Genomic DNA, 72,089 nt, shown 5'->3' with positions numbered 1-72,089 from the left:
GACTTAAGTTTATTTGTACCTGGGGCTGGCAGACTCTGCCACATGCCTTCCAAGCCAGTGTGAAGATTCAACTGGTATTGTTAATGCATTGCTAAAGGCCAAGTGTAGCCAGCATGAAAGTGTGAAGCTCTCTGGGGGCCTCCAGCATAAGAAAGTTTGCCTGCTCCTAAAGTCTTTCCCCCTCTGAAAACCACTACAGGTTCATAGTGAAGGTTGGGAAGGAACCTCAGAAAGCTCCTATCTTGCTGGTTAAGGGAAGGATCAGCCCCTGCTGCTAAGATTTTACCTATTCCTGTCTTTCCTCTCTATCATACAGAAGAAAAGCCTTATTCCTCAGAGGAAGGGACAACAGAACTATCCCCTTACCAGACTAGTAAAAACTGATTGTGGGTAAAAAGGAATGGAAAAAATAATCTTTACCCCTGGGGAAGGGTCTGGAGATCTTGTAAAGACACATGTAAGAGCTTTTAAGAGGATCAAAACAATATCAAAAGGTCTAAAATGTGCCATATTGGAATCCAAGAGGAAGAGAGAATGACAGAACTAGGGTGCAAAATAAAAATTTGAAGATGTAATGGACAAGAACTGTCCCAAATTAATGACAGACACAAACAACAGAAAAAATAACCCAGAAACACCAAGCAGGGCAATCATCAAAAGCAAACACATCAAGCATAGCATATTTATTCAAACTACTAAAAACCAAAGACAAAAACAAGAAAACAAAACAAAACAAAAATTGAAGGTAGATAGAGGGTGAAAATATTATCATGCTGAGGAACAATGATGAGAAATTTAGCACATTTCTCACCAGAAAACACCTAAGTAAGAAGACAGTGATAATTTTTAATTTTTTTTTTATTTCAGGAAATTATGGGAATACAAACATTTTGGTTACATGTTACGACTTTGCCACATCCCTACCATGATTTGAGACTGCTGGTGGGACTGCAAACTAGCGCAACCTCTGTGGAAAAGAATTTGGAGATACCTCAAAGAGCTACAGGTAGAACTACCATTTGATCCAGCAATACCACTATTAGGCATATACCCAATGGAATGACTTTAAAAAAAAAAAAAAAGCTGAAGGGATAAACTAAAACAAAAGAACTGCCAACCATAATTCTATACCAGCAAAGCATACTCTTCAAAAGTAAAAGAAATAAAAAAAATTCTCAGACCAATACAAACTGACACCTTTATTTTCTTCTTACCCCAAATCTTTAAGTTCAGTTTAAGCATGAGAAAACGTCAAACACAAATTGAGAGGCATAAAAAATAACTGATCAGTATTCTTTATGTTTTAAGATCATGAAACAAAAGAAATCCAAGAGAAAAAGTCAAAGATGGAAAGAGGGTAAGTGGAACATACTACTAAATGCAACTTTGTATTCTGGATTGAATTCTGGAATGAAAATGATATTGGAAAAATTGGGAAAATCTGAATAGAATCAGCAGTTCAGTTATTAGGGTTATACCAATCAATGATAATCTCGTAGTTTTATTCTAAATGGTTATATAAATGTTAACTTTAGGGGAAGGTAGGTGAAGAAAATGAGGGTATTATTTTGTAATTTTTTTTTTTTTTTTTGAGACAGGGTCTGGCTCTGTTGCCTAGGCTGGGGTGCAATGGCACAATCATAGTTCACTCTAACCTAAAACTTCTGGGCTCAAGCGATCCTTCTGTCTCAGACTCTTGAGAAACTATAGGCATGCAACACGAGCCTGGATAATTTTTTGTTTAATTTTTTATAGAGACAAAATCTTTCATGTTGCCCAGGTTGGTCTCAAATGATCCTGGCTTCTAAAGATCCTCCTGCCTTGGCCTCCCAGAGATCTGGAATTACAAGTGTGAGCCACTGAAATTCTTTTATGAATCTAAAATCATTTAAAAATAAAACTATTAAATAAAAAATGTTATGTTCCAAACTAACATATTTCTTTAAGTGTTGTAAAGATGCGGCCTTTTCTTGATTCTTCTTGCTGGTGTTTAAGATACAAACAAGATCATATTTTTGATAGAACTCCTTCCATACTTATCATAAAATGTGTTCCCTTGACTACCACTTCAAGCTATTATCTTTCATCCCTTTAGCATTTAGGATTATTCACCCATATGAGACCCCAACTTTTTGCTCTATTGTCTCCATCCTATAAGGACCCTGCAATTACATTAGATCCACTTGAACAATCTAGGGTAATTGTGCATCTCAGATCCTTAACTTAATCCTATCTCCAGAATTCTCTGTGTTATACAAAGTAACATATGCATAAATCCGGGGATTAGGATGCATATATCTTTAGGGGGCTATTATTCAGCCTACAATAGCATCTACTAAAACATATAAAGATAAATTTATGGCACTTACTTAATATCTTCTGATCACATGCATCAATACCACAATTTTGAAGTGGAAAATACCTATGAGATAGCATATTATCAATTTTTAAGTCTTTCAAGCCTCCCAATTTCTATATGTTATTTATTAGCCAGAATGAGCCATTTATTATTGTATCTATGTGCTTGTTTTATACTTCATGTATTTACATGATTATTCCTTCTTTTCAATGATTACTGATACTTCAAAGATGGCAATGGTCATACAAAAATACTTATTGAGTCCCTATTATATTCTGGCCATAGTTTGAAATGCCAAGGATATGGTGCAAATAAAATATAAAGCAATATCTACAATAAAATTATAAACAAATAACGTTATTTAAAATAATTATATGTGTTATAAAAATAGGAAAATGCAGAGTGACTAGAGGCAGGGAAAGAGATGTTGTAAATTGAGTAGGCAGGTGACAAACAGACAATGTCTTAAATGTTGAGAAAGAGGCAGTCATATAAACATTTGGAAGAAAATTAGCCCAGGTAAAAAGGCAAAAAAAAAATGGTAAAAACATGAGTCACTGTGATCAGGCACCTCAGAAATATTCCAAATGGCTAAGGCATAGTGGAACACTGCGGCTAGCAGCATTAATAGGATTGGAGAATGGGGTAGGTGGGCCTTGGAAGGTCTTGTAAGCAATAAAAATTGTTTGTATTTTTGCCTAAATTCAATCAGAAGCCATTAATATTTAGCTAGACGAATGACATAATCTCATTTAGGTTTGGAAAAGATAATACATTTGTTCTGTAGAGACCATGATAAAGAGGAGTAGGATTAAAAACGCTATTGCAATAAATCAAGGAAGATATGATTAGGAATAAGCAGGTTTGCCTATTCCACAGATGAAACATGTAATATATAATGACATTATTCTGTCTTTGGGGATAAATGCAAACAAGAATGAAGTCATTCATACCTTCTCTCTAAATATTACATGAATCCCCCCAAGTAGAATTTGCACTTTCATTCTAGTTTCCAGTACTTTTCATATATATGTCATACATAATTTATCAGACTTATTTAGGTATTTTTGTGCCAAATTAAACTTTTAAACTTTGGGCTTCTTATGGATTGGATTGCTTTTTTTAAGCTACAGTATTATTTTCTACTCTTTATAGTCCCCAAACAAGCCTAGTTTTTTGTTTGTTTGTTTGTTGTTGTTGTTTTTTAGTGTTATTTTAAGTGAGAAATGTGAGTGAACATCATTAGATTGACTGTAATCATCAGTGACAAGACAGAGTCAAATAGTGCTTAGGGCAAATAAAAGTATAAAGAATTCCATTCTTGCTACTCCAAAATGGTTAATTCTATAGACTAGTAAAAGCTGGTATTTTAAAATCTGCCATCCTTATCTCTTGAAGTAGGAAGATCAAAATTGTTACTTTTTTTGGTGTGTGGTTATAAAGCTTTTATAAAATCATAATGGTTCAGGTTGCAGAAAAGTCAAGCATGTCTTGATAAGCACCAAATTGATTCAAATAATTTGTACCTTTGCCCAGAGTGTGTAGTGGATCCAGTATTCAAACTCAGTTGACTAAATTTTAAATATAATGTATAAAAATATCTTCATATTGGTTCTACTACACTCAACGATATTTTGGCATGTGATGAATATATAAATGAGTTTTTAAAATTTACAAGTGTACTAATAAAAGAAAGTGACTGATTTAAATGAAAGTGAATCTGTATAGAGAAACCAAAGAATCAAACACATTGTATTTGCCAAATTCTCACATTAAATGAATGGAATAAAGAATGAATCAGCAACTGTGAAAATACTGGAGGTTGGTCTGAAATGATATGTCTTGTGAAAGTGAGAGAATTGACAATATTTTCAATTACTTTTCACAGCAAGAGTCCTTGGGCAAATCTATATTATTAGATTTGTATGCTAAGTTTAATGTTCTTGCTGTTTTATAATGCATTGCTTCAGAAAACATTAAGATCTGTCTTTTAAGAATAGTTATATAAAGATATATGCTGATTTCCTGAGACTATTTACTAGTATCATGATATAATATTCACTGGTTATATATCAGCTTATTCAGAAATTACTATGACCATCACATTTCTGTACAGAATTATAACAAGATCATCAACTAGTTAAAACTTTTCATAAATATCTCATCACAATGAATGGGTTTTTAAATTTTAGAACACAAAGGAATTTATGCATTTCTGTTATAATAAAATACTACTTCTGTGTTCAAGCAATTCTGATAATTTCTTTGAAGATAAGAGCTAATTCTACTTGATTAGATTGGTATAACTACTCTGGTTTGAGCATTATTTTTCAATACCAGTTGAATAGACCTCTTTACAGCTTGTTAAGAAGAATTAAATTAGTCATCAATCCTATAAAACAAAACTAAGCAGAGATATACAGGTCATTGTTGCTGCACATGCCAATTTAGAGTTATAAATAGGTATTGTGTATCAAGAGATACCTAAGGCATTACTAGAGTACCAAACATATCTCTTCCTGCCCCAGATATATAAAAGCAACTCTGCCTCTTCAGGATAATCAGTGTTATTATGTTTTTAAATAGTAAGTTATCTTGTAAATATCTTACATGTTCATCCATGTTACCCTTTCTGATATTCTTTTTTTTTTTTTGAGACAGAGTCTCACTGTGTTGCTGGGCTAGAGTGCCATGGCATAAGCTTAGCTCACAGCAACTTCAAACTCCTGGGCTCAAGAAGCAATCTTTCTGCCTCAGCCTCCCGAGTAGCTGGGACTACAGGCATGTGCCATCAGGCCCGGCTAATTTTTTCTATATATTTTTACTTGGCCAATTAATTTCTTTCTATTTTTAGTAGAGACAGGGTCTCGCTCTTGCTCAGGCTGGTTTCGAACTCCTGACCTTGAGCGATCCACCTGCCTCTGCCTCCCAGAGTGCTAGGATTACAGGCATGAGCCATCTCGCCTGGCCCTGATAGTCTTAATACATATTCCATGTGATATAATTTTCCTCTTCTTGAAAGACTTCCTTTTACATTATATCATGGGTCTACTGGTGATGAGGTATTCCTTTAAACATATTTATTTTGCTTTTATTGTTGAAAGATTTTCACTGGGCATACGTAACCTTATCAAGAGTCACAAAATCCACATAACTTGGCTACAGTTTGATAAACTTGTGGCAGTCACCAATTATCTGGGATGAACTCTCCAGTATTGCAAGGGCCAAACTTATGAGTTAAATTAATCCTTTAAATCTTTGAATATGGCACCAACATGCATCGTTCCCTTGGGATATAATACTGCTTCATATTTATTATCTTGCCAGTGTGGAAGGGGCAGTTTAGAAACTTCTACATGAATTTTCTCTTATAGCTCTTACCCTGTTCAGGGTTTGTTATAAACAACCAAGAATGTCCATTTAAATTATACATGTGGAATTTAAATAAAGGACTGCTGGGTGGGTCCATGAACACAATGGATACATTTGGGACAGACCTGGAGTAATTATTATCTGACCCTCATATATGCACTGTATCCAATAGCTCTCAAAAGAATTTAGTAGTCTGCTTTCCCCGGTCTTTGGTGAACTCCCACAACAGCCACAGGATGCTTGAAAAGCTTGGAAGGATCACTACGAATTAGTCTTACTCTGGTATTACACGGTTCTTCCTCATGGGGATAAGACCTCTCCGTAAACTGGAACTGGCTTAAGTCTGGAAAGTGAGCAATGTTGCTTTCGGCACCTTCTTTTTAATCTCTTTTGGTTATATATCAAGAGATACTATTTTGGCTGTCCATCAGTCTCACTCCCAGAGACACCGTGTTCAATAGTGGCTATTTCTTCCATATCTCTCAAGCTTCTGAGACCGGCACCAGTATCCCATTCCAATTCGAACAAGGAAGTTTTAGGAATTACATAGCTGTGGTCCCAGGGGCTTCTATTACCTCACTTAGCATCAGGGATGGGATACTCCTTGAATTCATCTACTAACAAGTGATCCAAAAATCCAGGACCTGATCCTTTGAGTCTGTTCTCTGGGGTCACTCACGGAACCACCTGCCCTACCTTAGATCAGGTTCCATAGAAGCAGATTGTAAGATGGGAATTTCCGTTCAAGTGTTTTATTAGGGGAGTCTCTCAGGAGGAAAGGACCATGGAACACAGGTTATAATAGCATAGAAAAATGCAAGCAAGTGGGGTTTCAGTTGGTGTCAGTGGGAACCCAAAGGAAATCTCCAGACACAAACTCATCTACAGAGTTAGTCCTACCTTGTATCCTGTCTGCCATAGGTGGGCTGGGAGTGGGAATGGGAGTGGCCCCCTCGATGTGGTGGCTCCCTTTGGCTGGAGAAGGAGGCAGCTGTGAATGTTTAACTGGTGAGATTACCAGGATTAAGGACGGATGACCTTGCTGGGAAGGGGGAGCTGCTGGAGCATTGCCAGAATCCATTCTAAGAAATGTAACACACACTGCAAATTCTGTGGGGTTCTAGAGACTGATGAATTCTTTTAAGACATTGATTTTGCCCAAGTGTTTACTGAGCACTTACGATATGATAAGTTTTGTGGTAAGCCCTATTTTGCATATATGGCATACATAGTTCTCCACTCTCAAATCGTTTGACAGATAAAACAAAATATTGGACATGCACTACAGTCATTTAAAATGTAGGGCAGAATGTAAAAGTTGCCTTGGGTTTGAAATGGGAGGTTAGATCAAAGAAGAACTTATTTTAGAGAAATAATTTAGTAAGCTTTTAGTATAATAGCAAAGTGGTATTCTTTTTATTGTGACATTTAAGAAAACCTGCCATCTTTCCTTGTGAAATCAATAAAGTCTATAATACATCTATTTAATTTAATTCTACAATCAGTTATCAAACGTCAAGCTCTGTGGATATAGAAGTGCACAGATTAGTCTCTAATCATCTCATGAAGTTTTGGCTAATATCAACATTATATGTTGAAGAGGTTTTTTTTTTTTTCCTGTTTTAGGTTTAACTGAATAGCAAAAAAAAAAATAGTGGTTTAATGGCAACATTTTCCTAATTAAAAACTTTTTGTAAAAAGGATCTATTAGTTTCTAAAAATGAAGTGAAGCATTACTTTCAGTTTAAGCTATTGAGAATGACTGAGGGGGCTCCAAAAACCAGAATTCCTTGTACATTTCTTACCTTTATTGGTATATATTTTAACAACTACTTTTTAAACAGTATTGAATACTTTACCAATATTCTAATATTCCACCACACAAAGGTAGGCATGCGTCTGTGGTATTGGGAAAGTACAGTATAAGGAAGATGTTTGGTTTAGGGGGAAAAATAGTATAGAATGGTACTTTCAGCAAGCTAAGGTGATTCTGAGGAAGAAAAAGTTTGGAACAATTTTGTGTAATTATACTGATTTTTATTTTCTTCTAAATAAGTGTGTAACTTTCTCTCCCCCCAAGTACTCTATAAAGAGCATATGTGGGTATATGGTACTTGTTTTATAAAGCAGGGTAGTACATTAAGAGTAAATTATCTTCTTCAAGTTCATATAGATATTTGATTGATATTAGTTGATGTGACAGTTGAGAAAATATAATTTCTACCTCAAAGCTTTTTATAAGAACAATTTCCTCATAAAATTAAAATACCCTTGATTTCACAGGACAGTCTCAGAACGGGTATTTTTAATTATTCTACATGCAACAGGTTATTTTCTCTTCCATGTGTATCCTCAACTTGTGTTGATAGATGCCAATTCAAAAGTATATCAGAATTTGGATTGAAGTCAGTCTCCATTTCATGTTTGCATTTGAATCTAGGTCTGTCTGAAGTGATAAAGAGTGATGAATGTGACATTGTCATGTTGAAAGATCATTAAATGTCATTCTGTGTCCTGGCAGCAAAGTGGCTGGCAGAAAGTCAATGATGCAAACTCAGTGTGGAGTGTGCAGAGCAGAGAAGGATCTTGGGCAGCACAGAGTCATACAAGCTGTGAGCAATCAATCATTTCATTCAAAGGAAGAGTGAAATGAGACTTGATGGCAATGCTGTATGAGTACCTACAGTGTTGGACGTCTAGCTTGTAAGTATTTTGATTTACATTGATAATCCTCTAGTTGCCAGCAGCTACAATAATAAGCTGGAGAACTGCATATTTGATGGATTTCTTTGACTGTCTCCTTGACTTGAACTTAAGGTGTTCTTTATGCATCTTAAGTCTTAAACAGTTTTAAACAAATTTCCTAGCTTCGGAGCATAGATGGCCTAAAGTGACTCTGGTGCAAAGTCAAGCTATTAGAGGTGCGATTTATACACCCTGATAAAGAAACCACTGAATCTGAATGGCAATGCTATTCACATCTTCAGTGGCTTCTCTACTATTTGTGTATAATTTATTTAGCTCTCCACTTTACTTGCTGTTCTTCCACTTCTATGAATCAATTCCCTAAAGTTCCTAAATATAAATTGTACTCCAGTGTGTGGAAAGGCTTACACAATATTAATATTTATTTTCAAAAAGCTTTTAAAGCCATCACACAAAATGTAGAACACTTTTTATATGTTTATCCAGTAATTTACTCCATTTGTGTTTTAAATGTTAAGCTAGAAAATGAAAACATTACTACTGACTACTACTAGGTATCCTTTAGATTGATAAATCTGTTTAATCTAGTTCATTTCCATTTGATGAAAATGGAGAGTATAAAATATACCAAGTGAGAAGTGGAATAGCAGGGATGATGACAGCAGAGGGCTGCATTAGTGAGCTCTTCCTGTATTCATATGCTTGACTCAGGGTATTTTAGAATGAGTTATGAATTTGTCAATATAAGTGCACTGAGAACAATATTATCGACTTCAAGTCCCAACCATATTTAAAAATTTTTACTAGGCTATACAAGGAACAGATATTCTAAATCAAATTCTGATAGCTATTTTTGGCGGTAGAATTAGAAACCTTTTTTTGCCCTAAAATTTATGTCCCTGAGATTCAAAGAATTTGACAATATTCATTAAGGAATGTCCAAAGTAACAAAACCATCCAATCTTTTTGGCATAATTATCACTAAAGATGCAAATAACTGGATGGATATGTTAGCTTATTGTCATTAGCAATTAAATTGTCAGATAAAATCCACGTATTCTATTATTTTAAGCAACAGCGTTGTTTAAATTCACCAAATTATTTTCCTCTCAGGGAGGCCTCCTCTAACTACAATATCTAAAATATTCTGTCAATCTTTATTCTTTAATTATATATTATATTCAATTTTAATTCCCTACTTAATCTTCATAGAAGTTATAAATAGGTAAAATTATATTATCTACTTATGTATATATGTTTATTGTCTGTCTCTGCCTCATAGAATATAATCTTACCAAGGGCAGGCATTCTCTTGTTCTTGCATCTTATTCTAAAGACAAGAAGTGTACTTTGCATTTTTGTAAGTGCTTTATAAAAAATACTGAATAAATGAACTTCCACTGCCATCACTTACTACTTCACCTACAGATAACTTCAGTAATGTTTTAACTGGTGTCCTTGCTTTCACATTGTCTTGCTTCAAATTAGCATTGTATCTTGTCTGTACATCTCCCAGGGCTTTCTGACCGTTTTTTCCCCTATCACCCATGGTTTCTCCTTAAACTTTATTTTTCCCTAAGACATATTTATAGACCAAAAATAAAATCATGCTGATTTCTATACTTGCTATATTCAATGTAGGCAACTACCCAAATTCCTAACCATTATGTAAAAGATTAGGCCTGATTTCTCCTTTTCATCCTTAAGGGTTCAACATAAAAGATTTCTTAAGGAGGTCCTTATAACCATCCATCCAACTGCAAGTAAACAGTGTCTGTCTTGCATTCTTAGTGTCCCACACAGTGTGTATCACATAGTAGATACTCAATAAATAATGGATAAATAAATGCATTGATCAAGGAACTAATCAAATCAAATCAACATGTACATAAAAGAATGAATCCACACTGGAAATATGCAGAAATAGCACTTTCATCCTTAAAAACTGCAATGGAATTTTAGCACTAATATGTCATATGGTTATATTAAATTTATAAAATGCTAGATAATTCAATTCATGTACTTCTCAAATACATAAGATGTGAGAACAAGAAAATATGTAATATAAGACAATTAATACAGAGTTTAATATATTAATCTTAAAGTAACATTTTATTATTGGTAACATAAATACTATACAAATAGATACCAAGGGGCTTCATGCTTAAAAACAGTGTGTGTGTTTTTAAGGAAGCTCTGCACCTAAGTTTAAATAACTCCTTGCAATTACTGGCCTGCTCCAGTTTGATTGGAGTCTCATATTGTTTTCTCACATTGAATCAAGTTAATTTTCATGATTAGTTTTACTGTCTTGGTAATTAAAGATCTAACTACTAATTAAAGTAGCATGAAAAGCCATAATATTTTTTTTAATTTCTAGATATCAATTTTTCATTTCATTCTTTTCTCACTTTAACTTCATTCCATTTTAAGACATCTTATGTTCACAATTTTATTTGATTTTGTTTTATTTTATTTTTGAGACAGGATCTCACTTTGTGGTGTGGGTTAGAGTGTAGTGGTATCATCATGGCTCACTGTAGCTTCCAACTCCTAGGCTCAAGCATTCCTCCTGTCCTAGCCTCCCAAGTAGCTAGGACTACAGGTGAGAGCCATCACGCCTGGCTAATTTTTCTATTTCTTGTAGAAACAGGATCTCACTTGTGCTCAGGCTGGTCTTTAACCGCTGGCTTCAAGCAATCCTCCCACCTCAGCCTCCCAGGGTGCTAGTCATCATACTCCCAGGAATACAGGCATGAGCCACTGCACCAGGCCTCATAATTTTATTTTATATTTATAAAATTTTAAAATGTACAGTCATATACTTATTCATACTTTCAATGATTACTTGGTAAATATTTAACGTGTCTTGCATGATACACATGAGGGTCAGATACAGAAACTGTCTCTGGCATCATAGTTATTATAAGTCAATGAGGAGACCACCACTAATAAACAATAGGTATAAATCTATAAATTATGATTCATTGGTAGGAAAAAAATCTACAGGTTGCAAGTGGTGTATAGAAGATGGCCATTTAACCAACTCTGGGGGCTCAGATAAATCCTTCATTAAATAGCATTTAACCCACGGCCCAGAAAATAACCCTACATTAGACAGGCGAGGGAGGAAAATGGGAGTGAATTTGCAGGCTGTGTTCCATGCAGAAAGAAAGTCCAGAAGATAATAGGCCGCCTATTATGTGAGGCATTTTTATGAATGCTCAGATTTCCTCAAGTCTTAGTACCTCAAAAAGCCTCTGAAATATAATTTATTTGTTATTTATTATTGTCTGTTTTAATGGTAAAGGCATTGCTTCCATGTGTCTTTGCATAATACAGTTTTTGAGACCACAGCTTTTATATTAAATCATGCTGTCTTCTTTAACACATCATTTTCATAAGGTTCTCAGTTTTAATTCTAAAGAAGAGTTTTAGAAAATTATGATTTTATTTCCAACAGTTTCTAAGTGAAGATTGTAACTTTGCCCCCCAATGACCGACTACATTGATTACCTGTGTCCTTTCTTTCTTGACAGGTGGGTAATTCATCACTTGGGTAGTTAGCATATTGTTCCCTAAGAACAAAAATGGCTTCCATCAATAGAACAGTATGTTGGTAGTGGAATCCATACATAAGTAATGGAAAAGAAAATTCACTCAAAAGAGACTGCTTGCTCAGCCTTACCCTGTTAGCCTAATGAAAAATGTCAAATACCTATCATGTGTACTTCAAATTTATTTTTCACCATTCCTTCCCCATCAAAGAGTGTGCCAAGAAGTTTCACTTTCCCAGTCTTCACATTGATCTCTTCGGTAGTATTATCTCTCCCTTATACTGTGCTGTTTGTTGACCTACATAGTAATTTTACGTTCCAGCTTCTTTGGTGTAGCTTAATTTTCAAAATGGTTTTCATTAATTCTTCATTATTACAAAGACATTAATATCTGAATATGCCATAGATTGAGAGTACCAGTAAATCTATATAATGTTTTGTTCATCTTTAACTGGTGTACTACATGTTCGTCGATTTTAATTTTAATATGTATTTTCTTAGGGGGACTTCTGCACCTAGTATATCTACCTTAGGGACCTATGCAGTTATTGGACAGTTTTGCCCGGTCATTTTAATTTCTTTCCTGACTTATTTGTTGAAAGACAAATTGTTAAAATAATTTATGTATACTAATTTCACATACAAAAGTTTTGACAGGCAAATGGAATTTGAAAAATTTTGGACTTCGGGGTGGGTATGGCTAAATTGAGTTCTCAGCCCTGCCGAGTACTTACTATCCTTACAGGTGCCTCCATTTATCTTCTTTTCTGTAATCTGCTATTCTTTGCTGTCTTATAATGACATTTGGTAGTAACTTTACAGCTTCCCTTCTATCAGACTTTAAATTATCGGCAAGATTGCCACTAAAATTTTTAAAAATAGTTTTCAGCATGTGTCAAGTTTCTCTAATTTCTGAGATTTTCCTTGACTTCTTTTAATATAATTATTTAAAAGCTATTATGTTGCCAATAATTTTTATTTTTCCTCTATGTGTAGACAAATAGTTCTTAAAAAGTTACTAATTAGGCAATAGATTTGGCCATACATTTATACTACATCTTTCTTCTTTTTTTTTTCTTTCCATTTTTCTCTCCCTTTCTTCTTTCTTCCAGTTCACTCATGACATGCCAACAAAAGTTTGTTGAATAAATATTTTTTGCCAGGTACTTATGCTAATTTCTGAGTACAGTGTGTAGAGATGAATAAAACCTTCATGAAAGCTGTCAACCAAGGGACTGGGAAAGAAGACCTTGATACCAACAAGGTTATCATTGAGCAAGAAGAGAGGAGGAGACGTTCCTTCCAAGATTACACTGGGTAAAAGATCACCCTCGAGGCTGTCCTGAACACTATTTGCAAGAAGTGTGGCTGTAAAGGCCACTTTGCAAATGATTGCTTCATGCAACTGGGTGGGACTAAATACTCTCTGATACCTGATGAGGAATACGAGAAGGAAGAAGCAAAGTCAGCAGAGTTTGAGAAGCCTGACCCCATGAAGAATTCTTCTAGAAAAAGAAAGAAGGAAAAGAAGAAAAAGAAACATAGAGACAAGAAGTCATCTGACTCTGACAGCTCAGACTCTGAGAGTGATACAGGCAAGAGGGAAAGGCACACATCAAAAGACAGCAGGCAGCAAAGAAAAAGAAAAAGCAGCACAAGAAGAAACACAAGGAATGAGAGTAGCAAGAGTGCAAAGGGTGGTTGAGAGTGGGAACCAGGGGCGTTATGCCTTGAAGCCCTGGCGCCTAGAAAGACTCATCAGTGAGAATATGGCTTCCCACCCCATTGAGTTCACACCCATGGGAGATGCCTCCCCTTATGCAACAGGCAGGTTTGGGAGTTAGAGGTCACAAGTAGCTGCCTGAATGATTGCTGTTTCCTTATCACTCCTGGTCCTTTTGCAAGTGACCCCAGCAGCTCACACCTTCATTCATCCAGCTTCCTTCATTAGGCAGGAGGTCCTATTACCTTCTCCAGCAGCCACTGCCAGAGCCGGATTCCTGCACAGGAGTCCAGGCTAGCGCCACAGGGACTACTGTGTTGGTAAGTCTGACTGTGGTTAGAGAACAGAGTCATTAGCTTCTTCTGTTGGTCTGTTTGGGCTGACTGGTGGGTGATCTCTGCTGCATCCAACATGGGGGCAGAGAGACTGGCAGCCAGAGGGAGAATGTGTTAAGAAGTAGTGCTCACTCTTTCCATCCCCCAACATGGTTCTGGCTGTGGCCACAGCCAGAAAATGATCATTTGCCGTGTGACTTAGCTGGTGTATGACATTCCAGGGGACCACTGAACTGGACAGCTGAAACCAAGATCATCATTGTTCCACTTTGTATTTACTACTGTGTGAGTCAGTTGATTCTACTTCAGGTTCCTGCTTAAAATCCTGGCACAAAAAAAAAAAAAAAAAAAAAAAGACTAAATAAACAAAAATAAAACTAGAAAAAAAAACTAATTCTATCTGTCCAGTGGTTTATTGTCCAGTCAAAAGAAAAGATGCCTAAGTGAATAAAGGAAGCAGAAATCTGATAGATACATACATGTGACTGAGTGGTGAAAGATGATTAAGTATATATCTATTAAATAAAATATGGGAAGAATATTCTAGGTAGAAGGACAAAAATAATCAAAAGCAACATTGTATTTTGTTATCAGCAAATATTTTAACATATTTCATAAGGAAAATAGGCATGAATATAAGGTAGAGTGTGGGTCAGATCCACTTTATGTCTAGAAGTTGATGTTTTTTTTTTATAAGTTTTTAAAGAGTATTAATTTGAGACACAAGCAAATCAGATAGATAGGAATTTTAAAAAATTAAATGTATTTCTCCATTTTTATAAGTCCCACGTATATACTATACTCCTTGTCTAGTTTTTCTTGCCCACTTTGACCATTTTCTTGACCTAGGTATTTTTTTAATATATAGTTGCAATTGCATAGCTACTCAGTTTGGTGTGATTTTATTCTGATATTTTTGTTTTAAATTTTTCATAACTCTCTTATAATTTGTTTTCAACTTGTTTCTATGCCTAAAATGAAAATTTTTTAACATTTTTTACCATCCCTTTGAGTGAAATTTAAACACACCTTTTGTCATTTTTTTCTTTGACAAAGTTTTGCTTATCGTGTTTCCATTTTCATTCTGCCTCTCTCTTTTTCTGTCTCTTCTTCCTTGTCTCCCTTCCTTCTTTGATCTTATACCTCACTAATGAATGTTAAACTTTGAAAGATAGACACCTTCCCTCCTCCGGTCTTTATTTCTCTTACAATAAGATCTTGAAATTTCAAACATTTGTGGTAAATTGAGCTTTCACTCATCTTGCTCTTTTTTTAATCTATTGTGCTAGATCAGTTTCATTCAATAAAAAATATTGATTTCACTGTGGCCTCTCCTTATGCAATTTGTGTTGTATTCTGATTATAAACAATATTTCTTCTTGATAGCTTACAAAGTGTAAGAAAATAATGCAACTGGCCCACTAGGGGCGGGGGGACAACATTTTCTTCATATTAAAATATAATATTTCTGGTTTCTGGAGATCTTTCCAATGAAATATGATAGTTTAGGGAAGATGTGCAAATTGCGGTTGGCACAATTCCTTTGCTCTAATGAGGTTCTTTGTAAATACCACTATATCTGAGCAGGATTTATCAATTGGAAGACATTATAGCTAAAAGTGTAATAATTTCAGAGAACGTGAAGAGTACACAGATGTGATTATTAAAGTACCAGGCATTCATCTCTGTGAGGACTGTGCTGTCACATATTCTTATAATTCATACTCAGTTAAGCCTCCTTGTTGTGAGAAATTTGTAACTGACCTTAAGCCTCCTCAAATAAGTGTTGAGTAGCTGTTGATTGCTATTCTAGTGATCTTCTACTTGTCACCTTTCTAATATTAACATGTTCTGACTATCATAGTTTTATAATTTGTTTTAATGCTGTCAGGGTAAATTTTATAAGACATACAGACTCATATGCTATTTTAGGTCAGAGTAAAGATATAAATATAATAATACCCAATTCATTTCAGAGCTTTGTTTCTCTTGATGACAAGAGATTATATACTAATATAATATATTGTACCAAGGAAGTTTAATTAAAAGATCATTAGCCACAGTTTATATTCACATGCATAATTTAACATAATTCAATTGTGCATACCATTTGTTATTAAACTTCGTTTTTGGTTTTCCATAAAAATGTACGCAAAAATATTCATGTATCTGGAAGGAAATGCTTGGTAGAGAATGTTAGTTTGAATTACCTAACAAATGACTGTTATCAGTATCTATTGATGCTGAGCTAAATGATTGCACAAACAAGATTCAAATAAATTTAATTTTGGTATCTGTGACAAGCCCTCCGTGTTTCACTTGAGTCTGTTTTGAAGTAAATAAGTCAATCTGTCTTTGCAAATAATCCTTATTTAAATGATAGTTTACAGTAAAATTAAAAATAGAGTCTGAGGATATTAACTGATTGCTTCTTATGAGTTTTTTTAATATTAAGAATGGAAATCAATGTGCTGTACTTTTTAAAAATTATCCAAAGAAATAGATCAAATTATATTGGCCATTTTTTAACATATTTATGTATCTTCATGTATCATTGATTGTGTGAGTTTTATTTTTAATTCATTTTTATTGAAAGGCCATGGGTTCTTTAAAAATATTGTTTCTAATGGAATCATTCTTAACTGTTTGATAAACATGGTTGCAATCTATAGCTTCACATAGTCATAATGCTTAAAAAATTAACCATGTTCACATACACTATTTTATATGCATCTCTCATGAGGATAACAGCTACTATGATTTTAATTTGAGGTTATTCAGTTGATCACACATATATGAATATTCTGCTATGCAGGAGGAGTCCAGCTCTAGGCCAAAATTCTAAGTGTGAACTTTCAGGCTCAATCATAAACAATAACAAAGCTTTACCCAGCAGGCCTCCTGGGGAAAGCCCCTCCCCGCCATGCCAGGCTCGGTGCACAGAAAGCAAATTACAGTCTCTCAGAGGGGCGAGGTGCGGGGGTGGTGATGGTCGAAGCCTCAGGTACCCTTAGGCCAGCGATGCTCACAGGCATATTCACATTTTCATCTCAGACACCTCCCTTGAAGACCTCTGCATCAAGGAACTCAGTACATTTTTACTCTTAGCTCTTCCCAGCTCTCCCTCTTCACAATCCCCTGGGTGCATAAAATGACAGGAGACTTTTGCTGAGGACTCTCCAAGGAGTTAGACAATTCCCCCCACCTGCCTAATGTCACCTGACCCCCTCCAAGGGCTTCTCCACAGGGAAAAATAAAAGACTGGGAAGCCAGTGCCTATTTTTGCCTCTTGGTTACAGAATAAAGTCTAGATTGTTATTTTCAGTTCTTTTCATTTTCTTAGTTGACCACCTTGACACTGGGTAGCTCAACAACATAATCCGGGCACGAAGATAAAAAAGAAAACATAGTTATTATTTTCAAGAAATTCACCATTTAGTGGTAACATTTGTAAATACTGAATTTTAACTGGAATTGAATAAATAAATAAAAGTGTTCCTTTATTTTAAATGTTTAAAATTGTTCCTTTGTGAACCAAGAAAAAACTGTTTAAATATAAAAACTTTCCTTCAGCATCATGCAAATAATATTGAGAATGCAGAGTTATTATTTATTGGAAATATTAGGAATCCAGTGTTTTCAATCTGTTCCACAATCTATGTTGTGCTACTAATAATAATTTCAAAAAAGTTATACATGTTTCATTTTAATTTTATATTTATTAATAAAACAAGCACAAATGGACCATGTGAATGGCATCATTTATTGGCTATAAAAGTGTGTGGAAATAATGAAATATCCTTTAGAATGTTAAGAGGATTGTCTATCTTTGGCATTCTTTATTAATAACAACCTGTGGGAAAAAATGCAGACATCTATGTCTATGTCTTCATCTATATCTATTATTGATATCTGTATAACAAATATATGTCCAGAAGATTCTCCTTGAATTCAAACACATACATATTTTCAAGTTACTTTATGAAAATAATACTGATCAATCGTTAAATAAATTATTTACCTCCAAATGTATAATATTAGTGAGTCATTGGATGGATTGGTTATTAAACAGACCATCGGAGTTTGCTGGGAGGAGAAAGCAGCTGGTGCCAAGTTTTACTATCCTCAAGAGTATTCCAGGACAAAATGTGCTTACTTTCTCTGTATTTACCCATGACTTCAGGAATGATGGAATAAGAACCTTCACAAATATGCTCCCCAATAAAAGCAATGCAAATCTGGCAAAAATTATCAAAATCAACTTATTCAGAACCCTGAAAACTAACAATGTGAGGAAGGTTTACTGTAGAGTAATGGCTGAATTTCAGTATTAATAGTGAGCTTTGTGGCTTTTTGACTTGCCTTCATCTCAGTCCTTCTCCCCAACTCTGAGGGAGCCTTGAAAACCTCACAACTACAGAAACTCACCAGAATAATTAAGACATACACATTTGTAACTTCTTCATATAAGTAACATTTGTCAAAAATCATAGAAATCATAAAATTTCACTTCTCATTAGAATATGTTGAAATTAATTATACTCACTAAAAATATGCTGCTGGTGTTAAATAGTATAAGTGCAAAATGAAATCTTCAGTCAGACACGTTTAACTTCATCCAATCTAAAACACCAAATAATTGTGCTCAACAACACAAGTTTTTATATTGGTAACTTTAGTCATACTACAAGCATGTGTCTATATTATAGAATTAGGTGATCAGTTTATTATGTTAGCATTCTGCTGACTCTGATGCAAAAATACATTACATAATTATGTTGCCATTTTATTCTTTATGAGTATGTGATAGTTCATTGAATATAATTAAGAGTTTGAAAAAGGAGAAACACTAGCAGAATTAGACAATGAAATAATAGTTGTTTCTTAATACAAAATTGCCACTTTCATAGACTTTGGTACAAAACAGGTTATTTTGGAGACAAGAACTGTCTCAAGACACAAAACTAACACTTAAAAACTCAGCCCCTTGTGGCAAAAAGCAATACTTAAATTGAAAAAAAGGTTAACAAATCTACTGACAATAACACTGACCCACAGAATCAACACTTAGAATGGATTAAGGTAAAAATAAGATAAATCTGTCCATGGGACAAATTAAAAATAGAATAACATTTATTGATGTTATGATTCTACTAAGATAACCTTATCATTTGCCTTTTGGTTGATATTTCAGATTCTAGGTAGGATTATTATTTTTTGTTATTTCAAAGTATTACAGGGGTAAAAATATTTTTAGTTACAAGGATCACTTTTGTAATGTTAGAGTCAGGGTTATAAGTGTGCCCATCTCCCAGATAGTGTTTCTTGCACATGTTAAGAAGGCTTTCACCCATTTCCTCCATTCTTCTCCCCACAACTGATTTCCATTGAGTTTGGCTTCTCTCTATGCACATGTATGCTCACCGGTTATTTGCAGTTGTGAGCATATGTGGTGTTTGTTTTTCCATTCTTTAGATACTTCACTTAGGATAAGGGTCTCTGGTTCCACCCATATTGTTGTGAAAGGCATTAAGTCTTCCTTCTACATGGCTGAGTTGTATTCCATGGTATACATATACCACGATTTGTTAATCCACTCATGAATCGATGGGCATTTGAATTGATTACACATCTTTGCAATTGTGAATGGTGCTGCAATAAACATTTGAATGCAGGTGACTTTTTGATAAAATAACTTATTTTCCTTTGGGTAATAGTGGAATTGCTGGATTGAATGGTAGATCTAGTTTTAGTTCCTTGAGGATACTTCATACCGTTTACCACAGAGGTTGTACTAATTTGCAGTCCCACCAATAGTGTATAAGTGCTCCTTTCTCTCTGCATCCACGCCAGCATCTGTTGTTTTTGGACTTTTTTTAATTTCAGCATATTACAGCAAATCTTTAGGTTACATATATTGCCTTTACCCCACTTGAGTCAGAGTTTAAATAAAGCATGTTCATCCCACAGATGGTGCACACCACACCCATTAGGTGTGTATAATCCCATCCCCTCCACCCTCCTCCCAACTGTCTGACATCCCATGAATGTTATTACTATATGTGCAATTAAGTGTTGATCAGGTAATACCACTTTGATGGTGGTGAGTACATGTGGTGCTTATTTTTCCATTCTTGTGATACTTCCCTTAGTAGAATGGGTTCCAACTCTACCCAGGATAATACAAGAGGTGCTATATCACTATTGCTTTCTGTGGCTGAGTAGAACTCCATGGTATGCATATACCACATTTTATTAATCCACTCATGTATTGATGGGCACTTGGGTTTTTTTCCAAATCCTAGCAATTGTGAATTGTGCTCCTGTAAACATTCTAGCACAAGTGTCTTTTTTATAGAATGTCTTTTTTTCCTTTGGGTAGATGCCCAGTAATTGGATTGCTAGATCAAATGGTAATTCTAGTTTTAGCTCTTTGAGGCATCTCCATGACATTTATCGGGTGTCAAGGGGGAAGGTGGGTGGGTATATTCACACCTAAGGGTGTAGTGTGCACTGTCTGGTGGATAGACGCGCTTGTAGCTCTGACTCAGGTGGGGCAAAGGCAATATATGTAACCTAAACATTTGTACCCCTGTAATAATTCTGAAAGAAATATATATATTAAAATCAAAATATATACATATATATGGTAAAAAAAAGTCCAAAAAAATCAAAGATCTAAAATTGTCCCTGTATTAAACTATTTATATTCTTTAAAAAGGGCAGAGATACACCTTTGCAAGAAGCAATAGGTTGTCTCTTCTAAAGACCTTCCTTCCTGAAAGGAAAACTGCGCATATGAATCTCATGGGCAATTATACCTTCATTGTTCTGATCATTTGTGAACCTGAGAGATTCCCAGCAAAATTAAGAATGGGCTTTCAATTTGGAAAATTATGTTGAAATTAAACTGTAAGGTTTTATAGACCTTTATATTTTATCTCAATTTCATGATTCTAAAAGAATCATGACAATAATAGTGACTCAATCTATTGTAAATGAAATTCTCTGTTGTTAGGAATGATTCAAAACATAATCAGTTTCATGAAACAAATAAAGCAAGATAAGCATTGTTAATGTAATTTATTTCTCCAAAGAAAAATTACTTATATAAAGGCAAGTCAAGTTATTTTTGTTAATCCAGTTGTTTTTGTTGTAATAAATTTGGATGAAATCACCAACATAATTAGAGGGAAAGAAAAGCAATGGTGAGCTTTTTGCAGAAAATCAGTATAAACTAGACCCAACAAAATTATATATCATTATCTCTTACCAATGTTTTCATGAAATATTAGTGCCAAATACTTCTTCTACCAATTTTTGGGCAAATATCCAAAATTCTATGCGAAGTATACTTATTTTGCAAATACATTCCAAGGAAAATTTATATATGCTTAGCTCAAAGCTTTGGCAAGACATTTCTTTAGGATTATGAGACTATCAGATATAACAAAAGAAACACAAATATATGAAACATTTCATAGTGAAACTTCATGATTAGTGAACCATATGATAATTCCTTTTTATATGAGGATTCTTTCTGTTACTGTGGTATCATCATGAGTTGAAAGGCCACAGACCAGATTAGTACATGATGCATTTTAAACAAATTGAGAAAAGTTTTGCTTGAAGAGCAGGTTAAAATAAATCAATGATAATGGTATACTAAACTCAAAATTCTACAAATATTTATCAATGATAATGGCATGCTAAACTCAAAGAACCACATATATTTAAAGTAAATGTCTTAATTTAATAGCAAAGAATGATGCTATATCTAATTTAAATGATGTCTGGCTAGCAAATTCATCTAAATAACTTCTCATCTTTTCCATACATTTCCCATTCATCACATACAAAAAGAGAATACATTTATGAGAGTATCAAAAACTAAGATTTGGAATTTTCATACCACCAGAATTAAGAAGGAATGTTAAAAACTGGAGACTATATAAAGCAGATTGCTCAAAATGCAAGGGCAGTATCATCTGAAATTAGGCAAAAAATACTCTGCACTTTCAAATTTCCTGCCCCACTTTTCTCAGGTATTCACAGTAACACTATTTGAACCAAGTGGATCTAAGGACATCTCTTTCTCCTCTTCATAGCCATGGATTTCACAATCAGCCAAACATATTGACACCCGGATGATCACTTTTCGTTCATCTTTCTTCTTCTTCTTCTTCTTCTTCTTTTTTTTTTTTTTTTGGAATATGTAACTCTGTGTGTAACAATCAAACAGGAAATAGGGTAAATTGGTCGTGAAATACATTTAATCTGGTAGGAAAATCTTCCTAATTAATTTCTATAGGCAGGGCAAAAAACAAGTTATTATTTAGAAACTATTCATTTTGGACATTATAATTCCACTTGTCCCCTACTGTTCAAGGGACAAAAAAGCCTATTCTTTAGAACATTCAGTTCACAAAATGACATAGATAAGAGCCCATCTCTACAATGGACCCAAATGTACCCACTCCGCATGCCATATACAGAAAGATTTGCAATTATTTATATTGTGTTATTGTAGGTTTATAAATAGTCCTTTGGAATCTAACCATGTTCCTAGCGGAGAAGTCTCCGTAAAGTGGATAATATGGGGTTGGAGATGGGTTTAATAGATAAGAAGAGATCCTATTTTAGTCCTACACAATCAAATTTGAGGCAAATATTTACAGTTAGGCCTTAGAGTTGCATTTCTTCTGTCAGATGGTGTTTTTCATTATTGGAGTGCATTCCCAAAACCCAATAAAAGAGAGAACAGAGACAAGGACAATTCTAATCCTTATTTGGCAATCCCTTACTCAGAGATGTGAGATAGTAACCAATATGAAGACAGATGAAACAGAAAATTAAAAATAAAAACAAATCTAAAAACTAAAAATAAACATCTTTCTGAAGTCTGAGGAAGACATCTCATAATATTATTTAATTCTTAATATATGGCTCAGAAGAAATTGTTTGAAAACACTTCAGCACTTCAAAGTAAGAAAGTATGAACTCAACAAAGTTAGAAAGTTTTAAATCATTAAAAAGTGAGCTAAAAATAGAATAAAATGTATAAAGCTACTAATGAGAGGAATATATATCAATAAATAAAAGATATTAAAATGTTTAAATCAATAGGGAAACAGGATTGAGAGTTAAAGAAATCAAATGAAAATGTGGAGGTCAAACTCATGAAGTTTTTTCAAAATATGGAAAAAGAAAATACCTACAGGAAAATACACAGATAAGACACTATAATGTAAGCCAAATTCCTGCTAAGTAAACTGTGCTTGATTTTTATAATGATCCAAATGAAAATATAAGCAGGGATTAATATGTTGCAGAAAAAAATAAATTTAAAAGGACTAATCATTAACATAACCTACAATAGTTATAACTTTAAATTTTGAATTAAAAAGTAAATACAAACACCCAGTCTTTTGTTAACATTGTTTTCCAAGGAATGACATTTTTAAATTTGATTTAATCCAATTTACAAATATTTTTTTTTTCAATTGATAATTCTTTTCCTACTTCATTTACATTTTTTCTGATTTTGTTCCTGGTTTAACAAATTGTGAAAATTTGGCATATTTATGACAGATGCTTTTATATCTTTGCTTCCTAATGGCATTATGTTCTGTCATTTTCTCGTACTTTTTTTTTTTTTCTGTTCACAATCTTGAAACATAATTTCCTGTTTGGGAATTTTATAGTAATTTCTTGTTAGATGATATAATGTGTGATTACATGATTAAATGTAAAATATTTTTGTATTTTAAAAATGATGTTGTGCCTTCTTTTAACCATGACTTCCAGAGAAGAGTGGCAATTATATTCTAATGAAATTTTGTAAATCCTCATTGTGTAAGAGTACATAATAAAGCCACTAGTTGTAAACATTTTCTTATTTTCAATATTTTTTATGTTTCTTTGCAACTATATTAAAATCTTGTGTGGAAAATATTTCTAGAATATCTACTATTTGTTCTGTTTCATCAAATCATTTGTTCTTGGAATCATAGCACATTAATATTAGAAAAAAATGTGTGGAGTCAACTAATTACATTTTTGTAGTTTCAAGGCCAAGACATAGAGGCCAAGAAACATAATTCTGTCATACCGGGAATGATAGACTTGCAGAATACCACTGAAGTGTCCTGAACCTTCTTTCAGAATGTCCCTCCATGATATCAGCTCTCCCTTTTAACAATACGGGTATATCCTTCTCAATCTAAAAGGATTTGAATGAGATTTTCACAAAGGTACTTTATGAATTACATATTTTGGGTGTCATAGAACTGACCAGAGGGGGAAAAGTAGGTCATAGAATGATCTTAAAAGTGCAAGTAACAAGTGGAATATTTTGGGAGGTTTTGGAAAGAGTGATTGCATTTTCTTTTCTTTCTTATTTTTTTTATGGGCAATGAATGCTCATTAGGGCATCATATTTCTTTTGCATTGATTTTAATGCAATTATATCAAAAGTCACAATGGTAGTTTAGAGTAAATTTATAAAATCAAGTTTAAACAGCTAATGTCCAATACAGAGACACCATTCACTGACAGAGCAAGCACAGCTAGAGATGAAATTGACTGGTTTTGTAACTAGAGTACAGTAGAATACCAAAATTATTACAATGCCTTAAAATGCATAATTAAAATTTAAGCTAATCAAGATATCTGTCTTCCTATGACATATCATTCATTTTGTTCATTAATCATTAGGAAGTGGTCTGTGTAATTTAATAAATAATTATATATTTCTTAGAAATAAACAATAAAGACTGAGGCAAGCTACTTTTAACTTTTCTACATTCACTCAGTGCTGATTCACTGGGTCTTAGCTTCCCTTTGTAAACATGCCCATTTTATATAGAGTATTAGTACAATATAAATCTGTTAAGTGAGAGGAAAACTATATATAAAGTGTGGCATATGTTCTTTTGGAGTAAAGCATAGTATAATTAGTATAATATTAAATTACTAAAAAAATAGTAAGTGATCTGAATTGTACTTGTGGTTCTGTAACTAATTGTGTAAACTTATATAGCTCTTCAGTTTTTTCATTCATGTAACACAATTAACTCCTAAGATTTCTTTCTGCTAAAAATTTCTTATTATCTGTGTTAAGTTTTTAATGTACCATCCTTTTGGAAGCAACTATTAAAAGATTTAATTACTTAAAGAAAATTGCTATATTTTGATAGTAAAAAAGTAGAAAAATGTATTTATCAACTATTGCTTTATAGGAAACTATATAACATAATATATAAGAAATTAAGGCTTTTAAAAATCTATGAACTTGGCTGGGCGCCGTGGCTCACCCCTGGAATCCTAGCATTCTGGGAGGCCGAGGCGGGTGGATTGCTCGAGGTCAGGAGTTCGAAACCAACCTGAGCAAGAGCAAGACCCTGTCTCTACCATAAATAGAAAGAAATTAATTGGCCAACTGATATATATATAGAAAAACTTAGCCGGGCATAGTGGCACATTCCTGTAGTCCCAGCTACTCGGGAGGCTGAGGCAGTAGGATTGCTTGAGCCCAGGAGTTTGAGGTTGCTGTGAGCTAGGCTGACACCATGGTACTCACTCTAGCCTGGACAACAAAGCAAGACTCTGTCTTAAAATAAAATAAAATAAAATAAAATAAAATAAAATAAAATAAAATAAAATCTGTGGACTATTACAGAAGAATTGTTAGAATGGCTAGTATATGAGAAAGATGAAATATTATTTTTAAAAATTAAAGTCATTTACTGAAATTATCTGATTTCAGTAAAGTTTTCTGTTTTCTACATCATTTTTGATGCATTCTATGCATGTGAAAGGCCTAAGAAATATGCAACATCCTATCCATGTGAAAGGCTTAAAAACAATATGCAACATATTTCAAATGAATTATGTTAGAAAAGTATTCTGATCATGCCACATCCCCTAGATAGGGCAAAAGCACTAAAGATAGAAAAATATGACCAAGCAGTAAGTGCTAAAACAGCAATTTGTACAATGTAGAGCATTAACTAAAATCTTAAGCCAGTTTATATTCCAGGTATGTATCAAACGGCAGATGTCATGGTAAATATATTCACTGATGGAGATTACATGTCATGCAGAAAGGTCTTTTAAGGAAACTTCCAAGGTGATGAGCCATAATAATAAATCAGCCAAATGATTCTCCTCTCGGGCTGATGAAAGGAAATTCTCTTTAAGATCAATCATCGTGAACAAGCTGACAACGAAGTAGCCTTGCTGCTGATCTTGTGCCAGGCTATGTGGAAGATTTCACACATCCTTGAAATGCAACTAGTGTAAAAATTGCACACTCCTCACATAGACAATTTGGTTCAGAGACAAAGAAAAAGAAAGTGAGAATAAAGTCACCTTTTGACCCCAGAAAAGAAAGAGCACAAAGCTCTGCGAAAATGATAGGGTTCTTTGTTTTTTGTAAATGGTAGGAGGAGATTTAGAGGCAAAAGAGATAACAGGACTTTGAGAAAGAAGAGGAGGAAGGGGTATGATAGCACCACTCTATCTGGTAACCTGAACCAACTAATTAGGAAGGGCTCATGGAAAGTCAACACCAAGAAGCTGATTGGAACCATTTAATTTACCTAAAATCTCTATCAGTGCTTAAAAGACCCTTAAAAGACCTTTCTGCATGACATGTAATGCCCTTATACACATTGCTTACTACAGAAAATTGGCATCTTTCCCACTATTTTGTAAATTGCCATATGTAAAGAACCTCAGGCCTCCCAAACCCTCTTTCCATAAAGAAATTGTGTTGCACCAAAGCATTCATAAATAAAAAATGAAGAATTCAGTAAGTGATTGTCAAGATAGGAAAAAGATTGTTGCTGGAATTACAGGAAAGTTACAGGCTTTACCCATAATTTACAAATGTATTTAGTTTAATAAGGGCAATCCATTCCAAATGATCATTATTAAATCAGCTTAAAGATACTTGTGCATGTGTGGGCTGGGTTAAGAGCCTGTGGTGAGAACATCTCTGACTAGTGCCACAGACAGGAGAACTGGCTTTTATTCTTGGCTGTGCTACTAACAAGCTCCTGGACTTTGAGTAAGTTTCTCACTCACTTTTTTTTTTATTTCAGCATATTATGGGGGTACAAATGTTTAGGTTATGTGCGTTTCTTTCCCCCCCTTCCTCCCCAGAGTCAGAGCTTCAAGCGTGTCCATCCCCCAGATGGTGCGCATCACACTCATTATGTATGTGTATATACCCATCTCCTCCCCGCCTCTATCTGCCTGACTCCCAATAAATGTTATTCCTATATGTCCACTTAGGTGTTAGTCAGTTAATACCAATTTGCTAGTGAGTACATGTGGTGCTTATTTTTCCATTCTTGGAATACTTCATAGAATGGGTTCCAGCTCTCACTCACTTTTTACTTCAATTTTGTTTGTTGTTGTTGTTGCTAGCTTAAAGAGAAAGTCTTGCCCTTGATAACACCTAAGTATTTCCAAGATCAAATATTTCCAAACATACTCTCCTCTACTCTCTGCTATTGAAATATGTTGTCAGTATCATGGATCTTGTCAAGGAAAAATATCACACAGAAGAGTAGACAAATTTTAGTCTAACTTGATTTCAATGTTCTTTTAATCATTTGTAAAGTTTCTAATTAACTGAATTTTGATCATTTATTTTTAATACATAAATTATTGTCAAAAATCATGAAACCTCCTTCCCAACAATCAACCAGTCAGTAAACATTATTTTGTAAATATTTCTCAATCCTTTTTCTAAAAAATAAAATATACCTTTATGTATCTGAATTATTTTCAGTATTTTAAAAAGCTGGACACAATTATTTTGCAAATGTTTGAACAAATACCAATGTAGTTATTCTTTGCAAGGTTTTAAGGACAAAAATCCTACCAGATACTCTCCCAAGTTTGCCATGTTAATGCTTTCATTAATGAGTAAAACATGGCATATTTTCAAAAATATGATTTATTGAGTGTCAAAGCTTTGCTATATTATAGGTCTTTTAATTTCCTTGTCTTATAATGGACATTACTGAAATGAATCAAAAATAAGGAGAAAGAGAATTGATAAAGAAACCACTTGTGTAAAATGAACAACTTCCTCTCTACAGGTTAACTGACCACAGTTGGAAAATAGAAAATGAAATATACTCCAGTTCTGTCCTACTTATTTTATTTGATATGTGCTGGTTGCGTATACAGTTTTTGGATCAAGACAAATTTTGCTTTCTAGTTCTTTTGTCTCCTTTTACTGAAACATTTTCCTTATGAAGGAAATTTTATAATTTGCCATCATGACAAGATGCCATCATGACAACGGAATTGAAATTGAATACATAGTATATACTGCTTTTTATCAGTTGGAAATCACTGCATCTGCTGATAATACTTTCAAATTCAAGGAGAAAAAAGGATGAGTGATCTCGTGGAATATTTCTTTCTTTTTTTTTTTCATCTTTAACACCAACATTTTTTATGTTTAAGGTGCAAAAGATATATCTGAGGGATTATAGATTTCAATATATGTAGTTTATGTAGCATCATTGTGCTGTTTGCTCTGGGGAAGACAAAACCTTAAAGTGTTCAAGTGAGTCTCATAATAGTCCCCTGATGCTGCTAGCAAACAGTTACAGTACTAAGAAGCACAGAGGTTTGGTTATAAATCAGCTTCAAGTATTATAATAAAGTTTATAGAAGGTATATCACCAGCATATACCCTATGTAGAAAGAAATATTTTTGTACTCTTCTTGCCTTCCTATTTTTCTTTGTATAGCAGAAACTTCTGAAATATTGGGAAGTTTATACCTAAGCCTCTCATCCAGTCTTGTGTAGGAGGAGCAATGAAGTGGTTGGCTAGACAGGAAAAAAACTGACAACCAAACGCTAGCTCAGGCATTCTGACCTGCCTTTTTCAGGTTAGTCTGTATCCTGGATGTCCATTCTTTTTTCCATGAAGCAAATGAATTTTAGTAAAATCCTTGTCTAATAGATCCAAATATGAAAATTAGTCTCTCTCTCTCTCTCTCTCTCTCTCTCTCTCTCTCTCTCTCTCTCTCTCTCCCTCTCCTTTTCCTCCCCCTCCCTCCCTCACACACACACACACACACCCACACACATTTCCCTTGGATTTTCAGACTAGACACAGGTTGACATTTCTATGGGTCTCAGATCCAAGAATTATTCTCTATCCCAGCTTAATCTGTGTAAATTTTTCAGGTGGTACAAGACAAAGCTGTGTTTGTAAGCATAAAAAAAAATGCTAACATGTTTTTTATTGAAAATCCATTCTTTAATAGCCATAGATTTATTAATTTAGGGGGCTGGCAAAAAAATAAGAAAATAAGATATCATTTGGACAACTGAATCATGTAGGAACACACAAGTTGCATCATGGAATGTTTAGTCAAAGGAAACAACAGCACAAGTCCCAATCCTCAAGAATGAGTTAGTATTCATGTTCAAGGCTCATCAAAATTGGAATGACCATAATCAACAATAAGTTAGAGTATACTGTAAAAGTAAATAAAAGAGTGGAGTTAGAATGTTCCTATCACAAATAAATGATAAATGCCTGAGGTGATGGATATACCAATTACCCTGATTTAATTAATTCACTTTGTATTCCTATATCAAAACATCACATGTGCCCTATAAAGATATAGATCTATTATATAACCATAATAATGTTTTTGAAAATGTAAAAAAATATTGGAATGCACCACCAATTGAGTTTCAATTTTGAGCCTGACGTGCCATTGCCTTTTTCCTATATGATCCATATCAGTACTTTGTTGATTTTGCACTTGACATGATCTAATTGGTACCCTTTGAGTCTCCTGTGAAATAAAAGTTACAATTCTGGCCAAATAGCCTTAGTCAAGTAAATAAAGAGCTGATTCAGTTGAAATAGTAATTTGTATTTCTTGGAATATAATTCATTTACATCATATGAATGTTTATATGAAAAATAGTTTTAAAACATTTATTTTTAAGTTGAGTGTGTTAAATTGTATGAAGCACTGTTAAGAACTGTGAAAGGGCAACAATTTTACCTTGTCATTCGTTGTCAAGTGGCAATAAAAGCACACAATTGTCAGACCGCAAATAGCTCCAAAAAGCCAAAAACACAGACTAGATGCACAATCCAGAATGATGTAGCTGAAGTTGAGTCAGATTGGAACAGCAATATAGCCTGAAAAACTTTTAACAGTGGTTAGACACAAGTGATAGCCCCAGAGCAGTAAAAGACAAATATAGTTAATTTGTCAAGAGTGATAAGGGCCATTCACTGAGTAACGTGACTTTCCTCCTTGCAAGACAGTGAATCCACACAGGTGGAAGTCACAAATCTAGAGTGTAGTTGTAGCCTTAGCATTGGAAACATAGATTCTTTTACCTTGTGCCCAAATATGTTGCCATATCTGGTATGACAATGCTTCTGGAGGCATTGGCAACAATCTATTCCATGCAGGCTTAATAATTAGCTTCATTTTATTTGGATTCATTAGAAAAAAGATTCATACTGTAAACATAGAGGATGGACACAGAGAGTTCTATCAGCAGCCATAATATTTTTTACAGTTTCTCACCACAAAGGGGTGTACATTTAATATCCTAGTCTGTTGTTTTCTAAGTGGCAAGCCAATCAGCTAGACCATTGGCGATAGACTAAGAGTCAGTAAAATTCAATGAGGTAAGTCAATACTGAGTAGAGTAACCATATCCATTTTTGTTTCTGCTGACATTCTGTTTTAACACCCTTAAAAGTCCCTGAATACCATTAGCTATCACTCTTCTATCCCAACCTCAGCTATTTAAAGGAGCAAGATAATTAGGGGTGGAGCTAAGATTACCCTGACCCTAAGGGGGACCAGAGGTAACATGGATCTGCCATGAATGTACTGGGAGGCTTCAGAAATGGAAAGAACTTAAAACTTTGTGGTTCCATTTAATACAGGTAGCCAAATCACTATTCCACTCTGCCAAAAGGAAGCAGGGATGTGGCTGGAGGGTTTAGGAAAGTTTTGCAGTGGGAAAGTATAGCTAACTTGACTTAGCATGGGGGAGATTTGGGTCAATTAAATGTATTGTTACTTCTATGTATCAATGCATAGTAGAAATTTTGAGTTACGCTTGCAACTCCCCAACCCCTAAGCGCTAAGGAAAATTTTTCAAATGGCAAAAAGCCACATTTAAAGAAGCGTCACTATCTTCAGGGGCCCCATTATCCTAACATAGGTTTTGAGCTATGAGTCTTTGTGACTGACTTGGCTGATTGGAGCCTCTGGCAATGAGAGTTAGCCTTGTTTTGAAGTTATCCCCAGAGGTTTAGGACTTGTCTACTTATCTCTTCCCTAATACAGATTTCCAGGTACAACCTTTGGAATACCAGTCATTAACTCTACAGTGGGTTCTTGTCAAGACAGAACATCTGATCCACAGAGACCTGGTAACTCTTTGGCTTGATATTGCATTTTGAGGGTAAATCAACTCAACTCCATGGCCAAAAAGGTAAAAAGGACCAACAAGATTTACATGTCAAAGTGAAATGTCATATTTAAGAATGCAGCCAGTCTGACCCCAGTGGTATCCTGGCATTCTATGAAAAAGTGTCAGCTGTCATGTGTAGTAAACATTATCTAGCACTGTACCTACTAAAGCAAAGCTGCTAGATCAATGGAACTCTCTCAATTTATAGAAGAACCTAGAAGTCTAGGCCTGGTTTACTGATGGTTTAGCTAGGCTGATAGCTAATGGCTATGCTTCAGTAATCAAGGCTTTAGATTCAATTTTGGTTTTGATAAGTACAATAACTGCTCCTACTTAAATAACCAACTTCAACTACATTTGTCTACCTAAATCCTTATTTTAGGCATACAGTTTACCATTACTAATATCATATATTTCAATCCGGGAACCCCCTGAGTAAACACCCAGTGACCCTTTGCTTCCAACAAGTGTCCACGAGGTTTGTACCCTTTGTACTCTTTTATGGGATCCACCTTAAACTAGGACACTTGCTGTCTCATTGTCAGAATGCCATCACTTTTGTCATCATTCAATTGCAATGTAAAGACAAGGGAATTTTTTAGGGTGATAAGGTTCACATCAAAAACTTATATAAAATTATTTGGATCATGTTCTCTGCATTGCAAACTTAATGTTGGGCAGTAAGAGGCAGAGCTCTAATCAATGCCTCTTCTATGCTTTCCTGCATGAATTGTGTGTCTCAAAGAAATCTCCTAAAGACAGCCAGGGCTCCTTCATAGCAGATAGAATCCATGGTAAAACAAAAACAAAAACTACCCTGAGATCTTTTATTGCCTTCTCCAAATAGACTTAATGTTGGCATGATAGGATCCAGGAGCAATTCAGCTGTAAAATGACTCAATAGCAATCCCACTACTGGGCATCTACCCAAAGGGAAAAAAGACATTCTGTAATAAAGACATCTGCACTCAAATATTTATAGCAGCACAATTCACAATTGCAAAGATGTGGAAACAACCCAAGTGCCCACCAATACATGAGTGGATTAATAAAATGTGGTATATATGCCATGGAGTACTATTCGGTCACAAAAGACAATGGTGAACTAGCACCTCTTATATTATCCTGGAGAGAGATTGAGCCCATCCTTGAAAGTGAGGTATCACAAGGATGGAAAAACATGCAACACATGTACTCACCATCAAATTGGTACTAACTGATCAACACTAAGTTGTTCACATGATAGTAATACTGCCTGGGTACGAGTCAGAGTCGGGGTAGGGGAGTAAATTCACAAATAATAGAAGTGAAGTATACTGTATGGGGCAATGGGGCAGGGACATGCTTGTAGCCCTGGCTTGGGTGGAGCAAACAGCATTACATGTAACCAAAATGTTTGTACCCCTATAATATCCTGAATAAATAAAAAATAAAATAAAAAGAATGAATTTGCCGTGGCCCATTTGCAGGACAGGGGATGAACACAAAACACAAAGAGACACAAAAAGAAAGACACAGACACACACAAAGATGGTACAAGACTGCAGTGCAGAACGCACCAGTCATTTTATTTTTATACCCTAAAAAATCAAAGTTACTTCCTTATACGTGACTACCCAGGCATTGCAGTAATGGCCATAAATTCTGGAACATGTAGCCTAAGGACACAGATGTCCTCTGAACTCAAGGTTTCCAGGCATTTGCTCAAAGCATAGGCCACAGGCTGAGATAAGCAAAGGTTAAGCAAGGCAGCCACAGGGGGCACTTTCCGTCCCCAGTTTCTCCTGGCTGCCCCCCGCCCCCCACAGCTGTGCCTGTCTTAGGTTGTTCCTCCTTGAGGAATCTTACCCATCATTGACTATCCAGCCATCTTACAGGGCCAAGCAACAATAATAGGAACAATGTGCTTATCATGTGGCCTCCAGGCCCCTATTAACATGGGGCTGGGCAGCTCTTGCCTATTTGTAGAAACTCAGACCCTTTTTTATGCCTCTAAGCAGCAATTTTATTTGTTACATGGACCTTGTTTGTTACACATTACTCTTAAACATTCTGGGCAGAGCACATACGCTATTTACTAAACTTAACTCTAAGCTGGATAAGTATTTTGTTAGTACTCAACATGAATTTAATGAAGAAAAAAATAAAAATACAGTTTGAAACCTAGGCATTCTGTGTCTCTGTTTATAGGATATTCATAAATATAAAGACTCAAGAAAAATTGTCTCACAACATCTACTTTATAGAAGAAAGAAATTAAATTTGAGTGAGACTATGACTCACTGTAGAGAAAATTATATTTAATATAATGATTTTAGTGAACAAATATAAGAATATATATGTGTGTGTGTGTATATATATATATATATATATTCCTGTAATGTAAGAAGAAGAGAAAAATGTAACTCTGATAACCAGAATTTTTTTGCTACTTAAAATGCATGAAAATAACTATAAGAATTCATTTCTGTAAAGAAATTGTTTTATTGTAAATCAGCTGTTGAAAATGTGGATCCTAATTAAAGCAAGAAATAGCTTATATAATACCTAGTGGATGCTGCAAAACCAATATTATAAGAACTCTTGATTTTGGATTTGGAAAACAAATTGAAGCTATTCAAAAGCAGCATGACAATAAGATATAAGCAATGTATTCTGTATATCAGGCAGCTGAGAAGAATATTTGCTAAATGTTAAAACAAAAGCAAAGTTTCTGAATTCCTCACTACGATAAACCCATAGCACTTTTAAGGAATTCAAAAATGTCCCTTAAATTTACACATAAAATTGTATATATTTTATTACCTATTCCAGTTTATCATGTATGACATGATGTATTAAAGTATATATATACAGGTGGACATGATAAATACATAAATTGTATCTGTCAATTAAGAAAAAGTATCCCTTAAAAAAAATCTTGAATATTACTAGTGCACTCAGAAAATAAAGGAGAAAAAAAAAATGAGGCATGAAGAAAAAGGTCATAAGAAAAGAATTCTGTCCCAATATTTTTGAAGTAGTAAGCACATTAAACATATATTACTTATGTCTAAAATTAGGTGGTGGAACATAGAAAAAGATGACATAGTCTGTCCTCTGGGAGCTTGCAATCCAGGCATGTATTTTGTACCCCCTCTTGTCCTCCTCCCTCTCTTTCTTCTCTTAATCCTCTGCACCTCATCCTTTTCTGTTTTCTCTTTTCTTCCTTCCTTTGTCACCTTTTGGGTTGTCCCTGAGTACACTTACTGGAATAAATAAGTTTGTATGGGGGAAATAAAGAAATGTGAAAGAAGGACAAAATACACTGAATGAGAAATCTTGGGTTCCCAAGTTAGCATGTAATTTTATCTGGCACATTTCAGGTGGCATGTGCTTGGCAGCAAAGAACCCAAAACCTGATTAACTCTGACATAAATAAATCAAAGTATCTGATGTCAAGATCACCAGAAACAGATTCTGAGATGAAGATTTGTCTGAAAGCAATTTGTTAAGAATGACCCTCAGAAAAATCTGGCAAGGAAATGGGGGAAGCAGGACAGGGATGTTGAAGAAGCCAAGCAAAGGTGAATCTTTAGGTACATTTGTATCCTCTGCTTAATCTCACAAGAGAGTTTTGGAGTGTAAATTATGTCTCAATGCTTGCTGCAATCCTGGGTAAAGGAGAAAAGACTTCATATTCCCACAGCAGTTATTCACCAAGGACCACATAGTTAGAGGAGTGGAAATAGGAAGAGAACAGAGGTAAATTCTCAAGCATTTCTGGTTCTCTGCATATGCAGGCAAATTGGCTTTAGTAGCCTCAGGCAGTTCTCCACGGAGAATTCCAAATATGGGCCCTTAAAAAGCAGAGGCTGGGGAGAGATGCAAAGAATTGATGGACAAAATCTAAAGGTGTTTGCTGCAGTCTATTATTTTCAACGAGGCAGATCCAGTTGCACCTCCCAGTAGTTTTCCTCTATGTGATAATGTCTTTATCTAGCTCGTGGCTGGTCATAACTCCTGGGACAAAAACTTAAAAGTAAAGTGTTAGTAAAAAGAGATACTGCACCTGAAGTTGCCAGCTCTCCCTGACATTCTTCATTTTCCTCCTCTATCACATTTTCTTCTCCTGCAATTAACACATCTATTTTTTTTTTTTTTGAGACAGAGTCTCACTTTGTTGTCCAGGCTAGAGTGAGTGCCGTGGCGTCAGCCTAGCTCACAGCAACCTCAAACTCCTGGGCTCGAGTGATCCTTCTGCCTCAGCCTCCCGAGTAGCTGGGACTACAGGCATGTGCCACTATGCCCGGCTAATTTTTATATATATATATATATCAGTTGGCCAATTAATTTCTTTCTGTTTATAGTAGAGACGGGGTCTCGCTCTTGCTCAGGCTGGTTTTGAACTCCTGACCTTGAGCAATCCGCCCGCCTCGGCCTCCCAAGAGCTAGGATTACAGGCGTGAGCCACAGCGCCCGGCCTAACACATCTATTTATCTAGGTAAATTGACTGGGTGGGTGATTCAGTTATCACTAAAGGATCTGACCTCCTAGTTGTTATAATTATCCTGGGAAATCCACTAAATTCTGAAGTATTCATTCCTGCTCCAATTATGTAGTAGCAGAAACACCATCTCATTATGACAAAATCAATTGCTCCTTCAATTATGGAATGGTCTTATTTGCCTACTGGTCTGTCACCATGATGAACATAAGAGAGAAGGGTGCAACTACAGCTTTACATTTGTAGGGCACTATTTCTCCCCTGGGGGAATTATTTATTTTTTAGGAACCTCAACCTTGCAACTCACAGGATCTAACGCTGCAAGGGATGGGAAACAATATTTCCCCAGTAGTTCCATTGTAAAGGAATGAGGAAAAATCCATTTCCACTTCCACCCTTTGTTTCCCTGACACATTTGTAGAGTGCATTTCATAACGCCTGCTGGCTTGACATATACAATGTCAACAATGGCCAAACTTTGAAGGGGCCCTTCTTCACTCTATTGGCATAGTTAAACCTTCAAGAGAGTATTCCAATGTTCTATCACGTTAGCGTTTCCCTTATATTGTGGTGACACTATTTGGGAAATTGTTATTAAATGGCACATTATGAAGCTCTTGGAGAGTGATACTTGCTTATGTGCTGCAGGGAGAAATGAAAAAACATTCCTAAAATAATTGTCAATTTCTATCTGGATGAATTGCTGCCCTTTTGAGCAGAAAAGGGTCAGTGTAATCAACTTTCCTTACTGTTACTATCTTTTTTTTTCCCTTTCCAACATCTCATCATAGGAAACTCCTCACAAATCTATAGGCATAAGGTGAGGAAGATGTGTCAGTATTGCCAAAGCAAAAGTTGCAGTGTGAAAAGTTACACAGGTTAAGAAAAATGTATTCAATTGCTGGCGTGGATGCGATGAGATAGGAACACTCCTACACTGCTGGTAGGACTGCAAACTAGTTCAACCTCTTTGGAAAGCAATATGGAGACACCTTAAAAAGATACAAGTGGATCTACCATTTGATCCAGCAATCCCATTTCTGGGCATCTACCCAAAAGATCCAATGACATTCTACAAAAAAGACACCTGCACTTGAATGTTTATAGCAGCACAATTCATAATTGCAAGGCTGTGGAAACAACCCAAGTGCCCATCAATTCATGAGTGGATTAATAAAATGTGATATATGTATACCATGGAGTACTATTCAGCTCTAAGAAACAACGGTGATATAGCACAACTTGTATTTTCCTGGTTAGAGCTGGAACTCATACTAAGGGAAGTATCCCAAGAATGGAAAAACAAGCACCACATATACTCATCAGCAAACTGGTATTAACTGAACAGCACCTAAGTGGACACATAGGTACTACAGTAATTGGGTATTGGGCAGGTGGGAGGGGGGAGGGGGCGGGTATATACATACATAATGAGTGAGATGTGTACCATCTGGGGGATGGTCATGCTAGAACCTCAGACTTGTGGGGGGAGGGGGAGCAAGGGCATTATTTGAAACCTTAAAATCTGTACCACCATAATATGCTGAAATAAAAAAAAAAGAAAAATGTATTCAAGGCTACTGCGATACAGACAGAAACAAAAATTCAGTCTGGGCTCAGCTCCACTGAAACAAAAGTAGGAGGATTTTTAAGCACTGAGGTGTGAGGGAGAGCACAGGCCATCTGTGTTGCTAATTAACTTTGCCAAAGGAAAAGTAAACCTTCTCTTATCTTTGTGACAGGAGGTAGTTTTGTGACTTCAAGAAAGGCACCTGCAGAAGTTAGTTTCCTATCTTCCCAAAGAAACTGATAGATAGGGGGCGCTATCTTCCTTAATGATTATTTTTCAAAGAGCTGGTTCCCAGGTCCTTGAGGAAGACTTCCCTTGATTGTAAAACTGGCAAAAGGGTTTCAAAAAGATTTGCATCTCACAAAGGCAGAGAAAGACCTTATGTGTTTTCTAATGTAAATGTCCTAAGAAAGGGAGGGGAGAGATCTCTGGGTTTAGGTCATCTGGATTTCTGAGAGCTTGTGTGAGAAGGAAGTCATGGGCAGCCTACTGGCAGGAAGAAAATTGTCTAAAGTTTAGTCAAGCCGAGGGTAACATTAAAGCTACGTAGGTCTGTAGAAAAGGGGGGGGAATGTGAGTTCTTGGCCTCAGAACTTGCTCCTACCCAATCTTCAATGTACCACTTCCATGGTGCAATGGCCAGGTGCTACGCCTGTCCAAATTTATGGGATGGTGAGCCTGGCAGCATCCATCTCACAACAGTCTCATAGACACCTGATGTCCCATGGCCAGGTGTGTAGTCTCTGCCAGAATCCAGAAGCATGCCAGAGCAGTTTTTATTTTAATGGAATTAATCCTTTGTTGAAGATCGTCTGCCCTTATTCCTGAACCATAAGGAACCTGTCTATGACTTTCCTATCAGAGTTTTCCAGAGTCAGAACACTCATAGTTACCTACTTCAGATACTTCTAGCACAGTGAGATCATTCAGATAGTCCATACTATCTGAATATGGCACAGTCACGATTTGGAGCAGAGCCCTCTTGTGATTTGGGTTTACTCCTCGATGCTCACTGCCTTTCAATTCACCTGACACTTACTCAAAACTAATAGCCTCTCAAGTCACCTGCTAGTAAGTTGCAGCTTTATTCTTCAGGGATGTGCTTACCTAAATATATGCTATGCTATATATAGACTTCAAAATAACTGAAAATCATGCAACTTTTTCCATAGTCATTTAGTGAGAAACACTTTTTTTATTTTCTTGGAGTGGAAGTGTGTGCATGTCCCAGATGACAGGATTCTAAAAATCCTCACCAACGTAGTAGGCCCTGTATCTCTGTAGGTTTATATTCAACTCTCTGTATTGCGTGATCCTCACCAGGATATTCATAACTCCTGTTCCATTCTTCGTTATCATGTCTGATTCACATGATATGATCAACTTAGAATACACATATGGGGAGTCTCCATGTGCAAAGGGATGGACTGTTCCTTAAACTAAGAGTAATGAAAATGCCAATCAAGAGACTGATGTTTGCCAGTTCTGTTTCAAAGTTTACTTGTGTAAGAACGTAGTGACTGGGGGACTCAGGATGCCTGAGTAGAGGCACTTGACACTTCCCTTCTCCACAAAGAAGGACCAAAACAGAGAGTAGATAACTTCACCCTTGAACAGAGTGCCTGAGAGAGAACCCTAGAATTCAGCTGGGAAGTGACAAGGAACCTTTGAGGCATGGATGGAAAGGGAGGTGAAACAGCCAGCCAGGGATCAGCTTGCAGCCAAGAGGAACTTCCCATTGTGGGAAAAAGGTAAGTGAGAGATCCCCTATGGTCCATACTCCCACTGCAAATTCCTGTATGCCTAGCCAAATTTATTGTGTATTTCAAAGCAGCTAGAAGAGAACACAACACAAAAAAAACGTTAAATGTTTGAGGTGATGAATATTCTGAATGCTCTGATTTGATAATTACACATTGTATGCATGTATTAAAACATCACAGGTACCTCATAAATTTGCATGGTTATTATGTATTAATAAAAAGAGGAAAAAGAATACAAATTATGTTCTGGAACATCTAAAAATCAAAATCTCTTCAGAGTATTTTAGACAGGAGCGGGAATATATATGTGGTAATGTGTCTCATGTGCTGAGATACTACTTCTGTTCCTCCTGAGATGGCAGTATTGAAAGGAATGCATTTCTCAGATCGATAATTGCATTAAACATACCTGAGGCTGTGTTTCTCTCTCATGGTAAAGATAATACAGTTGATGGAACAGCCACAGTTGTGTCCTCCACTGCATATGTTTGCAACAGTCCGCTATTATCTACTATGGTCACACTGGTTTTTTGCACAGTCAGTATTGGACAATTATACGGTGATGTAATGGTGACCACTGCTTCAGTATCTTTTAAACTTTTAAGGATTGCATTAATCTCTGCCATTTTACAAGGGAAAGAGTATTGAATTAGATTTTTTCCATTTGGTTGTGTGGTAGGAAAACAATTTCTAGGGCTTTCATTTGTCTTTCCTTCTGTGATAGTTCTTACTCTGCAAAACAACAATAATAGTGAAATGTGCAGATTTTGTCAGAGATTAGTTATTTCATCCTGAATATCCTTTTGGAAACTCATGAAATAGCAATCAAATGGATACATCAATCAGATCCACTGTGAAATGAATTTGGTTTAAGAATTCATTCATCCCTGATTTGGTCATACCCTTACTTTGAAGCCACAATGGCGATTTATGCCCCTCGAGTATTACATTTAATTCACTTTAAAGATCCTTGCATAATTCATCATAGGTCTCTTTGAGCAAAGGTCTAGATGAATCACGTTTCTGTACATTTGCTGAGTCGTCTCAGAGACCTTCCTCAAGGGAGCCCAAATTCTCCTACAAGAGATGTGTTTTGGCTCCGGAAATTGGTTCAGGAATAGAAGCAAGGAGAGAGATTATTTCACTCCATTGGAGTGGAATTCCGTAAGCCTTGTCTTGGCTTATGACATTAATACCTCTTTTGGTTATCTTTATGCATTCTATATATACCCATATATGTATGCATATGCATCTTTATATCGATTATACTATATATATAGTTTCTAATCCTCAGTATTAAATATATTCTATTATTATTAAAATACTGTATTCTTTGTAAATGCTACCTTTAAAATATACTCCCATCAAACAGATATACTGTAACAATTGAATGTATTTCTTATTGTGCTAAATATGAAGGGGGATGTCTTGCATTTGAACATGGCTCTGTTATTAGTTTGCAAAAATTGTCTAACACTTTTGTTCTCCAGTTTTCTTAGCAATAAAATGTGAGCATCTACCTCAAGGATTGATATATGAATGAGTTAATGAATGAAAAACATTTATAACAGTGCCCACCAAATACTAAGTGCTGAAAGATCTAGTTATTTCCATCTATTTTTGGATTTAATTGTATATTCTTATAAAAATCACTACGTAATAGACACAATTATACACAAATTGTTGTTGAAATATCTGGTTTTCTCCTTAGGATAGAGTTCTAAAAATCATCCCTACTTATTCTGTCATAAGAAATGGTTTCCATCAAAAGATTCTATTTAGGCCTAAATAAAGTCTACTGTACTAGGAACTATTAATGAATTATTAGAAATAAATATGCTTTTATAGATTTTAGGCACACCTCAAATTCTCTCTTTCTTTTAATGATTTTACATAAAGCAAAGAATCAGTTTTTAGTGGAGAAATTTGGACTACCAAAACATGTATCTAATATTTAATTTTCAAACCTTTAACTGTAGATAGGCTCTCATAACTAGAAAGGAGAATCAACCCAAGGAGAATATGTATGAAATCTGTCTCTGTCTCTGGATCTCTCTCTCTCTCTCTCTCTCTCTCTCTCTCTCTCTCTCTCTCAATGTTTACTTGCATTTCAAGAGTATCAAACCAGGTTTTCACATGACTTCAATCAAGGAACATTCAAGTGTTCAGTACTCAAAATGAAAACAACACCTGCTAATTTAAAAATTGAGACTGATCAATGCCAGCACAGGCTATTCTGGGTTTTATTTTTATAGACTTTCTAAAGCTAAGTTTAGAATTTCTAAAATGTATAATGCTAAATTTACTTATGTGAATTTAATCACATTTATAAAACTATAAGAATTATATATTATATCTATATATTTCTGAGGGTCTATATGCTCACACAAAAAAACATATTCAATGAGCTGATCCACAGGAAAAACTACAATGTTCAATAAAATGTAAACAAAATATTAAAGGATAGATCAAATTAATTATTGTGGTAACATAAAACAATAATGATAAGGATGAAATGAAAATACAGCCAAAATATTACTATTGGAAATGAAAGGGAGAGCAAAACGTAGTATGGTTGATAAAGATTAATCAATATACTGTAATATGTGTGTAAGAAGACAGTAAAACAAACAAACAAAAGGTTAATAATTTTGAGTTTTATAATAAATCTAGATTCTGAACTTTTTTCTCACCCTTGTTGTTAAGAGACCTAATGCTACTTTAGGTTTTCTGAAATACAATATACTCAATATTGTTCTATTGGCAAATATTTCTAGCAAAAATTTAGGAAAATGGATTGACATGTAGTAATTTCCTATAAAGTTTATAGTTCAAAGCAGATAATTTCATATATATGTAAGTTTTTTAAACAGGATCAACAGACAAATCAGACTCATGATGGAATCTTGTTTTCAATTCTAAAACTTTACTTAATTAAAGAAAACAAATGGCTCACATCAGAGTTTGATTTTTAGACTCTATAATCTGGGAAGTAAAGATTTATACTACACAAATAAATCTAAAATATGCTCATGTTTTATTAGCAACTATTTTCAAGTATGATCAATACCTATATTTTACTATAATACATTCAGTTGGTTGACTTATCGGGCTGTGTGCTAGCATCAATAACATGTCCATGCTTTGCTACCTCCTGACCACAGGCTCTAACATCGGAGGAAGCACAGTGCATCCTCTTGCCCCCACCCACTTCCTCAGCTTCCAACATGGGGGCCTCTGACAAGGTTATGGCTAAGACTCACCTCTGCCAAGGTGCTGGAGCATTCTTGGGTTTTGGAAGAAGGAGCTGACATTAAAAGCTTTTGTAATTCAAATAATTATTTTGTACCTTCTCTTGTTTAGTATTCTCATTTAGAAGATTTCCTCTTTGAAGGTCAAAAGTTGAAATAAGGGTGGACATTGAACACAAGCCTCAGGAAGGCATCACAGGCCTTCTTCAAGTCTAAGTAAAAAGGCCCCAAGTAACTCAAAAATTATCCCCCCACAAACACATGGGAGGACTGCAAAATGACTAGGCAGAAAGCCCATACTAGTTATTAATAAGAAAGTGATTTTTAAATGCTGTGTCCTTTATTTATATTTCCTTCAGGACACTATCTGAGGTAGGAGAAGCCTCAGTAGGTAGCAGGAAAAGATTCAAGGATTTGAAGGTCATTATCCTGCGGAGAACTGGCTCATTTAGAGCCTACTATATTCAGAGTGCAGAATTAGATACTGTTATCTTCACAGACTTCACACAACCACCTTCATGACCTTCAAGGCAATAGGCACATTACTAACCATATTCTTAATAGATATATAAAAATAGTTTGAGAAATAAAATAAATTTATCGAGAGTATAGTTTTTTTTTTCTGGTTTATAATGTGGCAAAATTTATATTATAAAAGTTACTGCATACAGTTTGCTTTTATTATTCATGCATTTATTTGGTATTGTGTTTCTGTAAGAACTACATATTTATAATTTACATTTCAAATATTCCACCAATGTTTTCCTTTCATCATTTACAACTGCCACAGAGATGACTGAATATATCATAATTCCAGGGAAAAGTAAGGCACTTTAAGCACCTATTATTATGTTAGCAAACAACAGTAAAGGAAGTAAAAGGAATAAAGTTAGGAGGAAAATTTTAGAAGAGGGACCTCAACTTCACAATGTAGCTCTGTAGTATTTCTATTGCTATTGAATTGTAGTTGCTAACCCACAGAGAGAAAATAGATAAAGGCACTTTATTGCTTTTTGAAACTTGGAAGGGAAAAAATCAGTATCTTAAATAAAGATTTCAATTTCTAACCTCACTAGCCTACTCTGCAATTGAACCAAAGTCATTAATTTTTAGCCTCAAGTAAATGAGAATTCAGAATTTTAGCTCTGCACGCGAAAGAAAGCTCATAAAATGGGCCATGGCAGTAGAGGAGAACCACTGCATATGCAAATTCAGGGCACATTAGGAATAGATTTCATTTCACAATGTCATAGTAAGTCACTATAATAGGAAACCACCATGTTTTTTTTTTTTTCCCTAAGAAAATCACACTTTTAAGCATTCTATGCTGAACTTTGGGAAAAGTTTTTGTTACCTAAGCCATTTGGCATTTGAGAGTTTGGATTCCTTTCAGCTTTCCAAATTTCTGCACCCCTGATCATTATTTTTAAATGATCTCTTAGAACTTAATTGGGTATGTGATTTATATCCCAACTTTGCCACTAGCCAACTGTGATTTTGAGTAAGTCACTCAAGTTTGGACTCCAATTCCTCAGAAATGGGAAATGTAGTGGGATATATTACCTCTAAATAAATTTCTTTGGATTTAAAGGTCTTCATTAGAGTCTTGGCACAGAAAAATTTGCAGACTCTTCAAGTATACACTTGTCAGTCAGTGAATCCTAAGTTAGTGATCAATGTCTAAACAATGAGAAACCACCAGATTTTTCTGTCTTCAAGTTTATATGCTTTTCCCTACCCCTCTCTCTCTCTCTTTCTCTCTCTCTCCTCTCTTTCTCTCTCTCTCATTTAGCATCCACAATTTGTCAAATAAAGACTTTCTTAGTAGGAAAAAATAATTTTCTTAGGAGACATTTCAGCATATATCATCACAATATCTATTATATTTCAGCTTCTATAATTGTACTCCTGTGATACAATCTATAGCACATGTCTTTCGTCATAAAATTCTGGAAAACAAAACCTTACCATTGTAAAAGTGCATCAGATGTGATTAGGGTAATCTTAGTTTATTAATCCAGATTAGAAGATCTATGTTTTTGTTTAATTGCTTCCATCAAATTAATGATATAATGCTGTTTTATTAATTTTTATTTTTATTTTTATTTTTGTGGCTGGGTTACAGTTTATGTTTTATTAATTTTTAATAATATTCAAAGAATATCTAAATATATATATCAATACAATACTATCTTTTCCAAAGGTTAGTTTTTTAATCAATCATTCCTATGATTCTTTAGGATTAATTTTGTTACTGTCTTCAGGATTTGCATAGTTTAAATTAAAAGAGCATTTTCTGTTTTATGTTGAGAGTTGTGAGGTAACGGACATCTTAACACGGGTCTAGGTTGTTCCAGAATATTACTATAGGTACTTGGCAATATCAGTGGCGGCTTGAGTTCTGAGCCCAGATCAAGGAGATGCTAAAGGGGAAAATCTGAGACCCTGGCACAATTGCATTCAGTCACTGACGCTGAGACCTTTGCCTCCAGTAATTTATGTAGTTATAGGGGAAAGGGAACCAGGTATATTATTGCTACTTTCTATTTCTGTGCTCAGTTTACATGAAGTCTTTTGGAAGAACATTATTTAATCTCCCACTAAGAACATACTCACAGTTACTCCACAGTTTAATACACTTTGTAAACTTCAATACTAATACACCCAACTTTATTAGACTTGTTATGAGAAAAACATTATCTGTCCATAGATTTATAGCACATGTCTTTGGTCATAAAATTCTGGAAAACAAAACCTTACCATTGTAAAAGTGCATCAGATGTGATTAGGGTAATCTTAGTTTATTAATCCAGATTAGAAGATCTATGTTTTTTTTAAATTGCTTCCATCAAATTAATGATATAATGCTGTTTTATTATTTTTAATAATATTCAAAGAATATCTAAATATATATCAATACAATACTATCTTCTCCAAAGGTTAGTTTTTTAATCGTATTACTAATATACAACTTTAAGATATTTTTATAGTAGAATAGTCATGATATTATTCTTAATCTTTAGAAAAAAATTTCCTTCCACTATTTTTCTAGGTTTCAGTTTTATCATTTTTGTTTATTGTTTTTATTAACTATTCTTATTTTTTTATTTTTTTTTTTTTGAGACAGAGTGTCACTCTCTTGCCCTGAGTAGAGTGCCATGGCATCAGCCTAGCTCACAGCAACCTCAAACTCCTGGGCTCAAGCAAGCCTCCTGCCTCAGCCTCCTTTTGAGTAGCTGGGCCTACAAGCACACACCACCACACAGGGCTAATTTTTTTCTAATTTTTTAAAATTCTACTATGTTTTCATTTAACAAATTATTATGTTCATATTAAATTTTTGCCTTTTCAATTTTTTTTACATTTCCACATCTTTGCAATTAACATTTTAACCTGTTCTACTATTGTGTTTTCATCTTTCATCACTAAATTTTTGAACAGTTGGTTATTAGTCTTATTAATGTAGTTTAAACATACTGCGTCTCTTTTTCTCTCACTAAGGCAACAATATTTTAAAATAATTTTTAGTAATTTTACTGTGATGTATTTATCCCATTTGGGGCTATAGGGAATCTCTAATTAATTTGTGGATGTATGGTTTTTCCTGCTTTGAAAAACTCAGGACTAGTATTACTGGAAATATTACTTTTTTATTTATTCTCTCTCCCTTTTACTTCTGGGAATCCAAATGAATGTATTAGAGATTTCAGCATTTCTCATGGGATTCTTACACTCTTTCTTGTTTCTATCCCTATCCCTTTTATATTTGTACTTCAATATAAACTCCTCTTTTTACTATAAATTCTAGGTGGCCACTTTTTGTTTAGCTTCTCTGCTGTGCAACTCAAGTTCAAAGTACCTTGAAAGTAAAAAGCTCTAGTGACTGTAAATCTCACCTCAATTCATTTCTCTTTATGGTTTTAACATATGAATGCTTGATTTCCTGTTTACAATGTTCTGAATATTTGTGCTCCCCTCAAATTTATATGTTGAAACCCTAATTCCCAAAGGATGGCACCTGAATGTTGGGTTTTTGGGATATAATTAAGTCATGGAGGTGGAACCTTAATCAGTAATTTTAGTGTCCATGTAAGAAGAGGCCAGAGAGCTTGCTAGTGTTCCTGCCACCATGTGAGGACACAAGTCAGCAATATGCAACTGGGAAGAGGAGGCTTACTAGAATTCGACCCTGTCATATGGAAAATCATTGCTTTGAACAATATATTTTAATACAACTAAAATATATTGTAATATGTTACAATATATTTTATGTGAAAATATATAAATAATATTTGTTACTAAAGATTATAGCAACAAATTAAAATTAATAATTTTAATAAGTTAACTAAATTAAAATTTAATATTTCAACAGTATTACATCATTACTTTAATAGAAAGTTATACAATATTTTTCATATATACATGCACACACAACATATGATTTCATCCACTATGGAAATTAAAACATTTAATAAATGGTGATTACATGTGTTTCTGATATTATATGTTTTCTATATGTTTGGATTATTTTATACTTAAATATTTTATTTCATTTAAGGAAAAATGAAACAAAATAGCAAAAGAAATAAAATATTCCTGACTTCCACCATGTTTCTTCTGTCTGCAAGTGCTATGACTTGACACAATATATTTTTTCTTTAATCTTGCAAGCAGTACATTATCAATCATTTATCTTTGCACTGAAAATATTTACTGAATTTTTGTAGATTCAATAAAAGTGTTGTGTTTTCCCTCTCAATCTATATGTATTTTTTAAAAATTAAAAACTCAGAGAGTTTTTGTTTTAATTTCTCAACACTGATTCAACACATTCATATTTTCTTGCTATGATAATAGAATTTTTATTCTAGAAACAATTTGAAGGATTAGGGGATGAGAGGAGTAATTGCCTAAAACATTAAAATCCCCCACTGCGATTTGTATGACTACAGCCAAGTAAGGTGATTCAGTGATAAACTACCACCTTTATAACTCCAGGTAATAGAAGACGAGCAGATCCTCACCATCTGTAGCTAATTTTATTTTCCATTGAGATGAAGTGTCATTTCTAAGCATCTCTTGCGTTGTAATTCCCACTCTGAACTGAAATAAACCACACTGCAGTTACAAAGCAAATGGACACACGTAGGTGATTCGGAGAGAACTTGGCCTCCTTCCCTCTCCCATGTTGCTGCCTTTCCTGAACCTGCTCTACTCTGCCCTCCTTTCTGATCCGTTCCAGTTTGGTAGCCAGCCGTTCCTCCCACACATAGGGCACTTTTGGCAGCTAGAGGACTCGTAAGAACTCTGGCCAGCCTCGCCTGGTTATGCAGCAGATGTTTGGGAAGTCACATTTCTGAAATTTATATTCTCTGTAGAATAGAGGACAGGGTTTTGAAAATAATTTTGTCCACATTACACTTTCTTCTCTTTTGATAGTTAGCACTTGAAAGGCAATTCTTGGAGAAGCAGCATAATATCTGGACATTTTCTTCTGCCATCATTACAAATTTATTTGATGATCAAAAACAGTATGAAAGTTTAAAGTGTAACAAGAAATGGAATCTCCATTTGTACAGCCAGAACAAGATGTCAAACTACACCAGAAATTTAACTGAGTTTAAAATTTGAAGGAAATACAACTTAACAGTCATAGTGTAAAATCCTTAGTCACATATTAGAAGATAATGCTTTTACTTAGCATGTGGCCATTGTGTCTTTTTAAGTGAATATATTAAGGAGTTCCTTCATATGCAATTGGTTATATCACATATGAAACAAAAGAGCCAACATATAATTTTGTAAGAAAAGTAAATCAAAGTAATCAGATAGCCCTCCGTGCTTTTTAAGAACCAAAATACTGTTTCTTTTAGTTGTTAATAAAAGTATATATTTTTTCATATGATTGCAATGCTTGAGGAATTAGTTCTGTCAACATACCTATAATCTCTAGGTTTCCCAATAAAATAGCAGCAACAACAACAGCAACAACAACTACATTTTGTTAAATATTTCAGGTCATAAAGGTGGAAGTAATTTTATCCCATAAAGCATATTTCTATTTTACCATAAAAATAAATGGGATGTGTCCAAAATAAAAAAAAGTCAATAAATACTATAAACATCACTTATGTTTGGTCTGCTTATAATGTAGTTTTAAACTATAGTACAATAAGTTGTCATCTGGATTGACTTACATTTTGTAGTTTTCAAAAATAATTGAACTAGTTCAGAGCAATGTTGAAATTTTCCTAATAAGTATACCATTGACCAGATGTAAGTTGTCTCTATTATGTGTCTTTGGCTACTTTTATTTCTTATTCTGTCCTTTTTTTGGTCATTCCCATTTCATTAATCATTGTAACTGAAAAAGTTCTGCTTCTCTTACCTCTGTCAGCATACCCCATAACTGTATGGCAGAACATGGCAGCATCTTTGTCATCTAAAACACTCTAGACAGATATATTGTTTACATTATAGAAAACAGATTTGATATAGCATAGAGAAAAAGATTCCTCTCCATGTTCTGAAATTGTAAAGTCAAGATGATTTAAGGAGTTTAGTTCAGGAAGTTATCATACTGCTGTTTTCCTTGTGAAAGTAAAAATTTTGTGTAAGAACAAAAATATAAAGGAATATGACCAAAAACAGTAATTGAGGTAACATTTAGCTGATTTCAAATGTGCACAAGATTTGGACGAAAAATGAAGACATTAACATGGAGTCATAAAATAATAGTTTCAGAAAAGCAAAAGTCATAGGTGAACTTGGACAAATATTTTATGATGTTCTTATGACCCAAATGAATAAAAATTATCTTTGACAACAAACATGAAAAAATGCTCAACTTCTCTAATCATCAAGGAAATGTAAATCAAAACCACAATGAGATATCACTTATCTCTAGTGAGAATGGCCTTTATCAAAAAGTCCCAAAACAATAAATGTTGTCATGGATGTGGAGAGATAGGAACACTCCTACACTGCTGGTGGGACTGCAAACTAGTTCAACCTCTGTGGAAAGTAATATGGAGATACCTGAAAGAGCTACAAGTAGAATTACCATTAGCTTCAGCAGTCCCATTACTGGGCATCTACCCAAAGAAACAAAAGTCATTCTATAAAAAAGACACTTGCACTAGAATGTTCATAATAGCACAATTCATAATTGCAAAGATGTGGAATCAACCTAAGTCCCCACCAATACATGAATGGATTAATAAAATGTGATAGATATATATATATATATATATATATATATATATCTCATGGAGTACTACTCAACCACAAAAACAATAGTGATCTCGCACTTGTATTACCCTGGGTAGAGCTGGAACCCATTCTACTAAGTGAAGTATCTCAAGAATGGAAAAGCAAGTACCACATGCACTCACCATCAAATTGGTATTAACTGATCAACACTTAAGTGCACATGTAGTACTAACATTCATCAGGAGTCGGGAAGATGGTGGGGGTGGCTATATAAACACCTAATGGATGCAGTGTGCACTGTCTGGAGGATGAACATGCTTCAAGCTCTGACTCAGGTGGGAACAAGGCAATATATGTAACCTAGACATTTGTACCCCTGTAATATGCTGAAATAATAAAATTAAAAATTAAAAAGTCATAGTATTGAGGGGCGCCCCGCCGGCGCCCGCGCCCGCGCCCGGCCGCGCCCTCGACCCGCCGCCCGGCCTGGACGCCTGGCGCGAGCGCGTGCGCCGGGACGCGCGCCGCTTCCTGCACCTGTGCGCGCACCTGGACTGCGCGCCCGACGTCTGGGCGCTGCACGCCTGGGGCGGCTGGCGCACCCCCTTCTCGCGCGGCCTCTCGCGCCGCTTCGACACCGCCTTCTTCCTGTGCTGCCTGCGCGAGCCGCCGCCCGTCCTCCCCGACGCGGCCGAGGTGGTGGGCTGCCAGTGGCTCTCTCCATCTGAGGCGACTCACAGTTTCCTGTCAAAAGAGATTTGGTTGGCACCCCCGCAGTTCTACGAATTAAGACGACTTGAAAACTTCGCCTCTCTGTCTGACTTGCACAAGTTTTGTTTGGATGGTGCATTAGAAGGGCTGGAAAGGTGGCTGCCGGTGACATTGGTGACAGCTGATGGGATGCTCCAGCTTTTACCAGGCGATGAGCTGTACGTAGAAGATGCAGACTCATTAGAAGAGGTTTTGTCTACTGAAAAAAAGACTGAAGAAATCATGAAGGAAGGCAAGAAATTTCACCGAATAGTGATGTACAACAAATATCTCTATAATCTCCACGTGACTATTTCATCAGAGAATAAACACATTTACCCTAAGAACTACGTAGTAGGAGCAAGCCGTTTGTAGGGTGCCTACTTGCAGTGTCCTAATGAGTAAGGAAGGGTGACTACATTTTCCTGAAACCTTGGAACTTTGTGCCTATAAAGGTTGTTTCTTACTTCGGGTGTTTTATGGAGCTCTCTTGCTTATTGTATTCTTTTAACCTTACAGTGTGCCACAAGTATAAAGTTTATAAAGTATAAATGATCTTGTTACCAAAACAAAAAAATTTCACAAGGGTTCCCACTGCTATATGGCTTTTTTTGTTTGTTTGAGACAGAGTCTTACTCTGTCACCTGGGCTAGAGTGCCATGGCGTCATCATAGCTCACTGCAGCCTCACACTCCTGGGCCCAAGAGATCCTCCTGCCTCAGCCTCCCGAGTAGAGTAGCTGGGACTACAGGCATGCGCCACCGCACCTGGCTAATTTTTCTGTTTTTAGTAGAGACGGGGTCTCGCTCTTGCTCAGGCTGGTCTGGAACCCCTGAGCTCAACCGATCCTCCCGCCTCGGCCTCCCAGAGTGCTAGGATTACAGGCGTGAGCCATGGTGCCCGGCCTGCTATATTGTTTTATTATTTCAAAAGTTTAAATAAGATGTCCTTTTACCATTGTTGTTCTAACTGTTGTTCTAAGTGTATTAGCACTTTCCCTGAGGTGCTTTGGAGATCGATCCATGAATTTCTTAGACTTTCTATTGGAATTGGTTTAAGGGTGTCTGATTAGGGAGCGAACAGTAGACTGAGACAACCTTCAAGTAATAATGTCTTGTTTTCTTGCTATGTCTTTAGCTTAATGATTAAGATTCAATTATTTTTAAAATCCAATGGCATTACTTATTATGTTTCCCAAATGAAATTTGTTGTAATAAATATTTTAAAGAAATAATGAAGCCATAACAAAAACCATTATTATTTCTACTCCAGAGTGTTAATGAATGAAAAGAGGTAAGAGAGGTGTAATGTTTAATTAGTGATGTTTATTTTCAGCATGTTTAATATGAGTAATTTTTTACCTCCTTTAAAGATGAATAAAGTTTATTGACTAAAGGTGGGAAATGATAGATTCTAATTCTGTTTCAAGATCTCTGACTTATGTTATACATTGTACAATGGATTTCATTTTCGTGTAGCACCTTAGTTTTCCTATCTACAAAATAAAGCCAATGATAAATTAAAAAAAAAAAAAAAAAAAAAAAAAAAAAAAAAAAAGTCATAGTATTTGCATATATCCTACGCACATCCTCCCATATAATTTAAATCATCACTAGATTACTTATAATATCTAATACAATGTAAGTGATTTATAAATAGTTGTTACACTGTATTGATTTTTTTTGTTTTAATTTTATTGTTGTATTGCTATTTTTATTGTTTTTTTCCCTAACTATTTTTGACTTGTGATTGTTTGAATCCATAGATGCAGAAGCTATGGATGTGGAGAGTTGACTGTATAAGGTTTGATTCTAGACTGCCTACTGTAACAATAAAAGATGAATTTTTCATTAAAAAAATTTATAACATCTAAATAAGGCCCATACTTTAGTAAGTAGTATTGTACCAATTGTAATCTCTAAAATTTGGTAACAGTACCATGGTTGTACATTAGGAAAAACTAGATGAAGGCGGTATAGGAACTCCCTGTGCTATTTTTGCAATTTTTCTATAAGTCTAAAATCATTTCAAGATGAAAAGTTGAAAGTATATATTATGTAAAGCTCAAAGGAGTAATAAATATATTAGATGTGCTGCTTATATGCATCTGTGAGCATATCTCTAACACAGAATACATTATATTATGATACAACTTTGCTTTTTGTTACTATCTCCCACTAAAATATGAAATCTTTGAGGGTTCAGTGATTTCTAGTTGAGTAAACAGATGGATTAATAACTATGTAAATGAATGAATTGATGCTAGTGTAAGGATTCAAATTTACCTTAATATTCTATAATAATTTCAGTAGTTTGGAAAAGAGAATTCTAAAAAAACAAGTGTCATCATGTAATTACAGGGTCCACATTTATATATATATATATATAATTTCCTGGCTATAAAACATAGCTACTGTACTCTTGTAAAAGAAGTTTAAACTGAATTTGAAAATTCAAAAGCAAAATGTATGTCAGAGAGTAAATGAGGGAGTGAACGCCACCTAGCCTGCCTTATTAGCTGCAGTAATCAGTGAGGGTGATAGGTTGCTGTCAGGTTAATCATAAGGGCTTCTGAATGGAAGGAAGAAGAGTCATTCGCTGTATGTCCTTGAGACAAGAAAATGCCTAGTGAGTCGCAATAATGGAATTGTGAATCATGGTTTAGAACAGGGTAAATTTTTTGACAATTTAAATTATTTCAAAATAAAATGACTTTCGCCTCATAGTGGTAAATTCCCTGTCACAGAATTTGTTTAAAACTGGACAATTGTTTCTCAGGTACTTTGGGATAAAATAGTAAGGATTTGATTTCCTTTAAGTTCCCAAAGGATGCTAAGATTCTAGGAGTCATTTAGAGGCCTAGGAAACAATCTGTAAGAATAAATCTGATCTTGGTGCAATAGGCAGCTTCATTTTCTCAGGCAGGTAGAAGGGGAAGGACTCTTGTCTAGTATAAACCTGAAACTTCTGATCCCATGCAGAGAAGACTCAACCATACTTATTAGTTTGGGTTTACAGGTGCTATTAAGTAGTATCCTCACTCTACTCTGCTTTCTCTATGTTTTCCTTGAAAAGAAAAAAAAAAAGTGAATTTGTTTAACAAATATATAGCTAAAGTGAATATCAGAAATACCTGTTTCTGTGTCATTTTGCAGCATCACCTCCTCCCTCACAATGAAGTGCTTTCTGAGTGTAACTCTTTTGAATAATCTGCTAGTGTTCAATTCATCTTCTGCGGATTTTTTTCCAATCCTCCTTCTATGCTGTCCTTGAGCAAGTGCAGGCTCTGCATCATGCCTGACACAACCTTCTGGACATTGCAGGCATACATTCCCCTAAACACAAAACCTTCACCATCTCAACATCTCCCCTTGTGAGAAAAGAATTTTAATGCTCATGAGTTACCTTCTATTAGTGCCTATCCCCATACCTTTCTCCTCACAGGCGTTTAAATCAAAAAGAAACAATGAATGAAGAAAGACTGAATATTGGTGTTGTAAGATCAACAAGCTTGGTCATCATCATTATTTATTTAAAAAGTATGCAATTGCTTTAGTAAAATTCAACAGTCACTTATTGAAACCTACTCTGCCTAACTAAAGTTTTTAGACAATAACTTTTAGCACAATCTTAGAGAAACCATTAGTATCAGAAAAGAATTCTAGAAGCCACCAACCTGTAAATGTATTGATGTCACTACTAATGTGTCTTGGAATAAATTCTGATCAAAAACAACATCAGTAATATAGTTATGTTGTATAAGTAGTCCATGTTCAATAATGTAATCTCCTATTTTTTAAAAAGAAGATAAAAATGTAAATACGTAACGATGGAATATTAAGGTTTTTTTTTTTTTACTAAAAATTGAGTAAAATATGCATTTGTGGACATAATTAGTAAGTTCCGTGTACTCAGAACATGGTACTAGGCAAAACTAGATCTCATCATTTTGATTGGTAACAACAGCTGATATAAAACAGCAGAATGCTGGAAAAACATCACAATCATTTTTGAAAACCCAAACATTTCTAACAACAGAAAGAGAGCATATAGATTCTATATTGATGTGTGATTTACACAGATTGTCTATAAAAAAGAAATGATATTTTAGAGTATCTATTTTTAAAGATTAATAATCATATTTTAGAAGCATTACTTAAAATTTTCAAAGCACATACTTTCCCCTGTGGAAGACAAATAGATGATTAATAAATAACCTCTGCCCTCAAAAAAACTCACAACCTGGTGATCACACAGACAAGATAGAAATAACTATAGTACAAGTAGATAAAAAAAGTCTGAGGTGAAGATAAATCCTACTTGGATATAGTATGAATATAGAACCAATCAGACTTGCGTTTGAAACTGACATGTTGTGATGATTCTGTAATGTGTGGTTGCTTGTTTTGTATCTCAGTATTCATAGTTCTTATTTGAGATTGGGTTGGTTACTTCTGAATAAATGAGGGGTGAGAGCCCCTTCCTGTTATCTCTGAGGCCAATTTTGAAGTAGGAAGAAAGAACTGTGAAGAATGAATGGGAAAGTTTTCATTTCCTTTCAAACGAATGGAATACGCATACGTGAAAGCACAGAATGTTTATGTATCTCTAGAGGTATCTCAGAGACAATCAAATTCTGCTTTTTTGAACAAGATTACTGTCCTCCCCACTTGCCAAAATATCAGATAATGTCTTTAGCACTGGATTGTATTGCCCTTAAACAGCTAAGAGATTACAGTGATGCAGATTTCCCTATTATAGTTAAGATTATGTCAGCATTTCCATTATAACCCTATACCGTTGATGGCTTATGATGTAGTCATAAAATGTCCATTCCTACTGAGGGAGAATAAAAAAGAACAACTTGGCTTATGAGGTCCCAGAAACAGGAAAACTACTGTTAAAACCTGACTTTTAAAAGTTGGCTATTTTAAATTTAGATATCTTCAAAAGAATGTTTTACGCACATTTTCTATTCTAGAATTTCAAAAAGGAATTGGTTTAATATTCATTGAGCTTTAGCTGTGGAATAGCCGCTTGAAAATGGGTTTATTTTTAATATTAATTTTTTAAAAAGTTTCTATGATAATTAAAGTTTAAAGCCCTATTTCAAAGATATTTTTGTGTCATGATGTTGGGAGTGATCAAATTAGTCTTTTTAAAGAATCTTCTGAAAACAAAACAAACAGAGAAAACCACTCAAAATCGAATTTCTGAATGTTACATTCCAACTATGTGGACAATGGACAAGTCCCCTAATATTAATTTTTCACATAAATTTTATTCTGATACTTAAATGAAAATAGATATCGTATAGCAAAAAATTTTTTCTCGCTTTGTCCCAAAATAAGTCTGGGCTTTGACCTTGACTTCTGGGAGAAAACTTTATGCCCCTGGAACATTGTGCCTGATAAGAGCACCTTTGTTTGTCTGAGTCCTTTGGGCCAGCCAGATAGTAACAGTGATATTTGGAGTGAAGGCTCTGAACCACACCAACACTGTGATACAGGGGCACCAGGTCCCACGGTATAAGTTGACCTCCAGAGGGGCTGGAAATAGAAAGAAGCCATGTAGGCAATCACTCATGCCTATGTGATGGAGTGCCAATAAAAACTTTGGACAGCGAAGCTCAGGTGAGCCTTACTGGTTGGCAATACTCCATATGTATAGTCATGTAGGAAAAGGAAAATTGAAAGCTCTCAATCTGCTACTCTGCTGGACTCTGTCCTAGGTGTTTCTTCTCTTGGCTGATTTTAATCTGTGTCCTTCAAAGATGTATCTTTGTTGGATTGTCATTTGCCTCATAGGATGTGAGGCCATAACTTTAAGAAGGCAGAATTTAGTGAAAATTGCTATAAAGAATTGCATTTGTTTTTCTGCATATGCTAACTACAAATTCTACTGCCTTCTAGTGTAAGCTATAGAAATAGCAGCAATGGGGGTATAACTTCCAGAATTAAACTATTTGTTTTAGTATGTCTATGACTGAATATGTGTAAGCAGCATATGCAAGAGTGGAATTCTGAATTTATACTTTGCTAATTTCCAGAGCCTTCTAATTTTTCCTCAGCAAAGTAAATTATTTAGAGTTGTTACTTATTAGATCTCTAGAACTATGCCTTTATGGAGGTAGCCACAAAGCAGGAACGTGTCTCTTCTAAAAGGACACCTGCACTTTATCTAGTCGCTGTGCTGTGGTCTGATCTAGAGGCTTCTGCACTATTTCCCAGCCTTAAATGATCTCACAAAAACAGACACTCTGTGTAAGCATTATTGCTTGCTTATCTTGCAAATGAGATGGGAGTATGATAGAGATATGACCTATCTATTCATTTCATCATTTTATGCTCAGTGCCCTAGTGCAGTGTCAGATAAATATCAGACATTTTATAAACACTTATTGAATGGATTGACATAAAACATGCCTTAGTCTTAGTATCTTTCCTACTGACATACCTGTTGAGATCAAACCAATTCTGTCCCTTTTTGTGGTCATTAAAGTATGTTTTATTTTTCTTTTATTAAACACACATATGCTCACACCCACATTCCAAACACAAATACACACATATAAATAAAAACGTATGTATGTGTTTCTGTTAAAATGGATGCACATATTTTATATGAAATCTTTACAAAATTGCATATGAAATTTGTAAATAAATCCTTTCATGGGCCCTCACTTATGCTTATCCTTTGTTTTCCATCCTTTTATATGAATTATTTTTTCAGAAGTAATTTGTCTTTACTTCTAATTTGTGTTAGTTTTCAAAAATGCATTAGAATCTATTTTTAATAACATTTAAAATGTAGGCATAGAAAAATGGAGAAACTCACATTATTTTCTTATTCTCTACTTTCCAAAACATAATTTTTATTGCCATAATCTATAATTACATTAATATTATTTTTTATCTTTTCCTAATCTCGTTCTTATGAATTTAATTATTATCCTAATCTTGGCTTTTCATTATATGTACATATCTCTTATATATTTTTCACTGCTCCATTCATCTTTTAGGCCAATAAATCCTGGAAGGAGCTTCTCAAGTGTGCTCTATACATCACTAACTTAATTTTCCCTTTGATATCAATTTTACATTTTATTGCTTCAAACAGATTTTAATTCTATAATTGTATCTTTATTTTTTTGCAATTTTATAAACAGAGTAATCTCCCTTTTTATCTTAGAATACAAAATAAAACTATATCCTCTCATTTTCATCTTTTGCTTTCTAGAGTATATTTAACAATTTTGATTGAATGCAAATCAGATGCTTTCTAACATTTATTTCATTTATGTACTACTATTAAAATTACTATATCTCTGCATTTTTTTCTTTTTTTCCTTTTTATTGTTTTGCAGAATTTTATATGGGTTCAGGTCAAGGTGTTGGTTTATTTATTTATTTATTATTTTTGTTCTTTAGGAATTATTTCTAGGTATGTAGTTTTCCATAAGCACTTGGTTTATAGATATTTCTAGATTTCCTTAGTGGTTACCCCGTTGCCAATTATATACTTTTCTATATCTTAAAATGAAGGACTATTTACTGTAAATATTCTCAAACTAAAAAGGATAGTGTTTAATAGTTTTTGTTAAATATGGATCCATTGACACATTGCCTCATTATAGATGAATGGCTCTTTTTTTCCTTGAATAGTAAATATGAATAAATTGAGAACAAAATATAGACATGGAGACTCCTATTTTAGTTCAGTAAATATTAAAATGTAACAATTTAATATATGTATGTACATATACATTTGTATGTGTGTGTGTTTATGCATACACAACAACTTCTTCTACAGAATTTACAAAATAGTACAAATCCTTGAGCAACCTAGAAACTTCTCAATGGGGTATGTCTTTCTAATAATAATATCCTGAATGGGGTTTCCTCAAAGGTATAGGATGTTAATTGAATGAATTCAGTCACTACTTATTCTATATATGGATACATAAATCTGTATATTTATTTTGAATTCCATATGTATATTGCATATGATATATACTGTAATTCCATATAACATGCATTAGTATGGAGAATGAAGAGGGAAAGGAACCAACAAAGAGAGGAAGAAAAACTGAGAATAATGGTTGTAAAAGCAAAGAAGAATCTCTGATTGGGCTGGAAAGAAAATTATGAGTCAAGGAAAAGCAAAATTAAATTATTCTCATTTAATAGGCTATTAACTACCATATCAATCCCTTTGTGAAATAGTGTCTTTTAGGGAACACCACAGTGATAGGATATTATAATGTCCAACAGTACCCATCAATGGATCAAGATTAATATTGGAGTCATTTATTTATTTATAAAACCAATATTTTTATAACAAAGCTCTATTTTCCCATATTTCCCCTCTCTGTTCAGTCTTGTGTAAAATGCACTCCAAGTTCAAGATAGCAATTATATTTTAGATAACCCACTATAAGAATTGAATTTATGGAGAGAGCTACTTCTAATAATTTCATGAAATTTTAATCAAAATAATTTATTTTTTATAAATGTATTACCTCACCTGTTAAAGAACCTGGAGAACCCTGCAGCTGGTGATGCATAATTAAATCTATAAACTATTTCATTCTGTCTTATAAAATAAGCCAGTATTCTTCTAAAAGTTTAAGATAATGAGTTCACAAATGGGAAGGAAAAGTAAACTAATATTGTACAACATACTTAACTGAATGTCTTAATACTGCCTTAATTGTGTTTGTCCAATTGCCCCTTTGGTTTATTATTAATATCTCACTACCTTTCATAGTCAGTGTTAAATATAATAGCAATTTAAGGACTTTTATAGCAAGCAGAGCCATTAGGTATGTCATGGCCTGTGCTATAATCCGATAGAGCAAACATTTAATATGTTTTTTACAGAACTAAAATATGAAATGATTGGCACTTAACTGCGGCCAAGTAATATTGTTAGTGCTCTGTTTATTAATTATTTATTAAATACCTGTTCTGAGCATAGCATTATGCAATGCGCTATTGCCTTGTACAAATTTGTAATGACTCGTTTCCAAGCTTGACATTGCTTGTGTTTTAATAGGGATGATGTGAAATAGACTCAATTAACACTGCCCAGCTAAATGTGGTAAGTACCTGAGTGGAGGTAGTCACAAAATGCAGAATGTAAGAGAGAGGTGTCTCTGGCCTACAAGTAGCAATGGAGACTCTGTAACGAAGTGACATTCATACTGAGTGTTGATGAATGGGCATGATTTGGTTAGATAGATATTGGAAATTTACATTCCAGTTCTGTGGAATGCATTAATAAATAATCAAAGTATGGCAAAAGTTTTAGAGCATTAGCTAGAATATTTGTATGAAGCTCAAAGGGCTTGGAGACTGATTGTATGAGACTGTGAGGGGTCAGTATTTATTTGGAATCTATGTAGAACAAGTGGTAAACAAATAAATACAAAATTATGGTTCTTATACCAATGTTAGCGTATGCATGTTCTCTAAGTATCTCATTATAAAGGACAAAAATATACAGAAGTAGAAAACATTTTTGGTGGGAAAATTTTCAAATCAGTTTATATTGATTAATAGTGAGTCATGTGATATCTAATTGTTTATATTCTTTCTACCCTTCAAAAGCTGTCCATTTATGCTACTACTTAATGCACTTGCACACTAATGATTTAATATTCATGTTTTATAAAATGATTTATGTATTCAGTTGTGGAGTAGTACATAAATGCTGAGATTCTAGTTATCCATTCTTTTCATATTTTCATGCCCATTGTGCCTTAAGAAATCTAAGCTATTGTCATCAACTGGTGACATTCACTTGCACGTAACACAGACCCTCAGGAGAAAATGTGGAGGTCTGCTTCACAACTTTGCATTATTTAAGGGCTGGGAATGGCACCGCACAATCCATTGTTCACTGAGATAAACAATGAGCAGGGCAGGAGCAAAGGAAGCAGGTGCCTACCACAGCATCCATCGTCAAACTTGCTCAGCTCAACCCTCAGCTCCTGAATGTGAAACCCAGCCCAGCTGGAGGGGTCCTTTTAGAACTGCACGAGGTGATATATGCGAAAAGTGCAAGGCATACATTATGTTTTTAATATTTCCTCTGGGATTTCACATAACTTATGCATAACTTTGATATACAGTAATGCATACTAGTGGCATGCACTGGAGAGTGAGTTTAAAAGGACAACATTTCATTTTTATTTCCTGTTTTCCAAGGTAAAATTCAAAATAGCATCAGGTCTGGTATAGACCACTTAGAATGGGAATGACACCAGGATCATGAAGGGTCCTGCTAGTCCAGGCATTGATTCTTCCGTTGCTGACTGATGAGCAAGGGGAGGGGAGGTCATACACAGGTTGTGGAAGTGACAGCACACTTAGGGAGTAGTGCCAATTTGTCAACCAGCACAGAATTATTCAATGTTTAGCAACTGCTGGGCTGTAGGGATGCATACTTCTGTATCTAAATCATGTTTCAGAGCTCTTATAAAATGTTGCTTATTATTAAAGAATGAATGAAATGAATATCAGTTTTCATTTTAGTAAGCAGGGTGTCTATATGTTGGCTCTAGCCCATGTGTTGTATAATTACATTCAAAATGATCATCTCAAGACTTCTATACAAAAGGGCCCTCTTAGAGACCAATTTATGTAATGTGCGCATTTTGAAGGGAATTTATTGTGACTACATATAATATTTTTCCCCGTGTGTGGTTTATTTGCTCTGGGTTTCAATTTAAATCACATAATATTGTCTTCCTCAAACTTGTTAATATTTTTCAAAACCCTAGAGGTGTGGAACTATGTACCTAAGTATGTTTTAAAGTATTAGTAGTAATTCTTTGTCTCAGAATTGCCTTCATACATGCCATTCTGTGACAAAAGAAAATGGGAGAAACAAGAGGGAGAATTTAAGGAAGTGAAAGAATCTGAGCATAAGAGAATGAGAAGTGGAAGAAAGCAAGAAAAAGTCAATTAAGGAGCCAGAGGTCACACTGACAGTAATAGAGAAAGATAAAAATGAAAGGAACGTGCCCACTACCAGACAGGGGGGAAAATCTGAGTGGGTTAAGAAAAAAAAAAATAAAGAAGTGGAGAAAAAAACCAAAACAGCCTCAGAAACAAGAAGGACAATAATAAAAAAAACCAGAATAATAAAAGGGAGTAAAGTGTGAAGAAAAGAGAGGAGTTGTAGAAGAGATAAGCAAAATGAAGTGAAGGTGGGAACAATGAGGAAAAATGAAAGAAGACACTAAATGGGGGAATCAAATACATTAAAACAAGAAAAAAATGATACTAGAGAATTTAGTGTAAAAGGAAGTTTAGAAGAGAAAGAAGTGAATGCCACTCAGCTCTGGTGGAAAGAATTATATATTTTTGGCATTATTAAATATCATTTGATGGATCACAGACAATTGATATTTAAAAACAAACCCCAGGGTTCTACACTTTAGATTCATCACTATTTTCTAAAAAGAAAGAAAGAAAGAAAACAAGAGAAACCCACCTCAGGAACACATAGATGATCTAGAGATTAGCTGTAGAATATTAATTAGAAAAAAGCTATTTGCTTTTTTATTCACAGGTCATAGAGAGATCAATTGAGAGTGTCAATTGGTAGCGATTTGATTATATGTTAATACTCAGCTGATGTAAATGACTACTTAATCACACGTTGGTGAGCTAGCTAAGCAGGTGGAGAAAGAGGAAGTAATAAGGAGATATTTATGTATTTTAGCTAGTAGAACCGCTGGAAAGGAAAGTGGAGTATGCTATGCATTTCTTGCTAATTATAACAAGCCATGAAATAAAACTTTAAACTTTAGAGGTGGATCAATTCTTGTCATAATAGAAAACACATAAAGATATATTCCAGAGACACATATAGCTCTGGATTTTGCTTTTACTGATTTTTTTTTTCAGTTATTTTGATAATAGATGTCTTAGCTTGGGCTGCTATAACAAAATACCATCAACAGGCTGGTTTATACATCAAACATTTATTCCTCACAGTTATGCAAGCTGGCAAGTCCAAGATCAAGGTGAAGGTTGATTTGGTTCTGGTCAGGACCCTCTTTCTGTCTTGCAGAGAGCCAGTTGTCTTCTTGCTGTGTCCTCAGGTGATAGCAGACAGAACGAGACAGTGCTAGTCTCTCTTCCCATTTTTACAGGGATACTAATCCTATAATGGTGGCTCTACAATCATGGCCTGATCTAAATCTAATGAACTCCCAAAGGCCCATATCAAATACCATCACTTTAAGGGACAGGGCTTCAACATGTGAATTTGGGGAGGACACAAACATTCAGTCCCTCATAGTAGGGGAGAAGATTTTCGTGTCATCTGTAGATAAATATGTTACTTCCATGTTTGCAAGGGGAGGGGCAGCAATCAAGGCCATAGTGATACACATTAAATTGTGCATTTGCAGCACAGTGAAGCTTTAAATGGTGAGCAATGTGCAAAGGCTAGGAAAGAAGAAAAATAATTTGTTTTACTCTTGTCTTACCTAGTGCCTTTTGCTCTTTCCTCCTTGTAGACTTTATATTATAGTTGCATTGTCCTAGCACCAGCAATGATGCCTTCTGGATAGTCCTGCTTTAAATACATACTACTTCAAGAGATAAATGGCTCAATGATTTAATAAATAAGTATTCAAGAGATTGGAAGCAATAATTAGAGGCAGAGGAAAACAAAACACAGAAAGAAATAAAAGTGAAGGGAGAAAAGTCATGACAAAAGGGAAAAGACCAGGGAAAGGGGAAAGAAGCAGACAAGAGAAAAATAATTCAATAAAATATTTAAAATAATTTGAATTTGAATCAAAACTTGATGACCATGCCAAAAACCATTTGGAAAAGATACGATAGTCAATATTGAGCAGGCCCCAATAGCACTCTGCATGTCATTTTGAATATTTGCAGTTTTAAAACAGCATAGAATAATTGAAGAATAGCCAATATTACAGAAAAATAAAATTAGCCAATATTATCAAGAAATAAGATAAAATAAAATCATTAAACAGAGATAAAAAGAGCAATATTTAAGCTAGAGAAATCAATACTGGCTATCAAATATAACGTTTTCCCCCAAAAATACTCTAAAAAGAAACATTGGCCTAGCCTAATCTATACACTGTACTTTTTTCCCTACGTTTTCTACATTTTTGCAGATACACACTGATACAGATGTGTACACCAAAGCCCCTCATTTTCACTTACAGTCATAATGCAATTTTCAATTCCAGTCACAACTTGAGCTAATGTTATTTAAAAACAGATAATGTTTGAACAGGAAAAGTTTGTGGAACAGGATTAATAAACAGAATTCAAAAAAAGTATAACGTTTTATCACTTATTCAACACATTCTTGTTAAATTCCCACTATGAACTATAACTGGTAATTCAACAAGGCATCAGCAGAGAGAAAGGCAGTCAGTGCCTTCATTGGGGGAGTTTCCATTACTTGTAACTAACGTAGTGCTGAATAAAGAGGCATTTGAGACTCAATGTAGTTCTGGGTAATCTGTGAACACTAGTCTTAGCTGTGTAAAATAATAATAATTAACATGCAGATCTGTACAACGCTGCATGACAAGGGAGTTAGGGCTCTGCAGGTTTGATTCCAAGCCAGGTGAAAAATAACATTTAGAGGAAGAGGATTAACATAAGATGTTGTGAAGCTAGGAGGACCTTTGATCCACAGATTCCTGCAGTCACAACAGAAAGAGTGGCTCCCATTCAGGGTGGCTATCCTTAGAATAGGAAGATTAGTAACTAAAGGACAGGAAAATGCATTTAATGAGAAAAGAAGAGAAGACTTTTTTAGATCATGGATCAAATATTTTTCTATTTAACAGAATAAACCTCTGTTCAGTAACTTATTTTGTCACTGGAAAAAAAAAAAAACATTTTTGTGGCCTAAATGATCTTTCTGTATCACCCTGAACAATTCTCAGTGGTGGCTGCCTCTCTCAGAGATTTTGATGTATTTTGGTCTATGATGGGGACAGACAGTAATTTTCCCAAACTCCTGAGGTAAATCTGAGGTGTATCCGAGATTAAGAACACTGTCATAAATTTAAATATAGTACGTCTAAGGGACTTCCAGGTATGCTTTGGATCACGTCTAAGGGACTTCCAGGTATGCTTTGGATCAAGTTTTGCTATTGTTGTTTTGTGTTCTTTGTCCATGTGTATACATGGGTTGGTGTGTATGATGTATATGATGTGTTTTAATTTTCATTAAGATTACCAGGGTAGCAGTGAGGGGAAGGTGTTCTGAGAGTGAAATCTTAAAAGATGGTGAGCTTTGAAGTTAGATGAGTTTTTGAAAACTCCTGCTTATCCAACTTATTAAATATAATTTGTATACACTAAGCTTACTGTATTTCCACTTCCTCACATGTAGGAACAATATAATAAATAAACAGAACCAGAACCAACTTCCTATGTTTGTTACTGCAATTAAATGAGTTAATATGTATAGACTCTTTTTGACTCATAGCATGTATTTTATGAATATTTAATAGTATTATTAGGGTTTTTGTCATGAATATGCAAGAAATACAGTACAGTATTGAAAAACGTGGGCAGTACATCTTGAAAAACGTGGAAGGTTGATACAGAATATGCACTTTGCTCCATCCTTTCTAATTCAATAAAAGGAATTGATAACATACAGATAAAGAAGCAGATGTTCACAGTTACATTAATACCATGGGATATTATCGTCTCATATTAATGCAAATAGTAAGGTTTATTTTTGTAGTGTCAGGAGGAAGTTAGTAATTATTTTCTTCTTCAGGCTTTCTTTTAAACTATCATCACTGGAATAAATAGAAAGCTCAGAGGAAATTTTCATGTGTGTTTTTTTTAATTCTAAAGAGTTGATGGTCAAAGGTGGTTCTTTTGATATGGAAAAATGGAATTAAAGAATAAATACTCTAATAAAAACATTTATCTTTAGTGTTTATATATTTTATGTTCTTATACCTAGAAATTGACTTGATAATTCATTAGAGATATTAAATGTTTTGATTCTATAATCCTATTTTATTATTTGTTTCCAAATATGATTTAAGGATGTTTTAAAATCACATTATGAAAAAATTAATAAAGCCATAAGAGAAGTTTTTTAGAGATTCTTGATTAATTTGAACTAGCAATGCAAATGAACCATATAATCATCAAAATATATTTCCAAGTGCCTTTTCTATACCAGGCAATGTGATTGGTCCTGTGATTGATCGGGGAAATGAATTAAAAGTCAATCCCAGCCCTCAAGTTTTTAGTAGTTTAATAGAAGAGATGGTGATAATATTGAGTTGAAAATTACTTAGCATTCAACTCAGTTTTACTGACAACAAATATAAAACATTTAAGAAAAAAGAAGAGGCTGAAGTAAACAAGAAATATAGAATAGAAGCGGGATCGTACGAATTCCATTGGAGCTAGGATTTGCAAGAGGAATGGGGTTTAAGTAATAAAACTCACAAAGGCAAGAGCAATTGATGTTACAATAATTCTTAATATCATTCCCTCTACATGAGGTAGAAATTTATTTTGTCTATATTTCACCTTTTTTCATCACTGTACAACATCTAGCCACTTGCCTTTGATTGCTATTATTCAGCACACTGCCATGCATATTAAAGTACATTTAAAGTTAATAAAATATGAAATGAATGGATATAATCAAAAATCACGGTTTGGAATTTATCACAAAAACATGCTTTTGTCACTCCACTTAGACCTGTTGTTTAATTTGTAAATACAAGATCATGCTACCTTCTTATAACAAAACAGTAGAAATAAGAAAAAGCTGGTAAGTCCCTCCTTTCCTTTTAAAAGCAACCAACAGAATGTTAAGTATTTAATATGAATCCCTCCGTAGTTCTCTGTGCTCATATGAACATGTGGGAATTTACATACATGAATATATAATTATATTTTATGTTTCTTTTATATAAAAATAAAATTATATATATTATATAATATTTTCCACTTAACACATAAGGAGTATAATTTCTGATCCTATATATTCTTTCCTATATAAATACTATATATATTTATGTATTTTTTTAATAAGAATGGTATTACTGGGGAAAGGTATACTCTCTCTTTTTCTTTCTTTGTTTAAATACGCCATTCCACTTCTGGAAAGTTTGCAACAATTCATACACTTCAAATGTCCCACTGTCCCACACAATTGCCACTAAAAACATTATCAATGATATTTGCTTTTTATTAATGCTAATAGGACCGGTGAAAGAAGACACGTCTCTTTCTATTGAGATCCAATTGTAATTCTATGTCTCTCGACTATTTGTATTTCCTTTGTTATGAATTACTTATTCAGAATCTTTACTAATATTTATCAATTTATTCTTAACTACTTTTAGAAGTTAATCATTTATAGACTTTTTATTATTTCTCATTTTTATATGTGCCTTCAATGTATATTATATATATGTTAATCCAGTTTTTTTATGATTCTCCCGCCATTAAAAAATTTTATGCAGACATTTACCCATTTTTTTCTCTAGTCTTAATGTTTCTTCTGCTTCCTATGGCTTGTATTTTCCCTCTTCAGCTGAAGATCTTCCTTACCCAAGTATTGACAAATATATACAAAGGTGTTAGAAATTGTATTAATAGTGCCTTTGGAGCATATTAACTATATTGCTTTAAGTTTAAGAATATAGTCATATAATTCTTCTAAGCATAAAGTAAATGTGTTGAAAATGTAAAGTATGTTGTATCAATCAGCAGTTTCTGTGTCCTAACCACAGGCTTTCAGTGGTGTACCATGAGCATTTTTTCTCATGAATCTTTGTGTTAGCTGGAGTGTTTCTGCTCTTTTACCCTGGAGGGTAGTTGAAGACTGACCAACTACATTCTACTATGGTTCAGGTGAAGCTCTAGTCAAGAGAATGACCATGATGCAAGAGGACAAACACACTGTGCAAGTATAGTTCAAATATCTACTTACATTAAGTTTTATTAACTTCTCATTGATCCAAGCAAAGCAGGAGCTGGTCCTCAAATGAAGGGTTTAAGAAGGAAGTTTTACCTTTGAGGTGAGATTTCACAGCAGTGTGCATGGATACAGGGCAGGATAAAGAAATCGGCCCATAATTAAATGTAATTCGTACACACATTGCTAAATACATAAACATTCACATATACATATATTCTTGTGCATAAGTATATAAAATATAAATGTAAACTATGATGGGATTTGTTGAATGTCAAGTGGTTAATCACAATTTCTGGAGATAATCCCTAAACAGCAAACTCCTCCATAAAGATTGAAACTAGCACTTCTGCACTAAAAAGTAGAATTTCATAACCAGTTTAATGCAAGGCTTTTGGAAAAGCTTTGTCAGAGAATTAGCCATATCTGTGTAACTGAAATAACTTGTCTATACTAACAGTTACTTTACCCCACTTTGATTTTCTCACAACTAAACTAATTTGATCTGATTCTGTTCAATTATAATAGGTAGAAAACATGTGTTACCCAGGAATATATACTGTGGCCTTCTGCTTGGGTTTTTTTGGCCTACCTAAGTTTGGTAGTGGGAAACTTCAACATTATATTTTATTATATGTGTTATTCAATGTATATATTTGATCAAGCTTTTTATAAAGCACATTTTTACATCAAGATTTAGAATAGTATTTCATACAGTTACGTATTTGGAGAACAGTTTTCTATAGTTATATGACCTCAAAATGTTTTCCACATTTCAGATTTCCAGACTGCTAAAGCTTTAAGGCACTTAGGTTTCACACATGTGCACACACACTTGCACACACTGCATTTGACCTGATAAGAACCACTTTGATTAGAAAGAAATAAGGAATAAGCACAGGTTAAATGTTAGCCAAATAATCCATAGACCTTTTAAAATGTATCATCAAGTGATCAGCATAGAGGTAACTAACCAGTGCCAAGAAAAATGCCCAAAGTGCTTGCCAAGGAGCCAGATGCTCCTACTGCTAAATTATCTCCTGCAGATTGGCACCAGCATTTTACAACTGGCACACCCATAGGTATCGCTCACACTGCACCACCGTATGGTTTGAGCTAATTATTTAAAAATAGTTTGCTTCTTATTCAAAAGTGAATACTCCGTATACATTAATTTCACTCTCCTAGGGAATAGTACTTTTTTTTTTTTTTATAAAAGACAGAAAATAATATGCATGACGTAGACTTGTTCAACCTAAATAGGTTATTAGGAAAAACATGGCAGATCTTTTTACCACTGCTTGTATTTTCCCTTCACTCAGTCCCCTTCTAAAAATTGGTTTACAGGATTCTAATAAGTGGGTGAAAAATTAAAATGTAATCATTAGGTGTTTAAAATATCTGTATGGTATATATGATGCTGTTTAAAAACAAGACATTTTTCTTTAAATTTATAGTCTAAGTATTTTAGTATGGTATGGACATATTCTGAGGCAAATACTTGTAATATGAAGGAGTAGTTAGCTGATTTGTAATTGAATATCTGTGATGTAATTTAAACTGTTGATGCTCTTTCTAGCATTCTTTGCCTTTCTTCAAATAGCATTTTCAAGTGTGCTAAACGGGCATAAAAATATTTTCCACTAAAGCCACTGAATTTAAGAAAAAATTCTTCTCAGCATATCAGGGAAAATCTAAACAATCACGTTACTTCTGATTCTCTACAATGACTATGCTATTATTTTTCTGAACAGGTCAACAATCTTTCAAAATATCAGCTTTTATTTTAACTAACAATAGGAAAAGTTTTGTAACTTTTATTTTTATTTTAAGAAGATCTTATTTCCTTAGATATTATGTAGCACTGTGCCAAGTGAGAAAAAGGACTAGAAAGAACCAAAACAAAAATACATAAGATTCATGCAAAAGAGAAGAACTGAGAAGAACTTTGCCTTCATCAGTTTTTAGTGTATTCAAAAATATAGTGTAGGTGACAGATTTATTTTGGAGAGAATTTTAAGGACTGAATTTTGGAGAGAATTTTAAGGAATGACACTTAATAGCAGCTTATGTTGGCAACAATATTTGGGTTTTACATAGCTTAAAGAAATATGAAATCACCCCCAATTTCATTTTTCCTCCAGGTTACTGAAAACTAAAGGCATAATTAATGCCAGATGTGTTCAAGAACATGCATATTGAAACAAAGTATAAAAGGAAATAAGTTGCATTATTTACATGGTGTTGTTGTCATATTTGTATTATTGTTTAGCAAGTATTTCTCATAAAAAGTTTGAAGATCAATATTTAATTAGGCATATATAAAAAGAATAAAACAAAATGCCATTTCCTTGCTTAGAGGTTTCAATGATTTTTGAAATGTCAGTATATACTCAAGAACATATTTGTATGTGTATATAATGTACCTACATAAGATCTAAATTTGCCAATATAATATATAATTTATTATATTCTAAACTGAAATTAATGGTTTATATTTTAGAAGGCTAATGTATAAACTCAGGTGCATCTCTTGGGTATTTATATTTCATGTGTAATACATATGCAATATTTAATCACAAATTACACAATATTATAACAAATTATATTAAGGTTGTGTGTGTGTGTGTGTGTGCGTGTGTGTGTGTGTAGATAGAATCCATTAAACAAACAGCTGCCATGGAAAAGAAAGTATAGAATTTTAAAAATTATTATTATTATTATTAAAGCAACGAATAACAAATTTGAAGAGACTTTTAAAGTACAGGCTTATTTTCTTTAGCCAGACGGAAAACTTTTCCCTTGGGATCTTGTTTGCCAGGAAGAATACTGGGTGGGAAAATATCAGCAGCTGGCATGATAATGAGTCCACTTCACTGCAAATGAGTTCATTATTATTCCATTCCTGCAGTCTTGTAATTCACAGTTGCATTTCATTTATACATAAATAAAAAAATAGGTATGATATATAACTAAACTCTGGAAATCTACAAGAACAACATTTATAAACATAAGGATAAAACTAGGAAACATTTGTAAATAAAGCTAGATGATAAAAGAAAAATACAGAAGTAAATTCAAAACAGTCCTTTCTGTTTAAAAACAAAAACTAAAACCCCCAAAAGTAAATCAAAAACAAATCAATACGAATTTGCACTCCCATAATTTGTATTCAGCTTTGTTTTAATATTACATCAACTACAAATAAGAAGGTAATATGGTTTTTCTGACAATAAAAGATTTCTCAAGAATTATTATTATTTTATATGAAAGAAAGTGTTGTGCTTTATAGTTAAGCACACCATAAAAAATAAATCTACTGGCACATAACTAACTAATCTTAACAATTATTGGGAATATCAGTTTTCAATTTCTGAAGGTTTCCTGATTTTATGGTATCATGGTCCAAAATTCTGAAATACAGAATAGAAAAAAAAGTGAATTAAATAATACCGAGACCCAGTAATGCACAGCTCCTTTGAGACGGGACATTGAAAAAAATAAACATCAAAATACTTATGCCTAGTAGATTTGGAAATTCAACCATTTATACAAAAGTAAAAAAGATTCACAATAACTTCATTATAAGACATAAAAAATGAATATTCCATATTATATGTAGCATTTAAATTCGGTTCTAGACATCATCAAACATACAAAATATGAAGAACCAATTATAATTGTTTAATGTAGATCAATTTAAGGTAAATCAAAATATAAGAAATATAATTTAAGACATCATATCCAACAAATTGCTAGCAGTTTAGCTAGTGAATATACTACAAAAAATAGAAAAACAAGTTGAATCATAGGGCTATTGATTGATAGTAAAATAAGTAAGCTTTTTAACAATAATTTTAATAAATGAATCTAATCATTTAGAATATTTAGAAATGTTCAAAGTAGTATGATCTTCATGCTAATATATTAAGGGAAATAATTAACAAATATATGACATTACTAAACTGGGGACCTGGAAAAAAGATATCTGAGTTTCAGTGAAGAAAAAATAAATAGACTTGACAGTAAGCTATTTTTAAGTGATTTTTTTTTCAGTTTGGTGAATTAAATTAGCATCTGGTGAAATAAAAAGTCTGATGAAAATAAAGCAGAACTAGTAAAATTTATGTATTAAATCTATAAAATGTCTGATTTTTATTTACCTAATTACAGAAAATTAGAAATTAATGTTATGACTATTGTTCAAAATTGAAATATCCCCATTATCTGGAAGTAAAATTATGTTTGAAGATAATTTGTTCTGTTTCTTTTATTTTTTTTGAAAATTCAAGCTATGTGAGTGTATTACAAAGTAGACTGGCATATGCAAACTAAGAGAACCACTAAGAAATTAATCCTATGAAGTCAGAAACTGCAATAATGCCTGTTTTGGCAACATTCAAGGGACCCAGTTAGAAAGTGATAAATCTTGTCATAAAAAATACATTGATAAAATTTGAGGAATTTAAAAAATATAATAGACACGGCAGGGTGGGGGATGGTTGGCAGGGGCAATATATGTAACCCGAACAATAT

At 34.2% G+C, this 72,089-nt stretch overlaps 1 protein-coding gene across 1 annotated transcript; it reads left to right on the top strand.

The window, feature by feature from the left end:
* The first annotated feature begins 39,281 nt into the window (after positions 1 to 39,281).
* On the top strand, positions 39,282 to 51,996 carry LOC142861600 (acyl-coenzyme A diphosphatase NUDT19-like). The gene is made up of 2 exons (XM_075993743.1): positions 39,282 to 39,354; positions 50,245 to 51,996. Exons 1-2 carry the CDS (start codon positions 39,282 to 39,284, stop codon positions 50,952 to 50,954), a joined length of 783 nt encoding a protein of 260 aa, XP_075849858.1. The 3' UTR covers positions 50,955 to 51,996.
* The last annotated feature ends 20,093 nt before the right edge of the window (positions 51,997 to 72,089 follow it).

The sequence above is a fragment of the Microcebus murinus genome, chromosome 17, assembly GCF_040939455.1.
Source record: "Microcebus murinus isolate Inina chromosome 17, M.murinus_Inina_mat1.0, whole genome shotgun sequence".
Lineage (NCBI taxonomy): Eukaryota > Metazoa > Chordata > Mammalia > Primates > Cheirogaleidae > Microcebus > Microcebus murinus.
Note: the sequence above shows the minus strand (reverse complement) of the source record. Positions and strands in the feature narration are given on the sequence as shown.

Coding starts and splice junctions, on each gene's coding strand:
- LOC142861600 (XM_075993743.1), top strand. CDS start 39,282: ATGGAAAGGGAGGTGAAACAGCCAGCCAGGGATCAGCTTGCAGCCAAG. Junction 39,355..50,244: donor CTTCCCATTGTGGGAAAAAG/GTAAGTGAGAGA, acceptor AAAATTAAAAAG/TCATAGTATTGAGGGGCGCC.